The sequence below is a fragment of the Glycine max genome, chromosome 12 (assembly GCF_000004515.6).
Source record: "Glycine max cultivar Williams 82 chromosome 12, Glycine_max_v4.0, whole genome shotgun sequence".
In the NCBI taxonomy this organism is placed as follows: domain Eukaryota; kingdom Viridiplantae; phylum Streptophyta; class Magnoliopsida; order Fabales; family Fabaceae; genus Glycine; species Glycine max.
In genome coordinates, this window is record NC_038248.2 from 18,384,571 (window position 1) to 18,450,080 (window position 65,510).

Below are 65,510 nucleotides of genomic sequence, written 5' to 3' on the forward strand. Positions count from 1 at the left end.
TTGTTAATCCGAAAAGAGAGAGTGAAAGTTTAATTGGGGAATAGTCTTTGCATCTTAATTCAACCCCCCTTTTTCTTAAGGTAACTGAGGCCATTTGTCCAACATCCTATTCTTGATAACTCACTTCTCTCTAAAAAGACAAAATGAGGTCACATGAACGTCTATATTGAAAACACAGTCAACCAAATGCCTTTTTATTTTTTTATTTTGAAACTTATTTGTTTTGAACTTTGCCCATTGTTTTACGGCACCTCCACCAACGTGCAAGATGAGTAATCTCTGATTGAACGGTCTTGGAAGTCAACACTCAGGAGCGCAGGTTGCTTGAGCAAACAGACCAATGGCTTACACTCACATTCCGGTGAAAGTTGAAAATCCTGGTGAGTCATTAGAGACATCTAACAACAGCTTTCAAAATTGCCCCATGTGTGGCATCTCTTGTCAATGTCAGGATTTACACACAATTCTCCTCAAATTTCAGCCAGCATCAATTAGACCTCGCACCCTACACTTCAGAGCCCTACAACGCTCAATGGAACGCCCCGGGGCTTCTCCGTGACAAGCACACGTTGCGTTCGAGTCGTATTCTCGGAGAAATGGAGGTTGATGAACCTTGGCTAGGGTTATGGCTACCATTGAATTTATCAAGTAGATATGGGATCAAGCTTAGCATATGACAACGGAATTTGGGGTGAACCCTACAAGCTTTTTGCTGCAAAATTCCTTTTTGTTGGTGTTTTTGGTTTGTGCTAAAGGTGGTGTTCGTCATTGGAAGTGCAGTAGACAGACTTTGTGGTAGATTTAGGGATGGCCTTTGTAGATAACTGGGTGGTGGGTAAGGAGGAGGTTTGTTATTGGCCGAGTAATGACATTGTTGGGTTGGTGGGAAACTTGGCCGTATAGGAATGGCAGTTACAGCATGGGTTTCTCCCTCTTTCTCACCCTCTTCATTTGCCCCAGTTTTCTCAGTCGTCCTAGTAGGATGATCAAATTTGCCTCTTTTCGGACCCACATTGATCCTTTCACTGGCGAAGACCAAATCTGTAAAGCTTGAGGGTGCGCAGCCCACCATCTTTTCATAGTAGAGTACCGATAATGTGTCTACCATCACGATTATCGTCTCCCTTTCCATTATTGGGGGTACCACCTGGGCCGCCAGATCCCTCCACCTTTTGGGCGTGTTCTTTTAATGATCCGTCCCCCTTTTTGCACATGTTCTGTAGTTGCATCCTATCCGGAACCATATCAAAATTGTACTGATACTGTCTAACAAAGGCAACCATTAGGTCCTTCCAAGAATGGACTCGGGAAGGTTCCAAGTTAGTGTACCAGGTAACAGCTACCCCAGTAAGACTTTCTTGGAAGGAATGTATCAGCAATTCCTCATCTTTTGCGTATTCCCCCATCTTCTGACAACACATCTTTAGATGGTTCTTGAGACAAGTAGTCCCCTTGTACTTGTCAAAGTCCAGCACCTTGAACTTGGGAATGACCATGTTTGGGTATTAGGAACAACTTTTCTAGGTTAGCAAAGGCATAATCTTCATCTCCTTCAATGGCCCTGAGCCTTTCCTTTAGATGATCCGCCTTTCCCTTTTCGGCCATAGCAGGAGGGGCTCTTCCCACCGCAAAATGCAATGGTTGTGGTTGTGGGCGAAGCTGAGGGCCCTCCAAAGGGTTTTGTAGGGTATACCACCAACTGCTTGCCCTTCAGTGGTATATCCGAGCCAAGGCTCGAAGTCGGCTAGATTGTGATGGGGAATTTCATGGGTCTCTTCCATGGTTTAAGAGACATGTGCATGATCAGTTTGGGGTTGCTGGCTTTCAATGGGTATAGGAGTGGAATTATTGACATTCTTATTGGGAGTGTACGCCACATTGGGTGGCGTATAGTTGAGAGGCAAGCCATATGACGGGAAGGCGTGCTCGTTTTGAATTTGCACATCATGGGGGCCGCCCGTACTTCCTAAATCTTTGCCTACCATATTTGAGATTGGATGATTCATTTGCTTGAGGCCAGATGGGAACATCAGGTTCACCTTAGCAACAACGTTGGTAGCGGCAATTGCAACCGCATTGGCTTCCATTATCTTCTTCACACTCATCATGGCCTCCATCATTGTGGCCATTTTCTCTTTAATGGCCTCCATGTCGGCCTTCATCTTCTCTTGTATCTCCTCTACTTCACCCATTACTCTAGCTCTAGCACAAGTTCGGTGAGGACGCCGTAAAGCATGTTCTTTTCTTTTTGATAAGTTCATTTTATTTTATTTTATTTTATTTTTCAAGGAAAGAATGCCATGAGCAATGCAACCAATGAAAAGCATGGATGCATGCGAATGATGTACAGTCGAAGTATTGCGAATTTTTACGCAGGATATGGGGTTGAATCAATTTAGATTTTCAACATGGTCCATGACATCTTTGTCAAGGTGAAACTGGAAGTAACAAGGACATCAACAATCCTAAATATGTTTGGCAGTAGACGAAGCAGTGATGTGACTCGATTCATCTTTTGCCCCAATTTTGCAAGACGGTTACTTCCATATTTCAACTTGACTTGATGAACTTTTTATAAAAGCATGAGCTTGGTTCAACCCTATAATCCAAGGAATGGCAATTCTGATCGCCAATATTTCAACAACATCTCATAGGGATGAATGACTCGGGCATACTTTAAGCTATGCATGGAAAATGTAATTATGAAATTGAGATGCCCGAAGAAACACCATTTCCTAGTTAACCATGCATTAGGTACCATGTTCAATTATTTTGTTTTGTTGTTGTGAAACGGGTTTATGATCCCAACATGGTTGGCTCGTGGTGCCTAACACATGAAACTAAGAAAGTAGTGTGAAGTTTCACGCTTCCCCCTTTTTGTTTTTGTTTTGTAGAGGAAAACGCAAGGATGAGCAAACATGAAAACAAATGGTATGCAATTTTGCAGATCAAAAAGTTTGTTGAACGCATATGCATGATGATGCCATGACTTATGCAAAATGTGAGGCTGGAATATGATAACGGACAAATGCAGGATATGTCCATTATGATGTTATGAAGAGATGCTTATGTGGTGCATGATATGAACGCATTTTACGGACACGAGAGCCCGGAAAATCATCTCTTCTTACTTGCGCATTTGGGGCGTAGTGCCCCATGTGTACAATTAAGAAGGTGATATGGACCTTCCGGCTTCCCGTGACAAAGGATGAGACCAACATACAATGCATGCTAGAGATAAAATGTGGGAGTGACTTGATTTGCACAAGCTTTTTGGAGTAGAAACCTGGGACCAACTCATTTTATTTCAAAAAAAGAAGTCATATCTAGTCAAGGTCTGAGAGACCATACAAGTTTCCTAACGATTTCTAATTATGTGGGCCATTAAGTCTATCATATGCTGACAATAGCCGAGAAGCCCATGAATCTCTTCGGGGGCGGAGTAGGTGTCTGCCATCGCCTTGGCCTTGGCTAACAATCGGGGAAGTTCTTGACTCCCGTTCAAGGTATGAGCAAACCGATCCATCCACATGGTTGCCTCTTGGTGTAAAGAGTCGATCACCCTTCCTCTAGCCTCTTTTTCCGCATATACTTGGGCATACTCATCCGCGATTCTATGCTCGTGGGCCGTGGCTAGACCCAACTCTTCTTGGTACTTGGCGATGATAGCTAACATGTTGGTTTCTGTCTCGCATAGACGCTGAGACAAGCTTCTTTTGGACCTTGAACAAGCCATCAACTCCTCTTTCAGAACCATGCTATGTGCTCGCGACTGGTCCCTTTCTTCCCTTCGCAACTTGAGTTCACTATTGCTACCCCACAGAGCTCCGCGAAATTTGTTCCGGCCATACTCTTCCTTGCGAGCCCTCTTGGTCTCTCGTTCAAGGGCTCTTGCGGTAATTGCATTCTCTTCCCGTAACCCGGCACACTCCTTCCGAACGTGTGTAGCAGCCAACTTGAACTTCTCCTTGGCGAGTTTTGCCTTTCCTAACTCGCTTTTGAGAGCTTGGACTTTCTCGTCCTCTTCCGGTGCTTCAAAATTCTCTTCGCTGACGACTTTTAACTTGGCGAGCCAATCTAAACCTCGTATGCGAACTTTCAGCCATTCGTGGTACCCACCAATGATGCCATTACGAATGCCTCTAAGCTCTTGATCCTTCCTTAACGGGGTTTCCCATGCCTTATGGATTCTTTGTATAGTCTTGGAATTTTGTGCGCCGAGATCCCTCACAAGGAAAGGAGACATGCTTTCTTCCGTCGGTGCTCCCCTCATGGGGTACCCTAGTTGTCTTATAGCGAGCGTGGGATTGTAATTAATACAACCCCTCGTTCCTACCAGCGGAATGTTTGGGTATCTTCCACATGAGAAAAGGACTCCTTCTTTTCCTTCCTTCCATAGGGGGAACCAACTGATTGTTCTACCTCCTATCCCGGCCAAGAGCTGGTCCCAATCCATTCTCCTCTTTTCAGTACACGAGCGATGACTCAGGAGCGGACATGGATGTCTTGAGTCTTGTTGGAACAAGTGTGAAACCAACCAAACACAGAGGGCGGGTAAGCAACAGATGATCCGTGCGCTACTCTTCTCGCACCTTCGGTCAAATGTGTCAAATAGATCTGCCAAGACAGCTACCACCGGACTTTCCTTACTATGGTGGTAGGCAAGGAAAGCGTCGATTGCTGCTAGGTCTATCAAACCATCCACGTTTGGAAAGAGGACGACCCCAAAAATTAGCAAAGCTAACACATCCATAAACGGGACCCAGTCTCCTTGATTGGCCATACCCCTCGCCTTGTCTTCTAGGTACTTCTGTGGTAGGCCCGCTATGCCGTTCCGAGTTTGTTTTATGCGGTCCAAACCTCTTGCTGAATCCTTGACCACAGTTGCAATTCTGCTCAAAGAGGGGAGACATCCGGAGGAAAGATATGGTTTTCTTCCCCCGAGCGGACATCCTAGAATTTCCTCAAATTCTTCAATGGTTGGTACTAATTGGAAGTCTCCGAATGTGAAGCATCTCAAAGGCTGGTCGTAGTATTGGGTGAGTGATGCAATGGCTTCTATGGACACCTCTGCTATGGTCAACTCTAAGATCTTTCCGTAAGTCTTGCGGAAGGCTTGCATTTGGAGGGGTTCCATCAACCGCCCTAATTCCTTGATGCTGGTGGTATCTGGGCTTTTGACCTTGACTTGGTAGAACCTCTTGCCGGTTTGATTTGTTCCCATGCTTACTAAAGTGAGATAAAAGCTGGTGCAAATCAAAACTCCGATATCTCATGGGTGGAATGGATGAATGCATGATGGAATGCATATGACACAGATGCAATCTGGGAATGCGGGGGTCCGGGGAATTTGTCCCCTTCTTAGATACGATGTCTAGGGGTAGCGAAATGCCCCAACGCACGTTTTTAAGAAGGCGACACGGACCCTCCGTTGGTTGGTTTACAGCAGGGATCAAGACAGAACCCATATGCAATGCCTATGCAAAAGACACAATGCGGGAATGTGCACAGTATGACAATATTTACCGAACATAAGCAAACGGGTATATGATACTCATGCATGGCAGTGCGAAAAATGGCACGCAGCGTGTTTGCTTCGTGCCCCTATTTAAGGGACCTATAAGGGAGAGAACTAACAAGGCTTTTAGCAATAATCCCCAAGGTAGTTATATCTCTCTTGATGGTTTCTAGAGGTATCATCCCCTTTGAAGAACATATTGTAGCAGTAGGGACTACTAGCAACAATAGGTTTTTTCAAAGAGAAAAGCTCTAGATGAGGGTTCACTGTAATCAAGCAAGTCGGAGACCTAGCATGATCACAGATTCACCTCCACTCCTTATGCTCCCATGAACCCGGGTATAGGGCCCTTTTTCACTCACAGTGTGTGCAAATAGTGTTGGTGTTTGTGTGCATCAAATGAATAAATATTTACCTCATGCATACATTCTAAAACACACTAAAAGCAACAAATAGTTTATATACACAAGAACATAAAACAAATAAAGGGAAACCAACAAAGGAGAAAGTCATGATAAAACATTGCACAAAATTAAATGGCCTAACTCTCTAAAAACAGTCCCCAGTGGAGTCGCCAACTGTCGCAACCTACCCTTCGGCGGGAGGGCGACGCGAGACTCGCGGGATGCGTGTTCCACGAAAGGAATACGCGCGGAGTCGCCACCAACGTTTATTTGAGGAAAACGTCGGAAAAACCGGAAAAGACGCGATCTACGAACTTTTTAGTGAAAGGTTCGGGAGTTGTATTTACGCACGGGGAAGGTATTAGCACCCCACACGCCCGTCCCAAGGGACGGCAGCCTTTAATCGAATGTGCAAACATGACTTTGATTTTTATGTTCCCTTTTATGTTCTTATATCCTTTATACCCTTTTTATATTTTTTCTTTTTGTGGTCGACAAGGGTGTTTCCCTTTGCTCCTACGTATTCCTCAATTGCGATGAGGAAATCAGACCTACGTAGTTCTTTTTGGAACAAAGTGTTTGGTTAAATTGTTTTTGTCTTTTTTGCAAAATATGTTTTTATTGAACAAAAGGTCATTTAAGGTGTTGAACCATTAAACGGTCTTTTGATTTTGAAAAGAGAGAAACGTTAAGGCATTGGACCATTAACGATCTCTTGGGGTGGTCGACAAAAGCGGGGCTTTTGCTCCTACGTATCCTCAATGAGGAACTCAGACCTACGTAGTTCTTTCTTATCAAGTGATTCTTTTTTACTTAAGTGGTGATCATTTTAAGGCGTTGGACCTTAAAAATGATCCATTTTACTTAGTGAGAAAAATGAAATGACAAACTTCAAAAGCCTATTTTTGTGGACGAGCTTGACTAGGCGAGTTGATTTTAGCCTTAGTTTCACTTTAGTTATTAATCAATTCGATTAAGAATGAGAAATCCCAAAGAGAAAATGTCCGATTGATTTTCCGCTTTATTTCACTAAAAGATGTTTTTTTTTATTATTATATTATTTTTACCTCTTTTTTTGATTTCCAACGTGGTTACGGCATGACCGAACGGTCGGAATTTATTTTGACCGAAGTTAATGGATAATGCAATTCAAACGTTCGGTGGAATTTTATTTTATTTTTAAGTTAAGCGAGAAATGACTTAAGTAAAATGGCTTAAGCACGTCAACAGGGGGTATAAAAAGTAAACAAAACGAGAATAAAAATGCACGAAACACAATGTGGACCACTACGGGTACATAGAATGAATCGAAAAGCTTGGTTCGAGGTACTTACCCGTTGAAGATCGAAGAACGATGAAGAACGAATGAAGAACGTCGAAGAACGGTTGAAACCTTTGCGAAATTCCTCACGGAAGACGTTACAGAGACGTTTCGGAAGCGCCTCGGCTTATATTTTCTTCACGGAAACAATTTTTCCAAGCAAATTCGAAAGAGAGAGAAGTGCCTAAGGGGCTGGGATCATTTCCTTCTTGCTTTCCTCCCCTATTTATAGCAAAATAGGGGAGGTGGTTGCCGCCCAGCTCGCCCAGGCGAGCTCAGCTCGCCCAGGCGAGCAGGGTTGCTTCCTCCAGAAGCAACCGCCTTCTGGAGGAATCTTCTGGAGGGCCCAAATGGGCCTGGGTGCTATTTGCACCCCCATTTTTACTAAGTACACCCCCTCTGCTGTTTTTTTGGTGATTCTTTTTTCGTAAAGTTACGGAAACTTACGAATTTCGTAACGATACTTGTTTTCTTTCCGTAATGTTACGGAACCTTGCGGATTACATAATCATCCCCTTTTTGACTTACGGAATGTTACGGAACCTCACTTAATTATGCAACGATGCTTCCTTTTGATTTCCGGTGTGTCACGGAAACTTACGGATTGTGCATCAATATTTTTTTGGTTTTTCGGCATGTCCTGGAATTTCATAAATTGCCTAATGATGGGTGCCAAGCACCTCACGAGGACCAAAGAATGGTCGCACGTCATCAAGCAAAGGTCCCCGGACGAAATTAGGGTATGACATTTCTAAAGGAGTTGTGCACCCACAAAAGGAAGCTCAAGGGCAATGAAAGGATTAGCATGGGCAGAAATGTGTCAGCATTGATAGGTAAATATGTTCCTCACATTCCTGAGAAATGTAAGGACCCAGGTACTTTCTGTATACCTTGCATTATTGGGAACAATAAATTTGAGAATGCCATGCTAGATCTAGGAGCATCAGTTAGTGTCATGCGTCTGTCCATTTTCAATTTTTTATCTCTTGGACCTTTGCAATCTACAGATGTGGTGATTCATTTGGCAAATAGAAGTGTTGCTTACCCCGTAGGTTTCATAGAGGATGTGTTGGTTCAGGTTGGTGAACTTATTTATCCTGTTGATTTTTATGTTCTTAATATGGAAGAGGGATTTTCCCATGGTTTAGTTCCAATTATTTTAGGCAGGTCATTTATGAAAACAACCCGAACCAAGATAGATGTTTATGCTGGCACATTGTCTATGGAATTTGGTGATATTGTTGTTCATTTTAACATTCTTGATGCCATGAAACATCCATCTGAGGATTATTCTGTTTTTCATGTTGAGATAATTGATCAGATTGTTGATGATTATATGTTTGATTTTGATTCTGTTCTTCATGGTAGGAAGCATCCATTTTGATCCTGTATCTGATTTTTATGCTGAGAGTGAATCTGAATTTGAGTCTGGTTCTGATTTTCTGGGTGTTGTACCTCTTGATGTTGATTTTTTAGAGTTAGAATGCACTAACCATGTTGCAGGAAGTACATACACTTCTGACTTGCTTTATGAGGTACAGGCTGAGGAACCTTCCTTTTCTTCTCCTACCCTGGTTCCTCCCACTGTTCAGCCACCACCCACACCAGAGTTGAAGCCCTTACCAACAACCCTCAAGTATGCTTACTTGGAGGACAAGGAAAAACGAAAAATTTCCAGTGATCATCTCTGCCTCCCTTACTGCTGCGCAAGAGGAGAAGTTGTTGCTAGTGCTCAAGAAGCACAAGAAAGCCATTGGATGGAATTTAGCATAAATCCCTGGCATTAGCCCATTTACCTGCATGCAAAGGATACTTTTAGACGATGGAGCTAAGCCAGTGAGGCAGCCACAACAGCGACTCAACCCTGTCATTCTAGATGTGGTGAAAAAGGAAGTGGCCAAGCTCTTACAAGCTGGAATCATCTACCCCATTGCCATACCCTAATTTCGTCCGAGACCATTGTTTGATGGCATGCAACCTTTGCTTGACCGCTTCGAGGTGCCTGGCACCCATTGTTGCACAATACGTAAAATTCCATAACGTGCCAGAAGTCAAAAGAGAGCATTGTTGCACGATCCGTGAAATTCTGTAACATGCCGGAAATCAAAAGGAAGCATTGTTACGCAATCCGTGAGGTTCCGTAACATTCCGAAAGCCAAAAAAGGGATGATTACGTGATCCATAAGGTTCCGTAACATTACGGAAGGAAAACAAGTATCGTTACAGAATTCGTAAATTTCCGTAACGTTACAGAAAAAGAATCAGCAAAAAAGGCAGGGGGTGTATTTAGTAAACAGGAGGGTGCAAATAGAAACCAGGCTCACTTGGGCCATCCAGGATGTTCCTCCAGAAGGCGGTTGCTTCTGGAGGAAGCAACCTAGCTCGCCTGGGCGAGCTGGGTGGCAAGCTCCTCCCTCATTTTCCTATAAATAGGGGGAGGAGAGAAGAAGAAAAACGTTCAGCCCTCCTGGTATCTTGGAATCACTTTAAATTAGTGAAAAAAATCGTTTCCATGAAGAAAATCCAAGCCGAGGCGCTTCCGTAACTCATCCGAGACGTTTCCGTAAGCAAATCTGTGAAGATTTTCCACCGTCTTTCGTTCGTTCTTCGTTGTTCTTCGGTCTTTAACCGGTAAGTTCCCAAAATCGAACTTTTTAATTCAGTCTATGTACCCTTGGTGGTCTCCACTTGTTTAGCGTACTTTTATTTTCATTTCATTTACTTTTCGTACCCCCTTTTGACGTGCTTTAGTCATTTCTTTAAGTCATTTTCTCGCCTAATCAAAAAATAAAATAAATTTCCACCGATCATTCAAATTGTAACATCCGTTAATTTCCGTTAAAATGAAATCTGACCCTTCGTTCATGTCGTAACCACATTGGAAACCAAAAAAAAGGTAAAATAATAATATAATAATAGAAAAATATCTTTTAGTAAAATAAAACAAAAAAAATCAATCGGACATTTCTCTTTGGGATTTTTCTTTCTTAATTGAATTCACCAATAACTAAAGTGAAACTAAGGCTAAAATCAACTCACAAAATCAAGCTTTGTCCGCAAAAATCACTGAAAAAACGTTTTAAGGTCCAACGCCTTAAATAACCACCTTCCAAGTAAAAAGAATCGCTTGATTTTCCCCTTTTGAAAGAACTACGTAGGTCTGATTTCCTCTTCGATGGAGGGTACATAGAAGCAAGAGCCCCGCTTTTGTCGACCTCAAAAATAAAAAAGAAATAAAAGTTTAGATACATAATTTCACACAATTCTAACCTAAGGCTGTTGTCCTTTGGGACAAACGTGAGAGGTGCTAATACCTTCCTCAAACGTAAAGATAACTCCCGAATCTGGAATATTCTTCATGACCGATATTTGGTGACTCCATTGGGGATTGTTTCGTGAGTTAGGCCTATTTTTAGGAAAGTGTGGAATTATGAAACTTTGTGTGTGTGTTTTTTCTTGAATTGTGTAAAAATAATAAATTATGCCTTTTCCACATTTTTACGCTGCATTCTAAGCACCCACGGGTTTGAGTAAAAAATAAGGGCCCTATACCCGTGTTCATGGAAATCTAAGGAGTGGAGGTGAATCTATGGTCATGCTAGGTCTCCGACTTGCTTGATAATAGTGAAACCTCGTCTAGAGCTTTCTCTCTTTGTAATGTGTTGTTGCTGGTATTCCATACCACCGCAATATTATTATCTTGAGTGATGATACCTCTAGAAAACAGCCATGTGAGATATGGATCGTTGGGAGTAATTATTAGAGACCCCTAGATATTATCCTATAGGTTCCCAAATAGGGGCATGGAGCAAGCACGCTCTGTACCATTTGTTCTCATGCATTCTTCTGCGGATAGCACATAAATTATAGTTTTGCTGTATATCTAGTGATATCATGTCCCTTTAAAGTAACGCGTCACTTTTTAATGCATACATTGGGGCGCCGCAATGCCTAGAACGTAGTATTAAAAAAGATGGATCTTTTTCGGTCTCGTATATGTAAATTACCACTTGTTTTTCTTTTCGTTTCATGCATGTGCATTGCATCATTCATATCAGAGGCTTTATTCACCCCTTTTTAGGTAAATGATGGGAACAAATCAAATCGGAAAAAGATTCTATCAAGTCAAGATTAAGGGCCTAGATGTCACCAGCCTTAAGGAATTGGGACGGTTGATGGGACCCCTTCAGATGCAAGACTTCTGCAAGGCGTACGGAAAGATTTTAGATTTGACCATAGCAGAGGTATTCACGGAAGCCGTTGTATCCCTCACCCAATACTATGACCAGCCATTGAGATGCTTCACGTTTGGAGACTTCCAAATAGTACCAACTGTTGAAGAATTTGAGGAGATTCTAGGATGTCCTCTTGGGGGAAGAAAACCGTATCTTTTCTCCGGGTTTCTTCCCTTCTTGAGCAAGATTGCAGTTGTGGTCAGGGATTTGGCGAGAGAGTTGGATCGTGTAAAGCAAACTCGAAACGGCATAGTGGGCCTACCGCGGAACTACTTGGAAGGCAAGGCAAGGGATATGGCGAATCAAGAGGAGTGGGTCCCGTTTGCGGACGTACTAGCTTTGCTAATCTTAGGGGTTGTCCTCTTTCCAAACGTGCACGGTTTGGTTGACCTAGCCGCGATTGATGCTTTCCTTGCATATCACCATAGCAAGGAGAGCCCGGTGGTAGCTATCTTGGCGGACTTATTTGATACATTTGACCGAAGGTGCAAGTAGAACAGCGCACGGATTGTCTGCTGCTTACCCGCTCTTTGGGTGTGGTTGGTTTCGCACCTATTCCAACAAGACATAAGGCACCCATGTCCGCTCCGAAGTTATTGCTCGTGTGTCGAAAAGAGAAGAGTAGATTGAGACCAATACTTGGCTGGGATAGGAGGCCGAACAATCAACTGGTTTCCTTGATGGAAGGAAGGAAAGGAGGGAGTTCTCTTCTCATGTGGGGACTACCCAAACATTCCGTTGATAGGGATGAGGGGTTGTATTAACTACAATCCCGCACTTGCTATAAGACAGTTAGGGTACCCCATGAGGGGAGCACCGACGGAAGAGAGCCTCTCGCCTTTCCTTGTGAGAGATTTCGGCGCGCAAAGTTTGAAGATTTCACAAAGAGTCCACAAGGCGTGGGAAAGCCCGTTAAGGAAAGATAAAGAACTTAGGGGCATCCGTAATGGCATCATCGGTGGTTATCATGAATGGGTGAAAGTTCATACACGAGGGTTAGTTTGGCTCTCCAAGTTGAAAATTATCAACGAGGAGAACTTCGAAGCTCCGAAAGAGGATAAAGAAGTCTGAGCTCTAAAAACAGAGCTAGGAAAGGCAAGACTCGCCAAAGAAAAATTCAAGTTAGTCACTACAGACGTCCGGAAAGAGTGTGCCGAGTTACGAGAAGAAAATGCAGCTACCGCAAGAGCCCTTGAACAAGAAACCAAGAGGGCTCGCAAGGAAGAGCATGGCCGAGATAAATTTCGAAGAGCTTTGTGGGGCAACAACAATGAGCTCATGCTTCGAAGGGAAGAGAGAGACCAATCACGAGTACATAGCATGGTCTTAAAGGAGGAGTTAGCTGCTTGCTCAAGATCCAAGAAGAGTTTGGCCCAACACTTAGAAGCCACGGAGAAAAACATGCTAGCTATAATAGGGCAGTACAAAGAAGAGTTAAACCAGTCGTTGACCCATGAGCAAAAGCTAGTAGAGGACTTCGCACAAGCATACGCCGAGAAGGAAGCAAGAGGGAGGGTAATTGATGCATTGCATCAAGAAGCGACCATGTGGATGGATAGGTTCGCCTTGACCTTAAATGGAAGTCAAGACCTCCCGCGACTACTAGCCAAAGCAAGGGCCATGGCCAAAGTGTGTTCAGCCCCAGAGGAAATTCACGGGCTAATCAATTACTGTCAACACATGATAGATTTAATGGCCCATATAATTAGAAAATGTTAGGTTCTGTTGTAATACTTTTGTAAAATCTTGGCTAGATGAAAGCTTTTGTTCCTTTTTATAAAAAGAGAAGTTCTGAAACTCATCACGTTGTCTTAAAAGGCCTTGAGGTGGATCTAAGTGCTCTGATCATTCATTAGCATATTCATGATTTGGTGGCATGCTCACCACCGTTTGTTTCTTTAGGGAACTCACCATAACTAAAAAAGCGCAAAGGCACCCCTATGACACCCGATCCAAAAAAAAGATGGATAACGAGGAGGGAGTGCAAGAACAGATTAAGGCCGACATGTCGGCCTTTAAAGATCAGATGGCTTCTATCACGGAAGCCATGCTAAAAATTCAAAAATCAATAGAAGACAATGCTACGACAACCACTTCCAATACAGCTAGGGAAGCAGAACCAGTGCTACAGCCAGCAATGAACTTGGGCCAGGACAGAAGCGCGACGGGCTTCAATCGGAGGTATAGTCTGTAAGCCTACCCTTGTGGTTTACCTCCAGACTTCACTCCCCTTACCGCTCCAGACGATTTGAGCCAAGCCCCTACCTTCGAGGGGCAACTCCCTCCTCATGCCGACTATCCTCTGCAGGATGATGATGAAGGAGATGCCTATTTAGGCCCTCTACTTCCCCTCAATGAACCGGCCCCCCATGAGTTGCCCCAACCAAACATAATCCGCCATGCCCCGTCTCAATCCGCACCCGTTAAGGAACTCGTTCCCATTTCAAAAGACAAGGGAAAGATCGATCTGCTTGAAGAGAGGTTGAGAGCAGTGGAAGGCCTCGGCAACTATCCTTTCTCGGATTTAGCCGATCTGTGTCTAGTACTTGACATCATCATTCCTCCCAAGTTTAAGGTACCAGACTTCGATAAATATAAAGGGACAACATGTCCAAAGAGTCATCTTCGGATGTATTGCCGAAGGATGGGGGCATATTCCACGGGCGAAAAATTGTTAATGCACTTCTTTCAAGACAGCTTAGCCGGAGCAGCAATGGCGTGGTACACAAATCTGGAAGCCTCTCAGGTCCGGTCGTGGAAAGACTTGGCAACTGCTTTCATTAGGCAGTACCAATACAACACGGATATGGCTCCCGATCGGAACCAACTTCAGAGCATGAGCAAACGGGAACATGAGTCCATCAAGGAATATGCTTAAAGGTGGAGAGACCTAGCAGCCCAAGTCATCCCACCTATGACTGAGAGGGAAATGATCACGATTATGGTAGATACGCTGCCTACGTTCTACTACGAGAAGCTGATAGGATATATGTCGGCCAACTTTGTAGACCTCGATTAGTGGGCTGAACCATAACTAAAATTCACTAATCATAATTAGTGAAATTTTGGCTCCAAAGTTTGGCTCCACAAATCCAAGATCAATTCCAAGATTCTCCACTAAGTGTGCTTAGGTGTCATGAGGCATGAAAAGCATGAAGGACATGCACAAAGTGTGACTATATGATGTGGCAATGGGATGTAGTAAGCAAATTCTCACCTCCCCCTCTAAAATTTAATTGGATTGGGCTTCTACCAATTCAATTAAATTTATTTCCAGCCACACACATCAAATATCCACTTAGTGCATGTGAAATTACAAAACTACCCCTAATACAAAAACTAGTCTAGGTGCCCTAAAATACAAGGGCTGAAAAATCCTATATTTCTAGGGTACCCTACCTACATTATGGAGCCCTAAATACAAGGCCCAAAAATAATGAAACCTTAATCTAATATTTACAAAGATAAGTGGGCTCGTACTTAGCCCATGGGCCCGAAATCTACCCTAAGGCTCATAAGAACCCTAGGGCCTTCTCTTGCATCTCTGGCCCAATTTACTTGGAGTTTTCTATCCAATGCCCTTGCGGGGTAGGATTGCATCAGCCACCCCCTCAAAAGAAGTGGATCCCCCGGTAGTAAAGGGAGTTGAAAAGAAAGATGGTCTTCAAGGAAATGCGGTGAACTTGGAAGAGGCTCATGAGTTCCTTCATCTCATCCAACAAAATGAGTTTAAAGTAGTTGAGCAATTGAATAAAACCCCAGCAAGGATCTCTTTGCTCGAACTGCTCATAAACTTCGAGCCTCATCGTGCACTATTGGTAAAGGTCCTCAATGAAGCCCACGTAGCACACGACATCTCAGTCGAGGGTTTTGAAGGCATTGTTAATAACATAACTACCAATAACTATATCGCGTTCGCGGAAGAAGAGATTCCAGTTGAGGGGAGAGGGCACAACAAAGCTCTACATGTGTCTGTCAGATGCATGGACCATGTCGTCGCTAAGGTACTCATCGACAATGGTTCAAGTTTAAATGTGATGCCAAAGACCACCTTGGAGAAACTTCCTTTTAATGTGTCACGTCTAAAACCGAGTTCGATGGTAGTACGAGCTTTCGACGGTAGTCAGCGGGAAGTGATGGGGGAAATTGACATCCCCATTCAAATAAGCCCCCACACTTGCAATGTGGTTTTCCAAGTGATGGACATAAATCCCGCCTACAGCTGCCTTTTGGGGAGGCCATGGATTCACGCGCTAGGAGTGGTCCCTTCGACGCTTCACCAGAAATTGAAATTCGCGGTTGGTGGACTCTTGGTGATAGTGTCGGGCGAAGAGGATATGTTGGTAAGCTTCCCCTCCTTAGCACCATATGTAGAGGCAGCGGAGGAATCATTGGAAACAACTTTCCAATCCTTCGAGGTGGTAAGTTGTGCCTCTGTGGAAACAGGTCCATTGCTACCTTGTCTCTCTAATACGGCCCTGATGGTGGCGCGGGTAATGCTCAGGCACGGTTATGAGCCCGGAATGGGTCTGGGCAAGGACAGCCACGGGAGTGTCGATGTGGTTGACATTAGGGGTAACCCGTACAAATATGGGTTGGGGTATGAACCCGGGAAACCTGGAAGAATGAATGCACCATCAAGACTCCGGGCAGATAGGGCATGGCCCGGTCATGTTAGCCAATGTTTCACAAGTGCCAGGATAATGTTCGAGGAAGAGGTGGCGGCAATAGGAGAAGAGGCTCCACAAGATCCGCCGAGTTTTGTGCGACCGTGCCATCCCAATTTCCAAGTGGGGAACTGGCATGTGATGAGCCAGTCGGAAGTCTATACCGCTGATTCAATGTAATTGGAGGCTATAGATTCCTTTATCTTTTGTTTTGTGAAACCTAACTTATTAAATAACAAAGAGATCTTGTTTCATCTATTCTTGCGATTCCACCTTTTCTCATATCATTTTGCATGTTTTTGTTTTTTTTGTCTTGAATGGTATAGATGTGAGGATCTATCCTTTGAGGATCCTAACAACGAGGGTTTGATAATCGATTTTGACCGAGAAGTAAGTCAAACAATAAACGAAGAAGAGGAAGAGGACGTCCTTTCACCAGAGTTGGAGAGATTGATCGCTCAGGAAAAATGCGAAATGAAGCCTCACCAAGAGGAAACCGAACTGATAGACTTAGAGACCGGAGAGGGAAAGAAATAAGTGAAAGTAGGAACCGGTATGACCGCACCTATCCGCCAAGGTTTGGTAACCCTTCTTGAAGAATATCAAGACATCTTCACATGGTCGTACCAAGACATGCCAGATCTGGACCTCGACATTGTGCAGCATAAGTTTCCATTGAATCCTGGGTCTTCCCCAGTTAAGCAAAAACTACGAAGGATGAGACCCAAAATGTCTTTGAAAATTAAAGAAGAAGTGAGAAAGTAGTTCGATGCGGGTTTCTTGGCTGTGGCTCGATACCCGGAGTGGGTAGCCAACATTGTCCCGGTCCCAAAAAAGGATGGCAAAGTGTGAATGTGCGTAGACTATCGGGATTTAAACCGAGCCAGTCCTAAAGACAATTTTCCCTTACCACACATTGATATACTAGTAGATAATACAACTAAGTTCGCCCTTTTCTCATTTATGGATGGTTTCTCAGGGTATAACCAGATAAAAATGGCACCCGAAGATGTGGAGAAGACCACTTTCGTCACCCTATGGGGGACGTTCTGCTACAAAGTGATGGCCTTCGGGCTAAAAAATGTTGGGGCAACCTATCAACGCGCCATGGTAGCTTTATTACACGACATGATGCATAAAGAAATAGAAGTCTATGTAGATGACATGATTGCTAAATCTCGGACCGAGGACGAACACCTCGTCAATCTGCGTAAGCTATTTGGAAGGCTGCAGAAATACCAACTGAAACTAAACGCCGCCAAGTGCACCTTCGGGGTAAAGTCAGGAAAGTTGTTGGGTTTCATCGTGAGCCAGAAAGGGATAGAGATAGATCCCGAGAAAGTGAAGGCCATTCTTGAAATGCCAGAGCCACGCACGGAGAAGCAGGTTCGAGGTTTCCTGGGCAGGTTGAATTACATCGCGAGATTTATCTCGCAACTCACCCCTACCTGCGAGCCCATCTTCAAACTATTGCGTAAAAACCAGGCGGTCCTGTGGAATAGCGACTGCCAAGAGGCCTTCGAAAAAATCAAACAGAGCCTCGCAAATCCCCCGGTGCTCATGCCACCTGTGACAGGAAGACCTCTTTTCCTATACATAACTGTGTTAGACGAGTCTATGGGGTGCGTGTTGGGTCAGCACGATGACTTTGGGAAGAAGGAACAAGCCATTTACTATTTAAGCAAGAAGTTTACCGCCTGTGAGATGAATTACTCAATGTTGGAAAGGACGTGTTGCGCCTTGGTATGGGCGTCACATCGTCATAGGCAGTACATGCTCAGTCATACCACTTGGCTTATCTCCAAAATGGATCCCGTGAAATACATCTTTGAGAAACTGGCCCTCACGGGACGAATCGCTAGGTGACAGGTACTACTATCTGAATTCGATATTGTGTACGTCACTCAAAAGGCGATAAAGGGAAGCGCCTTGGTAGATTATTTGGCCCAACAACCCCTCCAAGATTATCGGCCGATGTGTAACACCCTGATATATATATCTATATATTATTAGTAATTATGTTTGATGTTTGATTATTTGTTGCGTTATTTTCATCCGTAATTATTTTTATGGAAGTTAATTTAGTTAATAGAGGGGTGGATAGATAAGGATCTAGCTTCTCAAAGAAGCCTCTTGAGAAAGCTTCTCAAAGAAGCCACGAGGAAGCTTCTAGAGGAAGCCTCTTAATGAAGCTTCTAGAGAAAGCTACATGAAGCTGCCTCGGTAAAAACGCTGCCCAGCCTTTATTAACCGTTGGATCTTCTCGAAATTTGGTCTGCAACTTCACAAAACACTTTTCCATGATCTGACCGTTGGGATCTTTGAGAAGATGTCTGGAGTGTGCTAGAAGCCTCTTAATGAAGCTTTTGGAGGAAGCCTCTTAATGAAGCTTCTAGAGAAAACTACATGAAGCTGCCTCGGTAGAAACGCTGCCTAGCCTTTGTTAACCGTTGGATCTTCTCGAAATTTGGTTTGCAACTTCACAAGACACTTTACCATGATTTAACCATTGGGATCTTTGAGAAAATATCTGGAGTGTGCTAGAAGCTTCCGTTCCCGAGAGCATCTCTTATTTAAGCATTTCAGCCTTTGCTTTCTTGTAGCTTAGGAAAAATGTCATTTCTTCTTCTTTCTTTCTTCCAAATCCATTTCTAAAGTTCCAAGTACTTTCTCCATCACCCACATCCACCATTAGCCACCACAAACCATCATTGTTCTTCATTGAAAACCCACACCGAGAGGAACCCTTCAACCGAAGCAGAATTTCCAACTTGGCTTGCGGTTTCGGTAGAGAACGAAAACCCTAATCTGATCTTTCGTTTTCTTTCAAGGTAACCATGGTTCTATGCTTGTTTCTTGTTAGTTCCATCTTGTCTTTGCATCTTTTCTAACTTTGCAACCGCCATTGCATGTCTTATGCTTCCTTTGAAAAACCTTAGAGAAAGAGACTTTGTAAACGTTATCCTTTCATGAAATACATGTTATTTTTGTAACCTACACTGAACCCCGGTCACATTGGCGTGGTCGGAATTTCCAAATTACGTTCCTTTGTAAAACCCAAAATACTCTCAGCTCTTTCATGTAGTAATGTGGGTGTTTGACCCAGAGCACTGTTACTAGCTTTGTTTTCTTAAATCCATACTAAGTCTCCTTCGTTTTGGCATGGTAGAGGCTTGTGTGGAATCGACAAGCAAGGACAAAAAGGAATCTTCAAGTGGCACGATGAGGAATCAGTGGGGTAGCTCACTATAGGTAAGGGGAGTTTATTATAAAATTTACCATTTTAACACCATAGTTAGGGTCAGGGAACCTAGCTATGAGGATATCTGCCTGTCCCTGTTGCATGCTGATTTTTCTTCAAAGAAAATTACGTTTTAACTAATGGGATGCGATATATATATGTATTGTGATGAATGATATTGTTTTGGCTGTTTGAAGACTGTGTGTGTGGAAATGATATTGTTGTGTTTGTTTGAATTGTTGTTGATGTTGCTATTGAGGATTTTAATTGATATGTGATGATAATGATGATTATGATGATATTGATTTGAGATGACATTGTTAATAAAGACCATGTCAACATGAATTGTTATTATTGATGAATATGTGAATATGAAATGAGGTTGTTGTTGTTGTTGATAACGTCATTGAGATGAGATGATATTTATGTTGTGAATGACATGGAAATACGATTTGTTGATTGATGTTGAAAATGCATTGGCATGTGCATGTTGTGTATGTTCGTGGGGGGCACTGTGCACTGACCTTTCAGGGTCTTTGGCACTAGCTTTTGGCCACGTTCATACGTTGGATGTTGTGTAAGATCGTGGGGGGCACTGTGCACTAACCTTCCAGGGTCTTTGGCACTAGCTTTTGGCCACGATCATACGTCGTATGAAGTGTATGTCATGGGGGGGGTAGAGTGCACTGACCTTGTCGGATGGCCCAGACGTGGGTAACTAGCGTGGTTAGAGAATCTAAGCATTCCTGAGGGGATGCTTAGGTGCTTTAATTGGTCCATGGTCTTTGGCATTTACCTTTGGCCGTGATCATAGCTCATACGACACAGGAAATAGAGTAACTGTGGCCAAGTGTACTTTGTACTAGGGGGTTGTCACCTGGTAGGGAACACCTTTGGGCTCCCAGGCTGATCACCTATGGGAGGGGGCCTGTTACGTGCACAACCGGGTGGTCTCGACAAACTCAGCACAGTTCCCTAAGTGAGAGTGTCGTGTAGACACGCTTAGGCTATTTCCTGATATTTGGTTGTTGTTGGTACGTACCACATTGCATCTGAGTGTTGAGTTAGGTGCATGCATCATTCTGTGCAATCTTGATTGGGTCCATGGATGGATGATGAGTAATTGTTGGATGTGAATGATGAATATTTGTTGGATATGAGTGTTGAATAATGATTGTTGTGTATGCTTATCATGTTTGCCTATGTTCCTTGCTAATTGTGGTTATTTGGAATTGGTATTGGTTCTTTTATAATAAACTCACCCTTGCAATTTTGTATCGTGTGATTGATACCTGTGATGATCACGAACCTTGTTCGTGGGAGCAGAATGACAGTGGCAGGGTGTAGGGAGTAAGATTCTGGTGAAGAGCCGCCGAGCCGACGTGATGACGTTGGCGTTATTTTGGGAGAGAGTTGTGTTTTGTAATCAACTCCTCCGTAGTTAGCTTTTAAGTTTTATTTTGTTGAGTTAAAGATGTAAAACTGGAATTTTAATTATATATATATATATATGAACATATTTAATTTTCGTTATGTGTATGACATGTACTGAATTATTGTTTCTATGTAATTATGCATATTCACTTAAGTAATGACGTGTTGTTGGATGAATTTATGTTGTGACAAAATCACTTCTATTTTCATAATCAAAAATTAAGGGAGTTCTTTTTATAAAAATTGAAATTATCGAATATTAGAGTGTGGATACCGTAGCGACGAGGCGGGTCGTTACACGATGCACCCTGAGTTCCCGGATGAAGACATCATGGCCGTATTCGAAGAGAAGCGGACACACGAGGATATAGACAAATGGATTGTTTGTTTCGATGGGGCATCTAATGCTTTGGGCCATGGAGTAGGGGCAATCCTTGTATCCCCAAATGATCAATGTATCCCTTTCACGGCCAGGCTAGGTTTCAATTGTACCAACAATATGGCCGAATATGAAGCGTGCGCCCTTGGGATTCAAGCTGCCATTGATTTTGACGTAAAACTACTCAAAGTGTATGGAGACTCGACTTTGGTAATACGTCAGTTGAGAGGAGAATGGGAAACTAGGGATCAAAAATTGATACTCTATCAAACTTATATCTTGAAGTTAGCTGAATTCTTTGATGACATTTCTTTCCACCACATACCTCGTGAAGAGAACCAAATGGTCGATGCATTGGCCACCTTCGCATCCATGTTTCAGCTTGCCCCACACGGGGATCTGCCGTACATTGAATTCAGATCTCGGGGCAAGCCGGCACATTGTTGCGCGATAGAGGAAGAGCGAGATGGGAAACCGTGGTATTTTGACATCAAACAGTATGTCGAGAACAAAGAATATCCACCAGGGATTTCCGACAATGACAAAAGAACGTTAAAGAGATTGGCTATTGGTTTCTTTGTGAGTGGTACCGTCCTGTACAAACGAAACCATGACATGACCCTCCTGCGATGCGTAGATGCCAAAGAGGCAAACTACATGATTGAGGAAGTCCATGGGGGTTCATTTGGGACACATGCCAATGGGCATGATATGGCCAGGAAGATCCTTAGAGCAGGTTATTACTGGCTCACTATGGAAAGCGATTGTTGCACCCATGTAAGTAAATGCCATAAATGTCAAGCGTACGCAGACAATGTCAATGTTTCGCCACATCCTCTGAATGTCATGTCCGACCCTTGGCCTTTTTCCATGTGGGGGACAGATGTCATAGGGGCCATCGAACGCAAGGCTTCGAACGGTCATTGCTTCATTCTCGTGGCGATAGATTATTTCACCAAATGGGTCGAAGCAGCTTCCTATACCAATGTCACGAGGAGCGTGGTGGTCAGATTCATAAAGAGGGAACAGATTTGTCGATACGGACTCCCTAGGAAAATCATTACTGACAATGGCACCAATCTGAATAACAAAATGATGCAGGAAACGTGTGAGGATTTCAAGATTCAGCATCATAACTCCACCCCCTATCGGCTGAAGATGAACGGGGCTGTGGAGGCTGCAAATAAAAATATTAAGAAGATTATTCAGAAGATGACGGTGTCATACAAAGATTGGCATGAGATGTTGCCTTTTGCCCTGCATGGATATCGAACCTTGGTACGAACTTCTACTGGGGCAACACCGTACTCCTTGGTTTATGGAATGGAAGCAATGCTCCCATTTGAGGTAGAGGTCCCTTCCCAGAAGATACTAGCAGAATCGGGCCTAGAAGAATCAGAGTGGGCTCAAACACGCTACGACCAACTCAACCTTATTGAAGGTAAGCGTTTGACGACCATGAGCCATGGACGCTTGTATCAACAAAGGATAAAGAATGTGTTCGACAAGAAGGTACACCCGCGCAAGTTCAACGAGGGGGACCTTGTGCTGAAAAAGATATCTCACGCTGTTAAAGATAATCGAGGGAAGTGGGCCCCGAACTACGAAGGGCCTTTCATTGTGAAAAAGGCTTTTTCTGGAGGGGCTCTGGTGCTCACCAACATGGATGGCGAGGAGCTACCCTCACCCGTGAACTCCGATGTTGTCAAGCGATACTACGCTTAGGATCTGGGGCAATTGAGAAAATCACTGCATGTTCTTTTATTTTTGTGTGTTCTTCTTGGTTTCCCCCAGGGATTCCTGTCCGCTGTAATTTTCTAGTCACAGTTCTTTAAAAGAAGAGAACATGGGTTTGAGGCTTCAGTCCTCACTTTGGTTTTAAACCATGTGCAGTTTGTGATAACCTGAGCCCTTTCGCTCAGTTCATGGGGTGCCCAAAGCGCTTAATTAAAACTGAACCTAACTAGCTTTGACTAAGAAGATTGTTGCATTTGAAAACACTAATGCATACATATACGCATGCATATCTTGTGATAACAGGGGCAGAATCGTCTTAGGCAGTGGTCAGATGTCGGGACGAAGCTAAAGGCAGAAACCAATCAAGGTAAAACAGTAATGCGGCCACAGTTTATCGCGCAATGTCGTTTCCTACTTTCAGGTGCTTAGGGACAGGCGCAAGTAGAGACTAGGGTCACGATCGATAAATCGTCGTCCCTTGCCCAGCTCTGGACAAACGGAAAGCGTCGCTGCAAGGCAACCCAGTATCCTTTAAATTCCCAGTAATTATTACTATTATGTCTTTAAAGTAAATATTGGATGCCTAATATACCCTGAGGGGGTTCGAGTAAGCGAACGTCAACCCATAGAAAGCCTTACTTATTTCCTCCCAAAAAAAATGCAGGTTAGCTCGCCTGGGCGAGCAACCCTTGCACGAAATGGGTTAAAAAGAGGGAGGGGGAAGGTTTCTGCACCAAAAACTCTCCCCCCTCATTCAAAAAAGCAAAAGCTCACGAGATTTACGAGTTTTGCAGCCCTTAGATCACCATTTTTCGCATTTTTGATTCCGTTTTGCTCTATTATTCATCTCCAACAAGTAAGTACCTCATTCTTTGGCTCTCTAGCTTTCCATTGATGTATTTTGGTGCTCTAAATTGCATGTATTTGCTCAAAAACGTGAGGGATTTATCCTTGGATTGTTGCTTGTTTTGGATGAATTGAGGGGTTGTAGGGGATGGCCCTAGGCCTATGGTGCATTCTGAGATAATGGGGCATGCCACATTGCCCCCATTCCCTTGATTTTCATGCTTAAACATGCGCCCACCAAGTGTTCGGTGAAATGCCTCAATGGCATTTGCGCATGATTTTGTGAAACTTAGCTTGTGAAACAAATTGTGCACATATGGCTGCCATTGTGAGTGTGTGGGCAGTTTTGTAGAAGCTAGACTAAAGTGCCAAAAGCATGACTTATGCCCAGGAATCTAAGTTTTTGGTTTTGAATGTAAAAAATACATGAATATTAGAACATGTTTGAGAAGTTTTTAACTATAATTTAAACTTGCTGCCTCATCAGGAATACCTTGCGCCTAGATAACATGAAAAATACCTTTCAATAGTATGTACATATGTGAATATATAGCATGAAAAGAAAAACCCTTCAATAGTATGTATATATGTGAATATATAGCGTGAAAATGCCTTGCAGAGTGTGTGAATATATAGCAAAAAAATGCCTTTCAAAATTTGTATATGTTGGATAGGTAGCGTAAAAATGCCTTTCAAAATATGTATATTTGTGAGTAGGTAGCATAAGGAGCCTTTCAAAAAAATGTGCATATATGTGGGATGTAGCATGAAAAGGCTTGTCAAAAACATACATGGATGTGTGTCATAAAATTTCCTTTCACCAAAACTTTTTATGTGTGCGTGTGTAAATGCATGTATATAGATATGTGTCATAAAATAGCACATGCCCCAATGTGATTATTTTGTAAAGCGCATGTTGACACTCGCGCCATATAAGTGTTGTTTGGCTCTTGTTCGTAATGATTGGTATTTTTCTTGTAAACTAACTTTCCAAATGTTTGTCCTCGTAGGAAATGGCTCCGAAAAAGCTTTCCACGAAGAGATCTAGGAGGGACGCCGCGGCTGAAGGGACCAGTGCTACCCCCGAGTTTGATAGCCACCGTTTCAGGAGCGCCGAGCACCAGCAGCGCTTCGAGGCCATCAAAGGATGGTCGTTCCACCGAGAGAGACGTGTCCAGCTCAGGGACGATGAGTACACCGATTTTTAGGAAGAGATAGCTCGCCGACATTGGATGTCGTTGGTCACTCCCATGGCTAAGTTTGACCCAGATATAGTCCTGGAGTTTTATGCTAATGCTTGGCCCACAGAAGAGGGAGTGCGGGACATGCGGTCATAGGTGAGGGGTCAGTGGATTCCTGGCGATGGGAGGCGCCTGCAGAGGCTCCCAGCGATACAGAGGAAGCCCGCATGGATGAGGAGATGACGGATTTGCTCGGTTTCTTGGGTGGGAGCAGAGCCACGTGACCATGGGATCCCCAGATTCATTCCTTTTTATGTTTCATCCTTTATCATTTACATGTTATTTTATTTCTATGACTTGAGGGACTAACGTTTGTTTTTGTTGTTTTGATTGTCATTTGTTTTGTGCATACATTTTGCTTGGACTGTTGCGTTAGTGCTTACTTTATTGTCGATAATGTTTGTTGAAATTTCAAAACCGTGTAGAGTTTTCATTTAGGAATGTCGTCCTAAAATAAAATGAACAAACATCATGATAACGCCAAGAATAGAAAAAGAAAGAGGCATTGTGAACAAATGTCATATCTGTATATAAAGAAAAGAAAATAGTTTTTGTATATAAAAAGTGTATGAAAGGATTTTGTGTGTGTGAGCAATGAGTGTATATAAAGAAATTTTTTTGTATAAACAACGAGTGTAAGTTGAAAGAGGAAAAAGAAATCTTTGAAAAGGAATAGAGGTTTTATATAGACCATGTTGATATAAAGAGAAAGTTTTTTTTTAATACATGTGTATACAGAAAAAGTTTTCGTGTATATGAATGTAGGTGTACAGAGAAAAATATTTCTCATAGATAGTGATGGATGTATAGTTTTTGCAAACATGGATAAGAAAAGTGAAACAAAAAGAAAAGACAAAGAAAGACCTCGAAGGTCAGCATGTTATGGTCATAGGAAGCACAAATCATTCGTGGAGAGCAAACATATCTTTTGGAAACAAGAAACTGACACTAAGAGTTTATTTTCCAAAATAACCGAGATAAGAATGGATGGATTCGTTGAACCAATGAAAGAACATAATGTGGAAACGTTGGGTCTACTTGCGTAAATCCCAAGCCTTAGTATCACAATGCCATAAACTGGATGCTTGAGTACCCACCTAGTTGTATGCATGACTAATTTTGCACGTTATTTCCAAATCATCATTGTTACGCATGCCTCGTGGAAATAATATAGGAGTTTAACCCAAACCGACACCCTGACACCTGAATTTGTTTTGCCCCAAATATCAAAATTGGGCACACACGATGAAAAGACCATGTTGAGACACAACCATAAGCTACTTTGAACCTTGGCCCATGAAGAGAATCCTCATCCTTTCCCCCGAAGAAAAGGACAGTAGAATCTCCTCGAGGCAGAGCGAATAACGAAAGCTAAAACCCGAATTCCCGATCAAAAATCGGAAGAAAAAGAAAAAAGAAAGAAAAGAAAGAAAAGGAAGAAATGAAAAGAAAGAAAAGAAAAGGGAAAGAAGGATTCCCGATCGAAGATCGGAAGAAAGCAAAAAGGGAAAGATCGGAGGGAAACAGAATAATTCCCGATCAATAAAGGAAACCAGGAAAGAAAACAAAAGATCTTCAGACCGGATAAATTCTCAGCGAGGTAAATAATCGCCGGCAAAGGCAAAACCCATTTTTGAAGTGGTTCTTCCTTTGGGATTGCCATTCAAGGTCGCTTCCGCCTGGCGATGTCCCGCCCCACATAAACAAAGAGGAAAAGACCGAAACACCTAGCTTCCTCTCCAAAAACACTACCTTCGAGAAAATCCTATTGATCCGTGATCACACGTGTAATCTTTTGGTTCGATAGGAAATCATGTGCAAAATAAAGTCATGGTGCAGCAATGGTTTGGAATTAGGGTAAAACACTTACCTGTGTGAGTTTTTATACACCGCGAGTGATTTTATTCCCAGTTTCAGTTTGACCCGACGTTTCCCCTGAATGTTCATTTAAAAGCTAAACGTTGACGTCCTACCCTTCATTTTCGGTTACAAGGAAAACTATTTTGGCATAAGCATATTATTTCTCTAAAATATGGTGCTCTCGTGAATGATTTATTTTTCCATGCTAAAGCATGTTCGCCTTTTAGGTGAAAGAAACCGGTGGACCATTCGGTCCTAAAATCAAATCTTGTTCGGAGCCCCATGAATTGATTGCCATTCATGCATCCTCTACCATCGAGTCCGGAGCCCCACGAATTGATTGCCTAGCACTGTTCAAGCGTCCTCCGCCATCAAATCTTATTCGGAGCCCCATGAATATTGCCATTCATGAATCCTCCACCATCGAGTCCGAAGTCCCACGAATTGATTGCCTAGCACTGTTCGTGCGTCCTCCACCATCAAATCTTATTCAGAGCCCCATGAATTGATTGTCATTCATGCATCCTCCACCATCGAGTCCGGAGCCCCACGAATTGATTGCCTAGCGCTGTTCATGCATCCTCCACCATCAAATCTTATTCGGAGCCACATGAATTGATTGCCATTCATGCATCCTCCACCATCGAGTCCGGAGCCCCACGAATTGATTGCCTAGCGTTGTTCGTGCATCCTCCACCATCTTATTCGGAGCCCCGTGAATTGATTGCCATTGATGCATCCTCCACCATCGAGTCCGGAGCCCCATGAATTGATTGCCTAGCACTGTTCATGCATCCTCCACCATTGAGTCCGGAGCCCCACAAATTGATTGCCTAGCGCTATTCGTGCATCCTCCACCATCAAATCTTGTTCGGAGCCCCATGAATTGATTGCCATTCATGCATCCTCCACCATCGAGTCTGGAGCCCCACGAATTGATTGCCTTGTGTTGTTCGTGCATTCTCCACCATCAAATCTTGTTCGGAGCCCCATGAATTGATTGACATTCATGCATCCTCCACCATCGAGTCTGGAGTCCCACAAATTGATTGCCTAGCGCTGTTCATGCATCCTCCACCATCTTATTCGGAGCCCCATGAATTGATTGCCTAGCGCTGTTCATGAGTCCTTCATTATCAAGTATGGAGCCTCCGGTGAGGGGAAATACGGTTTTTTGTTATTTCCCCAATCGGTTCCTTCACCAAACATGTGTATACGTGTATATATATTATGTTATTTTTGTTTGTTTGTTTGTTTTGTTTAGTGTTGTACAGAGAAAGAAGAAGGAGAGACGGGAGTCACTTATCTCAAATCGTTTTGGGTTGGAACTATTGTGATTGAGATCAATTAAATCCCCATGAAGGGCGAAGGATGGCCTTCGGGAGTCATCATAGATTAATTACGGAAAGGGCTAAGACGGACGAAATCAGTGTTTTATCTTTGCTTTCCTCCTATCTCCGACAAAAGGTAAGTAAAGAGGGGCAACTGTCATACCCTAATTTCATTCGGGACCATTGTTTGATGGCATGCAACCTTTGCTTGAACGTTTCGAGGTGCTTGGCACCCATTGTTACACAATACGTAAAGTTCCATAACGTGCCAGAAGTCAAAAGAGAGCATTGTTGCACGATCCGTGAAATTCCGTAACATGCCAAAAATCAAAAGGAAGCATTGTTACACAATCTGAAAGCCAAAAAAGGGATGATTATGTGATCCGTAAGGTTCCGTAACATTACGGAAGGAAAACAAGTATCGTTACGGAATTCGTAAATTTCCGTAACGTTACGGAAAAAGAATCAGCAAAAAAGGTAGGGGTGTATTTAGTAAACAGGGGGGTGCAAATAGCAACCAGACCCACTTGGGCCTTCCAGGATGTTCCTCCAGAAGGCAGTTGCTTCTGGAGGAAGCAACCTAGCTTGCCTGGGCGAGCTGGGTGGCAAGCTCCTCCCTCATATTCCTATAAATAGGGGGAGGAGAGAAGATGAAAAACGTTCAGCCCTCCTGGTATCTTGGGATCACTTGAAATTAGTGAAAAAAATCGTTTCCGTGAAGAAAATCCAAGCCGAGACGCTTCCGTAACTCGTCCGAGGTTTCCATAAGCAAATCCGTGAAGATTTTTCACCGTCTTTCGTTCGTTCTTCATTGTTCTTCGGTCTTCAACCGGTAAGTTCCCGAAATTAAACTTTTTAATTCAGTCAATGTACCCTTGGTGGTTCCCACTTGTTTCACGTACTTTTATTTTCATTTCATTTACTTTCCGTACCCCATTTTGACGTGCTTTAGACATTTCTTTAAGTCATTTTCTCGCCTAATCAAAAAATAAAATAAATTTCCACCGATCATTCAAATTGTAACATCCGTTAATTTCTGTTAAAATGAATTCCGACCGTTCGGTCGTGTCGTAACCACGTTGGAAATAAAAAAAGAGGTAAAATAATAATATAATAATAAAAAAATACCTTTTAGTAAAATAAAACAAAAAAAAAATCAATCGGACGCTTCTCTTTGGGATTTTTCTTTCTTAATTGAATTGACCAATAACTAAAGTGAAACTAAGGCTAAAATCAACTCACAAAATCAAGTTTTGTCTGCAAAAATCACTGAAAAAACGTTTTAAGGTCCAACGCCTTAAATAACCACCTTTCAAGTAAAAAGAATCGCTTGATTTGCCCCTTTTGAAAGAACTACGTAGGTTTGATCTCCTCTTCGATGGAGGGTACGTAGAAGCAAGAGCCCCGCTTTTGTCGACCTCAAAAATAAAAAAGAAATAAAAGTTTAGATACATAATTTCACACAATTCTAACCTAAGGCTGTTGTCCTTTGGGACAAACGTGAGAGGTGCTAATACCTTCCTCAAACGTAAAGATAACTCCCGAATCTAGAATATTCTTCATGACCGGTTTCCTTTGGTTTTTTCTAACGTTTTCCTTTCAATAAACGTTGGTGGCGACTCCGCGCATTTTCCTCTTATGGAAGACGCACCGGTGAGCCTCGCCTCGCTCACCCACAAATGGGTAGGTTGCGACTCCCATTTCTAACAGCCAGTGGGTGAGTCTAGTCCAAGTGGTTCCTAAGAAGACAGGCCTCATAGTGATTAAGAATGAAAGGGATGAGCTTATCCCTACAAGAGTGCAGAACAACTGGCGAGTCTGCATTGATTATAGGAGGCTGAACCAGGTAACCAGAAAAGATCATTTTCCCCTGCCACTCATTGATCTAATGCTTGAGCGCTTGGCAGGTAAGTCTCATTACTGTTTTCTTGATGGTTTTTCTGGTTATTTACAAATTCATATTGTTCCTGAGGATCAAGAAAAGACCACATTCACTTGTCCCTTTGGCACTTTTGCCTATAGGAGGATGCCCTTTGGCTTATGCAATGCCCCTAGTACCTTCCAGCGGTGTATGCTTAGCATTTTCAGTGATTTTTTATAGAGTTGCATAGAGGTCTTTATGGATGATTTTACTATTTATGGATCCTCTTTTGATGCATGTTTGGATAGTCTAGATAGAGTTCTTAATAGATGCATTGAAACTAACCTTGTGTTGAATTTTGAAAAATGTCACTTCATGGTAGGACAAGGTATAGTTTTAGGGCATATCCTTTCCAGTAGGGGCATAGAGGTAGAACCTGCAAAATTAGATGTTATTTCACAATTGCCTTACCCCTCTTGCGTGCGAGAGGTTCGCTCTTTTCTTGGTCATGCAGGGTTTTATAGGTGCTTTATCAAGGACTTTACCAAAGTGGCCCTTCCACTATCCAATCTGCTGCAAAAGGAGGTGGAGTTTGATTTTGATGACCGGTGCAAAGAGAGTTTTGATTGCCTCAAGCGTGCGGTGACTACCACCCCTATCATTCAGGCACCTATTTGGACAGCCCCATTTGAGCTAATGTGAGATGCATCCAATTATGCATTGGGGGCTGTCCTTGCTCAAAAGATTGATAAGCTGCCTCGGGTGATCTACTACGCTTTCAGGACTTTGGATGTTGCTCAAGCAAATTACACTACCACAGAGAAGGAGCTATTAGCGATAGTTTCTGCTCTTTAGAAATTTCGTTCATATTTACTTGGTACTCGTGTTATTGTTTATACTGACCATGCAGCTCTGAAGTACCTGTTGAAGAAGGCTGAATCAAAGCCTTGATTGATCAGGTGGATGCTTTGGCTCCAAGAGTTTGATTTGGAGATCCATGATCGGAGTGGTGCGTCGAATCTCATGGCTGACCACCTGAGTAGGATTGAGCGTGCGTCTGAGAACTCACCCATTCGGGATGATTTTCCAAATGACCATTTGTACATTCTGTATAGTGATTCCTTCCCCACTCCTTGGTTTGCTAATATTGTGAATTATTTGGTTGCTTCTGTTTTTCCTCCCTTAGCATCTAAAGCTCAAAATGATAAAATTAAGAGTGATGCTAAGCATTATATTTGGGATGACCCCTATTTGTGGAAGTTATGCAATGACCAGGTTATTAGGAGATGCATTCTAGACCATGAGATCGACTCGATCCTGCAATTTTGTCATTCTTCCGCACCAGGTGGCCATCTTAGCATATATAGGACAGCTCGCAAGGTGCTTCATTGTGGTTTCTATTGGCCCACCATCTTCAAGGATGCGTGAAGAATCCGTAGCACTTGTGAGCCTTGTCAGAGAGCAAGCGGCTCACTTTCAAGGAGACAACAAATGCCTCAACAACCCATGTTGTTCTGTGAGGTGTTTGATGTCTGGGGTATAGACATTATGTGACCTTTCCCTGTCTCTTTTGGTTTTGTTTATATTCTCCTTGATGTTGATTATGTATCAAAATGGGTGGAAGCCAAACCCACCAGAACTAACGATGCTAAGGTTGTTGTGGATTTTGTTAGATCTAATTTGTTTTACTGGTTTGGAGTCCCTAGAGCCATCGTTAGTGATCAAGGCACCCATTTTTATAATAGATCCATGTGTGCCTTGTTCAAAAAGTATGGGGTCGTGCACAAAATTTCCACACCTTACCAGCCCCAAACTAATGGGTAGGCTAAGATTTCAAACAAGGAGATAAAAAGGATCTTGGAGAAGATTGTGCAGCCGAACAAAAAGGATTCGAGCACTAGGCTGGATGATGCTCTTTGGGCGCATAGGACTGCCTACAAAGCACCCGTAGGAATGTCTCCTTATCGGGTTGTCTTTGGCAAGGCATGTCATCTTCCTATAGAGATAGAGCACAAAGCCTACTAGGTTGTAAAGACCTGCAACTTCTCCATTGAGCAGGCTGGAGAGGAAAGGAAGTTGCAACTAAGTGAGCTAGATGAGATCCGTTTAGAAGCCTATGAGAATTCCAATTCTACAAGGAGAAGACCAAGAAGTTCCATGACAGCTTGATAGCTAAGAAGGACTTCGTGGTTGGACAGAAATTTTTATTGTATAACTCTAGGCTCGGACTCATGAATGGTAAGTTGAGGTCAAAATGGATTGGTCCTTTTGTGGTGACTAATGTTTTTCCTTATGGTACAGTTGAGATCAAAAGTGAATCCATAAGAGCTTCAAGGTCAACGGACATCAGCTGAAACCATTCCTCACAAATCCCTCCTTAGTGGATGTAGTGGTGGAGGAGACCTCTTTACTTCACCCTACTTCTCTTCCGCCATGACTTAGGGAGTTTTCTTTTTTTGTCTCCTTCTTTACTTTTATTTCACTTGTCCAAATTTATTGATTGTTTTGATTGCTCTTGATCTTATGATTGTGCTACATTGAGGACAATATGTTGTTTAAGTGTGGGGGGGGGGAGATTGTTCTTTAATTTTGTTGGGTATTCTAGGTTAATTTTGTTGGGTTCTCTAGTTTAATTTTGTTAGGTTTTTTAGGTTAATTTTGTTATTTTGGTTTTATGTTTTGTGTACAACATTGCATGTTTCTCTTTGAATTTTGGGTTATGTACAGGTAATGGGTAATTGTTTTTGAAATAGGAGTTTCTTGGCATTTTGTGAATTGAAATCCTTGTTTTTCTCTAGATGTCAAGTTAGTTTTGAATGTTCGAATTGAAAGTGATTGATTTACCCTTCGTGTGAGAATTTGAGTCATCATAATCTATTTTATTCGGTGTGTTTTCCCCACTGATTGCTTGCACAATAGCCTTGGCTTGACTCTTGTTGATACTTCATGCTTCACATGCATGTTGGGAGATGATTTAGGCATTTTGTTTTTATAAGCCTCTAGCCAAATGAGCCTACCTTGAATTAATTCCTTTGATAGCCCCTTTGATCCTATGTTTCCCTTTCTTTGTTTTGAAGCTCATTACAAGTCTTAAGTGAAAAACCATGATCTCACCCTACCCTTAAGGAATTTTGGAGCTTTGGAATTGTTTTGGGAATAAGTGTGGGGGGGGGGGGGGGGTATGTTTCATTGGATGATATGTTTTTTTTTGCCATGCTTGATGTATATACATATATTTCCTAATTGTTGTTTTATTTTTCAAATGCTACTATTCACGTTTCAAAAAAAAAGAATGAAGTTGAATACATGAGGTCTTGGTTCGAAGACTTGGATTGGTTTGAGGACTTGGTTGATTTTGTTTTGGGTTTACTTTTTAAGCTTAATTTTTAATTTTGGTTTTGGGGTTTACTACTTTTTCTTAGTTCCCACTTATTCCTCATTGCTCCTTTATTCCTTTGGGTTTTAGCTACTTATCCCATACTTTCCTCTACCTTGTCTTTGGTCCCATTACAACCTTAAAAGACCTTTTGATCCTCATGTGTATGTGTTCATCGAGTTGGTTGTCAATTTTTTAGTTTTGCAAAGTCTGTGTGGTGTTTGTTTTCATGGGTCCTCTGAGAGTAAATAGTAGCCTAGACACTTGAGAGATAGAGTGCATATCTTGTGAGGCTTTATCACTTTTCATTCAATTCTTGAGCTGATTGACTATCTTGCCATGTTTGAGATGCTTGGATGATCTTCATGACTGTCTTGATTCTTTAACTCTTTACGTGTTGGATGTTGCCTATTCCTTGACATTCATTGAGAAATATGTAATTGTTTTTGTGTTTGTTTGTTTCTCTTTAATGTCTCTGGAGTGCAAAAGGCTAAGTATGGGGGGATTTGATGTGTCATTATTTTCTCTTATTTCTTAACCCTTTTTGTCACCATTTTAATTATTGATTAGCCTTAATTGTCAAATTAATTATGCAATTTTATCATTTGGGCCTACTTGACTAATTTTGTGTTTTTAATTTAATTTCAGGAGAATTATAAGCAATTGGGCTTGAATCCGGAATTGGGCTTGGACTTGAAGAAAGCAGACAATTTTATTTTATCAAATCTTATCTTATCCAAATTTTATTTCATCTAGATTTTATTTTGTCCAGATTTTATTTCATCCAATCTTATCTTATCTTGTCCAGATTTTATTTTATTTCATTTATGGGCTTGGACTTAAAACAGATTTGTAAGCTTTGGGGCTGAGGACCTATATAATAGAGCCAGGGTTTTAGTTTGGAGAGTTTTGAGAGGAGAATAATTTAAGGGTTTTGCAATTCCAGTTTTTACTGTTCATGCGCATTGTTCACGTAGCAATAAAATTTGTTTTCTGTAATTTCATTTTCTGCTTCCAATTGAAATTTCATTTTCTACTGACTAATGGAAGGCTAAGTCTCCAGCGTTGTTTTCTCTTGAGGATCAAGCATAGCTCTCTTTGAGGTTTTGTTATTACTATTGAATTTTGATCAGTTTTTTCTCTTCACCAATTGCTTTGTATTTGTTGTTATTAATCCATGCATGCTTAGTGCTTGATTAATTGTCTCTGCGCTTAATTTATGTTCATGCTTAATGATCAGTTTTGTTCATGATTAATTGGTGTGTGTGTTGCTTAATCTCATAATGACAACCTAATGTTAATTTTCGCTTAGTAATTTAATTTAGGGTTGGATTAAGTGGTTGAACTAGTTAAGGATAAATCCTTGTAACCTAGGATAAGAGACTTGCTTGTGAATCAAGGGGAAACAACATGTTTTAATTCTGTTATTTTCTAATTAAAATTTGCTTGTTGTTTAAATTACTAAAAAACAAACAACCCCCCCCCCCCAATTCGTTACTGTTTTATCACTATCTATTATGAACGTTGGTTGATCATTGCTCATTGGGAAACGACCTAGGATCACTTGCTAGATACTGCATTTTTAATGTTTATTTGATTCGGGTACGACCTCGATCATTTTCCCTTAATACAATCCACACAAATATTTAGATCCATAAAATCTAGATAAGGAAGAATTTCATTCTTTATTAATCTTTCCATTCTTTCTCTAGAAATGTGACCTAAACATTTATGCCACAAGAAAGCAAATCATTGATTCACTAAACTACGTTTAGTGCAAACATTATGATGTAGAGTTAAAACAGTTTCAGCATACAAACTGTCTAATTTCAATTTATATAAACCATCACAAGGAATGCTAGTACCAATGAGATGATTATGCTTAAATAAATTGAAACATCCATTACCAAAATTAAAGGAGTATCTAGTAACATCAAGTTTAGATAGTGAAACTAAATTCTTAGATAAAATAGGTACATAAAGAGTTTCCAATAAATCTAAACGATGTCCAATGTCGAGTTTTAAACAATAAGTCTCAACTGCTTCCACTATGAGCCATACATCCAGAATTAATCCACCATGTATTATGGGGAACTTCAATTAAGTTTGATTCAAAACATACATTTAGGCAATCCTTCTGGAAATGTCCTGATTTCCTACAAAATTGACAATTATTTCCCTTTGATACCTTCCTCTAGATTTGCAAAGAGTATTGATCTTTAATTACCCTTTGCCTTTATCATTCTTCTTCATAAATTTCTTTCCAGCTCCTTGATTCCCTTAGTGGCTTACATAATGGACTGAGTGACTTCCTTTATTTTTAAGCCTCATTTCTTCCTGAACTAACATACTGTGCAATTCATGCACATTCCATTTATCTTTCATGGTATTATAACTCATTTGGAACGGGCCATACTCAGACGGTAATGAGTTTAGAATAATCTGAACAAGAAAGTTCTCATTCACAACCATTCCCATGGTCTTAAGTCTTGCTGCATTGTTTGTCATCTCAATGACATGTTTCATGCATAGTACGTGAACCATCAAACTTCATAGTGGTCAGTGTACTCATTAATGTCCCAGCAAGAGACTTATCAGCTATTTGAGAGCGTTCTCCCACTAACCCCATAAACTCTTTAGCATTATTAGTCTTAGGGAGACCTATCTTAATACTGTCTGCAATAGTCATTCTCATGAACATTAGGCTAAGTCTCTTATATCTTTCCCAAGCTTTATAATGGGCTTTCTCTTCATTTCTACTAGCATCAATAATAGTAACAAACTTCTCTTCCAACATAACAAGATCATGATCCAAAACACCGAGGTAAAATTGGACTTGCTCATTTTAGTAAGAGAAGTTAAGCCCATTAAAATTGGCACAGATGATACATAAGAATTCAATGAATTGAGAACATGTATTACATAATAAAATTCACATAAGTTTTTTGAGATATAAAATACATGTCATACATATGATTCATTCATATAATGGTCAATGTATATTGATGTTCTCCTTTGGGTGATACACCAACACACAACATACAAACATTATGATGCTAAGAAAAATTCTTAACATTATTTGGCAATTAAATATGCACCAATTAGAAGTATCTATTTCCTTTGGGTATATAAATAAAACTAATGATACACACAAATCGCCTACAATTATATTCATTAATTATAAGAACAACTAATCAACCTTTGGGCGATCCATAAATGCCTTATAACAATGAATTTCAATTACCCATAAACCAATAATCATATAATTTAGCATCCATTATTCTGAGTAATTGAAATAATCATTGATTTGGAATTAAATAACCTTACAAATTTGGCCACTTTGGTGACTAACAAATTCAACATACATTTAATTCCAACCAAATATATATGGCCTGCACATACTTATTGCTATTAACAATTCATAGTCATTTTATCAATTTCATTGCAGGCCGTAAAATAATATTCACATTTATTTGTGTTTTGCATTCAAACACGTTCAAAGAAATATGTAGCATATATATATATACTGCTACCAATAATTTCAAAGCATTCATGTTAATTTAATTGCAAGGTATAAACTTTCAATCCTTTAATCACATTTAATAATAATTTTGGGAAAAAAATTGAGCAAGTGGGATTGAAACTAGCAAAAAGTGGGTGCAAATAGTAATTCCAAAGAATTCTTAATCCCTACATCTAAAGAGAAACGTACATGCCATAGATGAAACTAAACTTACATGACGCGTACGCTTTCTCCATGAATATATACAACAATGCTAATGGAAGTAAAACCGGGAAATTACGTTAATGGTTTTTTCCATATTCATGAATACATGTTAAAGGAAAAACCAATTATCATCAAATCAAATTAGATAGCACAAAATGATAAATTTGAAATTTTTCTCCAAATTTAATATATACAATTCAAAATTTCCATTATGTACAAACATCACAAGTTTTTGTTCATTGAACACAATCAAAATAATATAATTTTACACATTCATACTTCTGATTTGAAAGCCAACTTAATTGACACCCTTTTCAATATAAGATTTCATACTTGCAGCAAAAAAAAAATCCCTAAATTTCATAATTAGGGTTCATGCATAATTGGGAGAAATTAAATCATTCTTGAAGAATCATAAATTTCATAACACACGCTCTGATACCACATGCAAAACTTTAAGGGATTTCCTAGATTATCAATTATAGGAAACCAACAGGATCTTGAAACCTATGATTCTCACAAACAACAAATAAAAATAGATAATGCGTACCTTTCTCCATAGGAAGACTTCTCTCCGGTGTGCTTTGATTTCCTTGGAAGAGGAGAGAAATAAGATTTCACTTTCTTAGACCTTTCTTTTTGCCCTCTCTCTACGTTCGTGATGACTATAGGTGAGAGAAAACACTTTTCTATCAGGAAAGGGACCTTATTTCACGTTAATGGGTATTAACCCCCTTTTATAACCACTACTCCCATCAAGTAACATTTAAATCTATAAACTTCTCCTATTAAGGCCAATTACAATTTATTCCTTAATTATTAATTATTTATTTATTAGTCCTTCCATAAGTCGCATGCCTCTCACATGAGACATTAATTCTAACAGTTCACATTTGGGATCCATTTGCTTTCGGATCTTACTCTACTAAGTGTGCCTGTGCATGGCTCACTCGACTTGATGGCCCTTTCAGTTTGAATCTGGCTAATGATAACTCTGATAACTGGTCTTGGATTTGGAAGTTAAGGGTACTCGAGAATCTTAAACACTTTGTGTGGCTTATCATGCATAATAGCCTCCCTACCAATTGTTTCAGATTTCATAGGCATATCACTCAAGATGTATCTTGTCATTTATGTGATGTTACTAAATAGACTATTTTTCATGTTCTTCGTGATTGTTCTTGGACTCGCAGTATATGGGTACTTATGAAGTTTAACTTTGGTTCAGCCTTTGCAAGTAATGATCCCTTACTTTGGTTTAAAGATCATGTGCTTAGTGATCATGGTACTCTCTTTATTTGTTGTTGTTTGTTCCTTTGGAAGGCTAGGAATGATGAGGTTTTTAATGACACATAATGGGAAACTAGTTGAATAATGTCAAAAGGCTTACCATTGATTCTCCTATGTTATTGGGTGCGACTTCTTCTAGTCATGATCCAAGATCGGTTAGTTGGTCTCCTCCTCTTGATAATTTTTTCAAGATCAATGTGGATGGAAGCTCTTTTGGTAATCTTGGGCGCAATGGTTATAGTGGTCTGATCTGAAGTCATGAAGGTGCTTGGCTTATTGGATTTTCTGGTAGTTGTGGCACTACTACTAATTTGAATCTTGAGCTACAAGCTATTGCTAAGGGCTTACAATTAGCTTGAAATAAAGGGTATAGGGCGGTTGTATGTGAATCTGATTCTAAGATTGTGATTATGTTCACCCCACTTAACTCCAACGCACGTGCCAACACCTCTATTTGTGAACTCGTGAGAAACGTACAGCTCCCAAAACACACGTAAACAACTGAACCTTTATCATGTGCTTCGACCCATTCCATGATGTCGCGTAGTGAAATAGTGCTGCCCCTGCCTCATTTTTCCGGTTTTGTTGAAATTGAACCTTTTTGAATCGGCAGAACCGGGCCCACCGCCCAGACTCTTTCATGCCCCAATTCTATCTTAATGTGGTTTAGGTAAACTCGTTCCAACTCGATGAATGTGTTGAAAACGAAGCCCCAAGAGTCGATGTTGAAAAGCATGTTCTCTCTGTCAAACTCCCATTCGGAACCTCCTCTCTCAGTGTCACGAAATAGGTGCGTAATCTGCCACCAGGGGTAGATTGGGGAGTTCGGGAGGTTTTGAAAAAAAACGACGGACTTTGGGTCTTTTGGGTTGTTGTTTTTGGGGAGGTCCCGCCAGAGGGAATAGGAGACAGAGAGGGCAAAGGTGCCGAAGGGGGAGAAGACGAAGCGCGACACGTGGAGGTCACGTGCGAGGAGGTGGGTCCAACCAAGGAAGAAGTCATATATGATGGTTGAAGAAGGAGTGGGCTGGGCTTGGACCTGGGCCTAGTCCATAATGATTGGGTAGTGGTGGTGCCACATGAAGGCTACGAGCCTGTTCTGCTTCGGGTTTGGGAATTGAGGTTCGGGGAGGAGAATGGTTTGGAGTGGGGAATAGTTTTTTGGGAGAAAAGGATCACGTGACCGGAGGAAGGGAATGGATAAGCGAGCACGTGAGTTATTGCCATGGACATGTTTGGACTTTGGGTCTCAGGGTCTGTGATGATGCTTCATTGAGTGAAATTGGAGGAATGCATATGGTGCTTAAGAAGGTAAATTCGAAAATGAAGAAAGTATCCGGAAGCGCTGCACAAACGTGTTTTTTTTTCTTTTATCTCTATCTAGGTTTTTGACTTTTGCGTCACTACTGACAACTTCACATAGGGATTGGACTACGACATTTGTCTAGTTTCTATTGTTAGTACTACTTAGTTAGCCTTCAATTTCATAATAAGTTCCATTATTTTAAAGAATAAATAAGAGTTGATAAGAATGAGCATAATTCCATTTGAAATTTATGAATTGGAGGTATTTTTGAATTAATTTTCAAATAAAGATAAGTCGTATGAAATTTTACTACATTTGGATAAGAAATTGTAAAAAAAGTTTACATTTTGACTTTTCTTTTAATAATGAAGTAATAAAAAATACAATAACTTTAGTTTTTTTAATTATTTACCTAGAGTGGTAAATTTTGTAGGACTTCAAACTTGTGATAAAAAAATTTTTAAAATTAATGTTGAACTACTTTAAATCGTTATAATTTCTAAGACTTCTTTATTTTTTAATAGTTTTTTTCAATATTTTTTACTCATATTAACTTAGTATTAGCGACATTTATCAAATAATATTAATGTATTTTTTAATATTTTTAATTATTTTTTATATTTACCATTAATTAAACTAATAATTTCATACAATATTATTAATTAATTTTATTTAATAAAATTATTTTAATATTAACAATAGAAAATAATTTAGTAATAAAAGTAATTGTTAAAGTGAAAACACACAATATATTATAATAAAATAAAACAATACAAATTAAACAGAAAGATAAAATTGAAAAGTAGAACCAATATATTAACTTGCTTGTATGGACAATTACTATAATTATGTCTTTCAGTTCCACATAATGAACATTTCTTAGAATTGAAAAGTAGAAATAATATTATGCCTATTTGAAATTGATTCGTCAATCTCATTAAGTATATGATGTTGATGTTGGACAAGTGGCCTCAGATATCTTAAGAAGGGGGGTTGAATTAAGATACCACAAACTATTTCCCCAATTAAAAATTTTACTCTTCTTTAATGAAAATTTCAATGCACTCTTATTATGAATTACTGTAAGATAATTCAAACTAAACTTCCTTAACGCCAAAGATAAATAACAATAAATAAAGAAGTTTAAGAGAAGAGAAAGGGCAAACTCAGTTTTTATACTGGTTCGGCCATGCCCTGTGCCTACGTCCAGTCTCCAAGCAACCCGCTTGAGATTTGCACCATCTTATAAAATCCTTTTACAATCTCTGAACCACACAAGGACAACCTTTCCTTTGTGTTCAAATATCTTTACAACAAGAGACCCTCGGTCCCTTAATCACTTTTCTTGAGTAAGAAGAAAGAGAAGAAGAAATCTCTCTTGTAAGAGACAGATTGTACAATGAAGCACTCAAATAATTCCTTATTGAATTACAAGTGTTTTGGCCAAGGAATTTTTAGAAGATAAGACAATTTGTTCTTTTGAGAGCATAAGACTTTTTGGTCAGTAAAAACTCTGAGGAAATTTGTGTCTCAAGTCACCTATTTATATGCCTTTGATGGCCACTCAAAAATTAAATGAAAAGATGTGACTGCTAGGAATTATTTTCGAAAATCCTCACTGTTAATCGATTACCATAATGGTGTAATCGATTACACAGTTACTTCTGAAGAGTTATGACTCTTCTCATTTGAAATTTGAATATTTAAACACTTGTAATCGATTACCAACTTATTGTAATCAATTACACAACTTGAAATTTAAATTCAAATTTCTTATGGCTGTTTTAAAATGTTCAAAACCTGTAGTAATCAATTACAAGCCTTGTGTAATCGATTATATGCTTTCGAAAATATTGAAAACCTTTTTCAGAAAGCATATTGGCCACTGGTAATCGATTACATCCTCTACTAATCGATTACCAGAGAGTAAATCTCAATTTAAAATGATTTAGATAAAATTATTTGGCCAAACCTTTTGCTTTTTCAATTTGGAAACTTCTTCCTAAGATTCTACAGATCAACTTGATCATTTATCTTGAATCTCTTGAAGTCTTGTCATGAATTAAACTTGAGAAGCACCTTTCTTTGGCATCATTAAAACATCATGATATCTTTGCTTCTACAATCTCCCTTTTTTTATGATGACAATATCCTGAAATCAAGATAAACTATATACAAGTTGATAGCACATTCACACAACCCTTACTCCCCCTATCTTTTGGAATTTATGCCTAAATTAATGATTTCTAACCCATATTCTCTCCCCCTTTGGCAACATCAAAAAGCCAACAACGTATAAGGAAAATAATCAATAGTAAAAAAAGTTAGCAAACCACACAAAGTCTTAAACAATCAACTCAAAGTCTAGAAATAGTAATAAAAGTGCAAGATAACCATAACTAAAACAATAAAAGCCAAATACACAGTTGAAATGAAGAACTACTTAGAAAGAACTATGGGGCAGCCGGTGGATCGAAGCAATGGAGGATGAAACCCATGTCGTCTTCAAGCTGAGTAATCCGTGTAGCCATGCCTTCAAAACAAGCATGCATGGCATCCAGGCGACTATCCATGGCATCAAAACAGTCAGCGACGAATGCTCGAAGGCCACGTAGCTCATAAAGGACTTCATGCATAAGAGTAGAGGAAGCATCTCTCTATGGCAGAGGAGACGGAGTATGCTCGTCAGGAATCAGTGGTGGTAAATATTGTTTCCTAATCCACTGTCCATCAATATCCTTACAGTACCCAAAAGAAGTTACCGCTCCAACACCAATGGCAAAAGATCTCTTGACTTGAACAAAAGGTTCATCATCTAGAGGAATTTGAAAGTGACGAAGAAAAAGAGTGACTAATTGAGGATACGGAAGTGGTGCATTGGTCCATAATGCCTTATGCATATGGTACCTAACCAAGTGGGCCCACTCGATCTGACGATCGGTAAGAAAAGCCCACATGAGAATCAAGTCCTCCTTAGAGGCTTGAGCAAGATTAGACGAACAGGGTAATAAAATGCAAACAATGATGTAGTGCATGATGCGACAGTCAAAGGCTAATGACCAAGCAAGCAATCTGCCAGTCATATCAGCCTGGTCATTACAAACAATACGATGAGCATCATGATTCGAGTAATCGAACTTCCAGTCATCAACAATAGTGCCCTCAAAAGGAACACCTTGACTGGGTAGTTGATGTGCCATTATTTTCTCCTATTTCTTAACCCTTTTTGCACCATTTTAAATATTTGTTAGTCTTTATTGTCAAATTTATTAGGTAGTTTTATTATTTGGGCCCATTCAGCTAATTTGATGTTTTTAATCTAATTTCAGGAATTAAGGAAGCATTAGGCTAGAATCCAGAATTGGGCTTGGACTTGAAGAGGGCAGACTAATTTATTCTACAAAATTAGATCTTATCTTATCTTATCTAGATATTATTTAGATTTGATCTCATCTAGATATTATTTAATCTAGATCTTATCTTATCTTATCTAGATTTGATTTGATTTTACTTATGGGCTTGGATTTAAAACAGATTTGTAAGCTTTGGGGCTGAAAAACTATATAACAACACCAAGGTTCTATTTTGGCTCTCTCCTCTCTCTCTCCCCTCTCTTTCTTCTATTTTTCGTTTTTAGTTTTAGTCTCTCTTCTCTTTCTCTTTTATTTTCGTTTTTTACAATTCCAGTTCAGGCTTTTAGTTTTATCAATAAAATTTCGTTCTCTATTTGATTAATGGAAGGCTAAGTCCGCAACATTGTTTTCTCTTGAGGATCAAGCATAGTTCTCTTTGAGGTTCTATTATTACTGTTAAATTCTGTTCAGTTTTTCCTTTTCACTAATTACTCTGAATTTGTTGCTATTAATTCATGCATGCTTAGTGCTTGATTAATTGTCTCTGCGCTAAATTTACGTTCATGCTTAATGATTGTTTATGAGTAATTGGTGTGTGTGATGCTTAATCACATAATGAATGCTTTATGTTAAATTTCGCCTAGTAATTTAATTTAGGGTTGGGTTAAGTGGTTGAACTGATAAAGGATAAATTCTCGCAACCTAGGATAAGAGACTTGCTTGTGAATCAAGGGGAAGCAACGCATTTTAATTCTGATAATTTCTAATTCAATTTTACTCATTGTTTAATTTACAAAAGCAAACACCCCCCCCCCCCAATTTGTTGCCATTTCCTACTATCTGTTATGAACATTTGGTGTATCATTGCTCGTTGGGAAACGATCTAGGATCACTTCCTAGTTACTACATTTTAATATTTATTTAATTCAGTACGGCCTCAATCAATAATTTAGTCAATGAGAAAAACAGAGATTGATTAATGATAATAGGAATACCATGCACCTCAGAGTAAAGTGTACTATCATGAATTCTTAAGTTATTGTAAAAGACTCTAACTAGTTCAGGATAATAAGGAAACTTTAAAGACATAAAATTAACTAAGCCGGAGTTTTGAAACACTTTATGGCAGTCAAATATCTCACCATTAAAGAAATTTATGTCTAGGTACTTAGGGTCTAAGATGATTCTAGTAGAAAATTGAGAAGAGTACCATAGACATTGATCATCTGAAGAAAATAGAGTAGATGATCATGGAGATCACAAGGATGGAGGATTTGGTGTTGGGGGTGCTCCAGATGTTCCGTGGCGTCGATGGCTGATAGCAGCGCTGGTAGAGGAGGAACCCTTTCTCTTTTTTGTCGATTCATCTGTTTGATGAAGTTTTTGAAGATTTCAGTTGGTGGAATCGAAAGAGGATTGAAAATGATGAAGTTTGGGCTTTGTGGGATGTGATTTGGTTAAGAAACGATGAAGACATGAGGATTTGAAGTTTGGTTGAAAGGGGGCGTGACAATCATGAGTGTCATGGCTGCAACGTCTGAAGCACGCCTTATTTATAGTGAAGGATGAATGGTAATCGATTACAGGGCTTTGTAATTGATTACATGACCATACTGCCTACTGGTAATCGATTACAGGCTACTTGTTCTTGTGTAATTGATTACACATAATGGTAATCGATTACCAGAACACCAAACAAGGCTTTTCTCCAAAAATTACTTATTTTTATTATCTAAAAACATCATCTAACTCTATCAATCAATTATACTAACAAGCATACAATATTAATCAAGCAAAATCAAAACACAATAACACATCAATCAAAAACACAATCAAATACTTACAATCAATCATCAAACACTTCAAATTAAATTAACAAGTAACTATTAGAGTTACCTACTATCTAGATCATTGACATCTAAGGGACCTAATTCTCTCCTAATAGCAAAGAATGTTTCCTTAGGGAGAGGTTTTGTAAAGATATCAGCAAGCTAATTCTTTGTATCAACAAACTCTAGAACACAATCTCCCTTTTGAACATGGTCTCTTAAGAAGTGATGTCTAATTTCTTTATGTTTAGTTCTTGAGTGCTGAACTGGATTCTTGGATAGATTTATAGCACTCGTATTATCACATCTTATAGGAATATGGTCAAGTAATATTCCATAGTCATAAAGTTGTAGCTTCATCCAAAGAATTTGAGCATAGCAACTGCCAACAAAAATATACTCCACTTCTGCAATAGATAAAGCAACATTATTTTGTTTCTTACTATGCCAAGATACTAGAGTAGAACCAATGAAATGACAAGTTCCACTGGTGCTCTTCTTATCCGTTTTAGAACCAGCAAAGTCTGAATCAGAATATCCTATTAAGTTGCATGTGGAATTCCTATGATATCATAAACCTATATTTATAGTGCCTAAAAAATATCTTATGATTCTTTTAACGACACTAAGATGTGATTGTTTGGGATTTGATTGAAATTTAGCACACATACATACACAACATTATATCAGGTCTGCTAGCAGATAAATAAAGAAGTGATCTGATCATACCTCAATATTGCTTAATGTCTATTGAGTGACCGATTTCATCTTTATCTAAATAGCAAGCAGTACTCATTGGTGTAGCCATGTGCTTAGCATTTTCCATCCCGAATCTGTGAATTAATTCTTTGTAGTACTTGGATTGATTGACAAAAATTCCAATCTTGGTTTGTTTGATTTCTAATCCAAGAAAGAAATTAAGATCTCCCATCATTGACATTTCAAACTCACTTTGCAAGTCATGAGAGAATTCCTTGCACAATAATTCATTAGTGGATCCAAAAATAATGCCATCAACATAAATTTGAACCAATAAAATATCATTTAATTTTCTCTTAATGAAAAAAGTTGTATCCACTTTACCTCTAGAGAAATCCTTCTCTAAGGGGAACTTACTCAAACGCTCATACCAAACCCTTGGGGCTTTTTTTAAACCATATAAAGCCTTTTTCAATTTAAAAGCATAGTTAGGCTTGTCTGAGTTTTCAAATCCAGGGGGTTGATCTACATATACTTCCTCTTGAATAAAGCCATTTAAGAATGCACTCTTTACATCCATTTGATAAAAACTTAAAATCCATTATGGATGCATAGGCTAATAACATTCTAATGGCCTCTAATCTAGCAACTGAAGCATATGTTTCCTCATAGTCTATCCCCTCTTCCTGATTATATCCTTTGGCTACTAGTCTAGCCTTATTTCTAATAACTATGCCATTTTTATCTAACTTATTTCTAAACACCCATTTTGTTCCAATGATTGGGTAGTTTTAAGGTTTCTCAACTAACTCCTAAACATTATTTCTTTCAAATTGGTTTAGTTCTTCCTGCATAGCTTTTATCCAATTTTCATCAATTATGGCTTCTTTCAGATTTTTAGGTTCAATCATAGAAACAAAAGTCATACTATTGCATATATCTTTAAGAGAATGTCTAGTGGTTACCCCTTTTGATATATCACCAATGATGTTGTCAAGAGGATGATATCTAGAAGTTCTCCATTCTCTTGGAAGATCATCATTTGTTTTGCTTCATCAACTTGAGAGTCGTCATTGTTTCTTTCTCTTTTTCCTTTATGATTTTTTCCATGAATATGCATTTCTTCTAATGATTCTGAAATGTCACCTAGTATATCTTTTCTTGGCAAAATAGCATTAGATTCATCAAAAGAAACATGAATGGACTCTTCAATAATAATAGTTCTTTTGTTATATATTCTATATGCTTTACTTTGCAATGAATATTCAAGAAAGATACCTTTATCAGACTTAGCATCAAATTTTCCTAAATTATCTTTACCATTATTTAGCACAAAACATTTGCAACCAAATACATGAAGGTGTGAGATGTTAGTTTTTCTACCTTTATATAACTCATATGGAGTTTTGTTTAAAATGGGTCTTATTAGAGCCCTATTCATGATGTAACATGCAGTATTAACGACTTCAGCCCAAAAATATTTTGGAAGAAGAATATCATTTAGTAAAGTTCTAGCAATATCTTCCAATGACCTATTTTTCCTTTCAACAAATCCATTTTGTTGAGGGGTTCTAGGTGCAAAAAAGTTATGCTCAATGCCATGTTCATCACAAAATAATTTGAAATTTTTTTTTTCAAATTCACCCCCATGATCACTCCTAATAGATGCAATTTTAAGATTTTTCTTGTTTTGTATAATTTTGGCAAGTTTCTTAAATGCTTGAAATGCATCACTTTTATGAGTAATGAATAGTGACCAAGTATACCTAGAGTAATCATCAACTATAACAAGAGCATAGTAATTCCCTCCAAAACTCATAGTTCTAGAAGGGGCAAATAAATTCATATGCAATAATTATAAGTGTTGAGTTGTTGAAACAATATTCTTAGATTTAAATGAAACCCTTACTTGTTTTCCTTTTTGACATGCATCACATAATCTATCTTTTTCAAATTTAAGTTTTGGCAAGCCAATAACTAAATCTTTTGAAATTAATTTATTTAAATGTTCCATGTTTATATGAACAATCCTTCTATGCCATAACCATGGATCATCACCCTTACTAAGAAAACATTGATTATGATTTAGTTTTTGATTCAAATCTATCATGTAAACATTATTGGTTCTATAACCTATATGCTTTATATTCCTATCATGTTCATTTTCAATGACACATTTATGAGAACCGAATGACACTAGATAGCCTTTGTCACATAATTGACTAACACTTAGCCAATTATGCTTAACACCTTCAACGAGTAGAACATTCTCAATGGAGGAAGATGAATTTGTACCTATTTTTCCAACTCCAAGAATTTTACCTTTATTCTTGTCGCCATAAGTCACATGTCCGTTTTTGTTGGGAGAGATATGACTGAATTTTGATGCATCTCCCGTCATATGTTTTGAGCATCCACTATCTATGTACCATCTCTTCTTCAAAGGTTCCTACATGATCAAATTTGTGACTTAGGTACCCAAACTTTATTGGGTCCTTGTGTGTTAGTGTTAACTAAATATCCTTTTGGGAACCATATCATTTTAATATTGTTGCAATTTTTTCTAAAATAACATGTAGATGTGCCATGCCCTTTTCTTCCACAATAAAAACAAGTGATGAAAGGAGAATTATATTTTTGTGTGGAAGCAAAGAAACTTTTATAAAAATTTTGTTGTTTTTTAGGTTTATATCCTATTCTTGCCTTATCAAAGACACATCTTTGTTTTCCTAATATGAAATCTAGGTTATTTTTGCCAATAGAAAATATAGCAAGTGAGTTTTTCAAATCTTTAATTTCTTCTACATACTTGCTACAACATTTACATGAATTAGATATTACTTTTTCATCAGGAATAGTAGAAATATAAACTTTATCATTTGATTTAGAAATTGAAACTTCAGTTTTAAGATGATCTAATTCTTTATTTAATTTTGAAATTTCTTTTTCTAAATCTGAAATTGTTTTCTTAGATGATGAAACTAATTTTGCAAGTTTGGTTGATTCTCTATGCAAATCAGCAAATGCATCTTGTAATTCATCAAAAGAAATAAATTTATTTGAATATGTTACCTCTTCATCGCTTTCATATCTCTTGGCCATTAGACTCAGATTTATTACTTCATTTTCTGAACCTTCAGATGATTCCAAATCATTGTCATCCCATGTGATGTAGGCCCTCTTTGCCTTCTTTTCACTAATATTTTTCTTTTCAAACTTCTCCATTCTTTTCTTGAAGATTGGACAATCAACCCTTAGATGTCCAGGTTGATTGCATTCATAGCATTTTGGAGTAGAGGATGAATCTTCTATCCTTCTTTTAGGTTTAAAATTTTGTCTCCTTTGATTTCCTCTGATTCTGAGGAACTTGTTGAACCTTTTTACAAAAAGACTAAGATCATCATCTTCATCTAATTCAATTAAGTCTTCCTTATCACTTTCTTCTTGGATTGAAGATGAAGCTTTAAGAGAAATTCCCTTCTTCTTCTTATCATTTTCTTCGTGTTGATTTAATCTCAACAGTTCCATTTCGTGCTCCTGTAACTTTCCAAATAATGTAGCAAGAGACATGTTAGTTAAATCTCGTGACTCAGTAATGGCTGTTACCTTAGGTTGTCATTCCCTACTTAAACATCTCAATACTTTATTTATGAGATCTTCATTTGGAAAAAAAATTCCTAAAGATGCAAGATGATTTATTATATGTGTAAACCTCTTTTGCATATCTTGTATACTTTCATTTGAATTCATTCTAAATAATTCATATTCATGAGTTAATGTATTTATCCTAGATCTTTTTACATCTGTTCTGCCCTCATGTGTTACTTGTAGGGTATCCCACATGTCTTTTGCACTTTTACAATTTGATACCCTAAAGTACTCATCCATTCCTAAGACAGATGTAATTATATTTTTGGCTTTTAAGTTGTATTGCACTAATCTCTTTTCTTCTTCACTCTATTCTTCCCTAGGCTTTTCTATGGTTGTATTTCCTGCCACCTTAGTGGGAATGTAAGGCCCTATTTCTATGGCTTCCCAAATATTTAAATCTATTGCCTCTATAAAAATTTGCATACGGGTTTGCCAAAAATGGTAACCCACTCCATTAAAGATAAGAGGCCTATTTATTGAATTCCCTTCGAGAAATAAGTAGTTTGATGAGGCCATTATTCTTGAAGCTTCTAAATTTTATACAAGGATGAAGCTCTGATACCACTTGTTGGACAAGTGGCCTTAGATATCTTAAGAAGGGAGGGGGTTGAATTAAGATACCACAAACTATTTCCCCAATTAAAAATTTTACTCTTCTTTAATGAAAATTTCAATGCACTCTTATTATGAATTATTGTAAGATAATTCAAACTAAACTTCCTTAATGCCAAAGATAAACAACAATAAATAAAGAATTTTAAAAGAAGAGAAAGTGCAAACTCAGGTTTTTTACTAGTTCAGCCACGCCCTGTGCCTACGTCCAGTCCCCAAGCAACCCGCTTGAGATTTCCACTATCTTGTAAAATCCTTTTACAATCTCTGAATCACATAAGGACAACCCTTCCTTTGTATTCAGATATCTTTACAACAAGGGACCCTCGGTCCCTTAATCACTTTTATTAAGTAAGAAGAAAGAGAAGAAGAAATCTCTCTTGTAAGAGACAGATTGTACAATGAAGCACTCAAATAATTTCTTATTTAATTACAAGTGTTTTGCCCAAGGAATTTTTAGAAGATAAGACAATTTGTACTTTTGAGAGGATAAGAATTTTTGGTCAGTAAAAGCTTTGAGGAAATTTGTGTCCCAAGTCACCTATCTATAGGCCTTTGATGGTCATTCAAAAGTTAAATGAAAAGATGTGACTGTTGGGAATTATTTTTGAAAATCCTCACTAGTAATCGATTATCATAATGGTGTACTCGATTACGCAGTTACTTCTGAAGAATTATGACTCTTCTCATTTGAAATTTGAATAGTTAAACACTAGTAATTGATTGCCAACTTACTGTAATCAATTACACAACTTGAAATTTAAATTCAAATGTCTTATGGCTGTTTTAAAACGTTCAAAACCTTTAGTAATCGATTACAAGCCTTGTGTAATCGATTGCATGCTTTCGAAAATATTTAAAACCTTTTTAGAAAACATGTTAGCCACTGGTAATCAATTACATCCTCTGCTAATCGATTACCAGATATTAAATCTCAATTTAAAATGATTTAGATAAAATTCTTTGGCCAAACCTCTTGCTTTTTCAATTTGGAAACTTCTTCATAAGATTCTAGAGATCAACTTGATCATTTATCTTGAATCTCTTGAAGTCTTGTCATGAATTAAACTTGAGAAGCACATTTCTTTGGCATCATCAAAACATCATTATATCTTTGCTTCTACAGCTGACCTTCCCGATGTGTTTCATTATTTTGAAGGATCAAACATAAAATATGGATCCAAATAGTGATGTCATTTTCTTCCCTTCCAATGAAATAAAATTGATTTTGTTAAACTTTGTAAATGTTTTCCAAAGAAAATAGAGAATTCATAGAAATTAAAACAACTTTAAAGACCTTCAAATTTAATTTAAAAATAAAACAAATTATCAAGACTTTGAAGTTAGTGAAATATTTATGAGTTTATATAGATAATTAAAAACAAAAATAAAGTCATTGGATTTTTTACAACTTCACTATTCAAATAAGAAGGAGAAAAAAACTAAAGTCATGAATTTTTTTACGACTTCATACCCAAATATTGTAAAAATCCCTACTATTTATCCCTATTTGAGAATTAATTCAAAAAAATATCCTCACTTAATAAATTTCAAATGAAATTATTCCTTTTGGTCAAAACCCCAATAAAGACCCTTAAAAAAGCATAAATAGGAGTCAAAAGCTAATTGTGCTTAGAAAGTAGAAACTATGTACTAGTTGTATGAGATAAAAAAGTCAAACAAAAAATGATTTATACCATTGAGTAGAGCAGCCAAAATGAGTCAGTCGATTCATTAGATTTGACACATCTTAATCCACCTTAAAAGTGGACTGATTCCACCTGACTTACTTTCTATTAAGTCCTATAAATGTTGATCCGATCCACCACGAGTTGATGGATTAAACAGACTGGCCTACTTAAAACTAAAAAAATCATTTTTTAAAAAGATTAATCAACAGAAAATCAATTTTTTAGAAAAATAAATTTAAATATCTAGTAAAAATTTGAATAATAAATAATACCATTATTTTAAAATTTCATGAGTTTAAATTTGATCAAGCTAAAAAATATCAAAATACCTTACCATGGAATCCAATCGAAGCCAAAATACTCATAATAATATTGAACAACATTATAAAAAAAAATACTAAAAAAATATTGAAGTCTACAACTTATTACTTTGAAGTCTTAAACAACATTACATATTACTAAAAAAACATAAAAAGTTGTGGGATTAACACTAAGTTAATTTTTAGGCGGGTTAGATGGGTTAACCCAACTCACAACTGATTTAACTTGGGTGGATTGGATTGTAGTTGAATCGAGTTTAATATTTGAACTAACTGAAATTCTTTCTTCTTTTTCTAGTCCAATCATACCGAACTCATGGTAGTCCATGTTACTCAAATGTTCTATCATGTTTAATGGTTATAACCTTGAGAGAGAGAGAGATAAAAATATAAAAAAAATATAAGTAATTAATTTAAATATTGATATAATATAATAAAAAATAGATTAAGTGAAATTAGAAGTATCGATGAGATTTGTAATTTATGGATTTCAAAATATCATCAAGAAAATCAAAAGCTTTTAGGCTTTAATAAATTCCGAAAACGCTACCGAAATTGTTCATTAGGTGATCGGTGAGTTTTTTTTTCTCTTTCTGAATGTAAGCTGAATCCTGTTCAAGTTAATTATTATTGTCATCCACAGGTACGTATATCTATTGTTGTATTACTTGTGTCGCGTCTTTGATCAATGCTGTTTTTTCCTAGATATTGTCCTAAGACTAATATTAGAACTTATGTACATATGAGGTTATATTTTTTGAGAGCAACCTATGAGGTTATATTTTGAATAAATGTTTTTCATATTATAATTTTGGTTAATTTCAAGTGTCGATGGATCAAACCCAAAATGTATCGGTGAAGTAAAAATATAATAACATACTAACATTTTGTAAAAAAGTACTATTATAAAATAGAAAAAAAATTGGGGGTGGGGACTATATTTAAATTATAGAAGCGATTTCTAATTATTAATTGATATATAGATTAAACAAATTCAAAAATTAAGGGAACAACAGACGCAAGCAATGTTAATCCCTCGCTGCTTGTATACAACGATAAATAGAGCATTAATGGGCTCTTGCATTATAATGCTGTAATTTTCTTAAAGATTATCCTAATTGAGTATATTTTTTAAAAAAAATATATGAAAATAAATAAATCATATTTACTATAAAAAAAATCGTGCTTCAAATTACGATTTTGTTTTTCAGAAAATTATTACGACACAGAAATTGTATATGTATATATGATTTTAGATTTTTTAATTTTTTTATTATTAAAAGTTAAAATCATTATGTTCAAACGCGATTTCAGCATGTTTTATTTTAATATTTTAGAAATATCATCATGTTAAAATGAAATTTCAACATATTTTTATTTTAATATTTTAGAAATACAATTTCATTAAAAAAATAAAAAAATTGAAATCGAAATTTAACATAGGATTTTAGATTTCAGAAACAAAATATTTTAAACAAATACAAAGTGAAATCATATTTTGATATATGATTTTTTATTGTAAAATGGTATATTAAAGTATTTTTTATTATGAAATAGTATATTAAAGTATGATTTATCAATTTTTAGATTTTTTTAAATATCCATTATATTAATTTTTTAAAATTCTATCCATTTCCGTAATTAACCTTTATTTGTGCGCTTTGTTTCTCAACTTGTTTTATTGACTGATAATGATAAAACTGTAGCTCACGGAGTCACGCGTTTCTATTTCTAGATTGACTTTGGACGGCAGTGGTGGCATCAAACAGAATAAAAGTATAATAAATTTTCTTACGTAAATGTTCATATTTTATTGATCCTTATCGAGTCTGGATCCTCTCCACCGTAAATTTTCTCCCATTCTCTTCGGCAGCTTTCTAAACCCTTAGATTTAGATGTATCTCACTCACGAGACCTTTTTTTCTTTTTCTTTTTGTTAATGCACCAGAACATACTGAACTTTTATAGTTTGAAACTTTGCATTATTAAATATTTATATTATATATATATATATTATAATAAAATACAGATAAAATTATATTTTTAATCTCCCTAATTATCTTCAATTTTAATTTTAATCTTCCTTTAAATTTATTTACAAATTTAATCATTTAATAAATATGTGGATGTGGTTTCCAAACGTTTTAATTGGACATTACTATCACAGGATGTGACACTACTACTTCTGTATAAAAAAATATTATTATATATTTAAATTATATAATATTTTGATATATATATATATATATATATATATTATATTTAATTAGAAATATATATCAAATTATTTAATTGCTACTTTTAATTTTTTAAGTCACTACTGTTATTTTTATTATTTAAAAATAAAAGGATTATTTTTAAAACATATTATATGTTTTATATATTTAAAATTCTTACAATAGAAAAAAAATCTATTTTTGATTTTTAAAAATATGAAAAATAAACAAAAACAACACCAATAATAATAATAAGTTTTTAAATATGTTGAATAAATAAAAAAAAACCATTAAATTATATGAATAGTCAAGTGTAATACGATTAATATCAAACTTAAAATACAACGCAAATTACAAGACAACAATTAGTTTGCTTTTAGATGTGAGAGAGTTTCAGCCGTGAGATTCTCTAAGAGCCCATGAGATTGATGGAGAGGATTCCTGCATGAGACGAGGATCCAGATCCGATCCTATTTTATTAGAGTTTGAGACATTATTCATTCAGGTGAATTTTAGGGTGAAGTCCAAAACTCCCTCAGTCACCTCTGTGCCACTAAAATGATTGGTTGCAGGAGGTTTTAAACTACAAGAAAAAAATATATTAAAATGATTGCTTTTTTTAAAAAAATTGACAATTATTAAATGCTTTGATTTTTGTTAATCTCCAAAAAAAAATAATGAACTTCTAGTGAACTCAACCCTTCATCTCCGACCATTACTGCCTCTACCTTGGTCGCCAAGGAGGAGGTCACAACACTAAGTGGTTCTTCCTCATCTCTATCACCCAAAGCTTCTTCAACTGCAACAATAGATGTTCCCTTTTTTTCCCTACTGTATCTATATATTTTGTTTTGATCCATGACAATCAAGAAATTTATTCATTCATTTTGCTAATTGATGTCATGGTGGATTTTTCTGGATTTGTTATTCTTTCTTTTAATCTTAGTTGTTCTCAATTTCATACATTGATTCGAGGAATTTGAAATTTGAAATGAATTGGTTATATTTTTGTGAGAGATTTCCTGTACGTTTTTCTTTTTTACCAGAGATTTGTTGTAAGTTAATAATCCTAAATATGGGATTTTTGTTGTCTGAATTTTTCTGGATTGTTTTGATGATATGGGTTTAGTCATTTGCTTCAATGGTGTTAAAGAATGAATTTAGATTTGATATATGGAATGTAATTCCAGAAATTAGCAGGAGAAAGTGGTGGTAAGGATGAGTTGAAGCTTTTTCTCAATTTGTAGTAATGTGAGTCAAAACATTTTGGACCTGAAGTTGAAGAAATTAGTAGAAGAAAGTGGTGGTTTGGGATGAAATTTGGGTCTTGTGATATTTTGCAACAGAAGAGTGGTGAATCTGGTAATTGTGACACCCTTTATCCCGATATATATATATATATATATAAATAAAATATGTAAAAATATATTGGTAAACAAAATCACATGGGTAAAAGGTTCACATTCACTTCAATTACCAAATAAAACTTATTAAAAATATATTGGCTCAAAATAAGGTCGTCAAAATTTACAAAAATATTTTATTAAATCAATGAGGTAAAATAAAATAGACTAACATAATATAAAAATTTATGTCCCAATGTCACATCTTATCAGATCGTTGTGTCCCGACGTCCTTCAGCACATTCCTAACTACTAGAGAGAAACAAGACAACTAGATATACATATTATATAAACAAAATAAAACTTACTTAAATATAACTCACACAATTCCACCATTTTGTCATTTAAAATTCACCTTTCAATCATTAATCACATTACACAAGAATCACACACTTCAATCAAGACATTATAATATATCAATTTCATAATAAACAATTAGCAAGCGTATGCAACAGTTATGCTAAGACTCAATCCTATATGCAATGTGATACCATGTCCGTGAAAAACCACCCTAGGGCGCTTAGAAGTACATAACAAGATACACACAATGGATTTGTCATGTCACTCTTACTAAATAAGATCATAGGGAGACCAATCAGGGTCATTAAGTGTTAACCACACAATGGGTTTGTCAGCTTATAACACAAGTAATGTCTCATTAAGTGTTAACCACACATTTATTTACAGCCAAAACTCATTCACAATTTCACATCTCATAGTGTCACAATCCACCATTACAAGTTTACACATAGTGAAGAACAAGGTTAATCAAGAATGGAATCTTGTAACTTGCATCACATATTAAACATTGTTCACAAAATTAAAATAAAATAGGCTTAAATATGTTTTTGATTTCTAATAAATACCCTAATTTTATGTTTGTTCCCTAATAAATTTTTGTTTTACATTAAGTTCCTAATAAAACAACACTTTTGTTTTTGGTCCTTGATATTTTGTTTTAGTCCCTAATAAATTAACAAATTTTGTGTTTGCTTTCTAATAAATTAACAAATTTTTTTTTAATACCAACTAATAACAAATGGAAAAAAATTATCAAACAGCAAATACAAAATTTGCTAATTTATCAAGGACTAAAATAAATGTCAAGGATAACAAACAAAATTTTTGTTTTATCAGGGACTCAACCCAAAAAAAAAATTATAAGGGAGAAAATAAAAAAAAAATTGAATATTTATTAGGGATCAAAAGCATATTTAAGGAAAAAAAATATAACCAACAATGCATCATAAACATCAAAATAAAATAAAAATGAAGGATGCAAATTTCAATTTTAAAACCATATAAAACCCCTCAAAATTGAGAAAGAATTGAAAAACAAAAATAAAAAACTACCCATGTTTGTATCCAACAAAAACCAATACCAAAAACACATCGAAAACACAATCATGCAAAATAGAAAACTCACAAAGACCTTCATCCATGGACTAATTACTAATAAAAAATGAACATAGGTTGAAAGGGTATTTGTCGTCCTTTAACAACCATGGTTACAAACAATTTCGTCAAGCCTAAGTATATATATGGTGTCTATGATTTTTTTTTTAAGTTTCTTAGAGGTATATTCGCCTCTGTTGGAGGCATGAATAGACATTAAATATGGACACATCTCTTATTGGAAATTTGAATCTTGATTCGCCATATTGCAGGGGACAAGCCGCTTTTGCTAGACCAATCCTGATGGTAGAGTTGAATTGCAATACTATGGCTGGGAGGCCTATTTGAGTCTTCTGGTTGGTGCGGATGCGAGGAGGCTCTCCACTTTGCAACCAATGATTGACAAGATGAGAAAGAAGCTAACACCATGGAGGGGGGAAATTTTGTCGTTTCTTTGTCTTGTCAAATTGGTTTTATCTTCTATCCCTCTCTACTTTTTCATCTTTTAAAATTTGTACAGGGAAGTGATTTGTGCCCTAAATAGGATTCAAAGAGAGTTTTTGTGGGGTTCTATAGGAGGAGAGAGAAAAGTCACATGTGTGAAAATGAGAAGTTATGTGTTCTTCGAAAGAAAAGGGAGGTTGGGGATTAAAGACTTAAAAACTTTCAACAAAGCCCTAGCGGGGAAGGGGTTGTGGAGGTTGCTGAGTGAGAAGGAAGGATTATGAGAATGATTGTAATGGAGAAGTATGATATGAGGATTTTGATAGGTTACTTTGTGGTAAGGAAGTACCTAAGGGGTCCTATTGGCAGAGTGACTTAATGAAAGTATACGAGGTGAAGGAAAGGGGTGAAGGATGGTTTCAAAATGGGATTGGGAGGGTGTTAGGTTATGGGAGGGATATTAGTTATTGGTTTGCTAAATGGGTAGGCTAGGAGAGGTTAGCTACAAAATATTCTTGAGTTTTTTCAAATTCAGTTCAAAAGGTTTAAAAAATCAGTGAGGTTGGGTGTTGGGTAAGGGATGAATGGAGACGGGAGCTAAGGTGGAGAAGGAATTGGTTCCAATGGGAAAATGAGTTAGTTCATTAATTGGTAGATGCCATTGAAGGAAAAACACCATGGAGACTACAAGGAGATGGCTAGACATGGATGAATGGAGAATGCATGACTTATATGGTCAAGGAGGTCTAAGAATTATGGAACAAATGCTACTCACGGTTAGTAGATATGCGAGTATTACTAGTGGATACACAACCATTTCTGGAAACACACTAGAAGTATCACTACATCTAAGGCTAAAAAAGTGTGATACCAGCAACATAAAAGGGAAGGAAGACTTATTTCTAACAGAAGAAGCTCCAAGAGAAAAAGGAATTTGAAAGAAGAAATTTCTCAGGTAAATGATTTTCTTCTTTATTCCTCTTTGATCCACATACATATAAAACGGAAATCAACATCCCTCATAATAGAATTTGGAATCTTATAACTGTTGGAGCATCCTATCTCATTCCATCCAATGAAAAGTAAAGCAAGAGTGATAGTGAGAAAGAGAGTTCTAGTTTCCACCACACTTGGTGAGAGTTAAGAGAAATTGAAACCATCATTGTTGGGTGAAGTTGAGAGATATTCTCTTGTGTAGAGAGAGTCATTCTAATCCTAATTTTAATAGTGGAGATATTTACTGGCTTGGTCGTGTGGTTTTTACCTTTCACATTGAAAGGATTTTCCATGTTAAAAATTCTTGGTATCATTTTTCTACTATCTATTCTTGTTTCTCCATTTTTGCTAAGTGCATATTTTGAGTCTATAAAGAGGAAAATAGTGTTGGTGTTTCCCAACAGACGTATAGAGCCTGGTTCGGGGGGAGCTATTATCTTGTGTGATTCAAGATGAAGGGAGTTGTCACTCATATGGAGATATGTTCAAGCTAACTGTAGAAAATTATTCCTATTGGAAGTTGATGATGGAAGACCATCTGTATTACAAGGATTTGCATGAGCCAATTACCCACAAGAATAAGGCAAAGGGGAAGAAAGACAACGAATGGGAGCTCCTTAATCGGAAGGATGTAGCTATGATTTGTAAGTATATTGACCGAAGCTTGTTTGAGCATGGATCAACTTATACCAATGCGTATGAGTTATGGACAAAGCTTGAATCTTTGATTCTAAAGAAGACACTGATGAATAAAGCTCATCTTGTCAAATACTTGGTTAAGCTAGAGTATATGGATGGTCAGAACATGATTAAGCATCTAAACACTTTCATGGTATTGTTAATCAATTGAAGAAGGTAGATATGAATATAGATGATGAATTACAAACTCTTTTACTCCTTAGTTATTTGCCTGAGAGTTGGGACACATTGGTTGTCACTCTCAACAACTCTGCACTAGATGGAAAGCTTAGCATGGATAATGTCATAGATAGTTTGCTAAATGAAGAGTCCAGACAAAAAGAGAGAGGCTTGAGTAGTCACTCCGAAGCAAATATTGTTGAAAATAGACGGAGGAGCGAACACCATGGTAAAGAAGGCCATGGGAAATCATGAGGAAGATCCAAGTCTCGCTCCAAAGGCTTGAGTTGCTACTAATGTGAAAAGTCAGGTCATAAGAAGTTTGAGTGCAAATTCTTGAAGAGAGATCAGAAGGCTGGAATTGTCCATGCTAACCAAATTGACCCAAAAAAGAAAAATGAAGGTGGAACCACTACTGTTGTGGCGTCAGAGGATGAAAATGTTTTTCTTATTGGTAATGAAAATTATTTAAATATTGCATCTGATGATTGTATATGGATAATCGAATTTGGAGCATCCTTCCATGTTACTCCTCATGAAGGATTTTTCTCCTCATATCAAAAAGGGGATTTTGGTATGGTGAAGATGGATAACCATGTCACAAGCAAGATTGTTGGCATAGGGGATGTGACTTTGATGACTGAAAATGGAAGCAAGCTTGTTCTATAGGAAGTAAGACTTTGCTTGAGATGCATTTAAACCTTATCTCAATAGGAAAGCTAGATGAAGCTGGGATGACAAACCAGTTCAATGCTGACAAATGGAAGCTTAGTAGAGGAAGCATGGTCGTTGCTCAAGGTAAGAAGGAAGGCTCCTTGTACATTATGCAAGGAAAGATATGCAAAGGAGAGATGGATATTGCTCAAGATACAACCAAAGATTATGGCACAAGAGATTGGGTCACATGAGTGAGAAAGGTTTGGAGTTTCTAACAAAGCATCACTTTCCAAACATAAAGGGGCAACCACTTGAATCCTACGAAGAATGTCTTGTAGGTAAACAGCACAAAGTGTCTTTCCAATGATTGGATGAGGCCAGAAAGAGAAACCAAATCCTGGATCTTATCCATTCAGATGTTTGCTCAACTTCTAAAAAGTCCCTTGGTGGTGCCCAATACTTTGTTACCTTCATTGGTGATCACTCCAAAAAGGTGTGGGTGTATCCATGGAAGACAAAAGATCAAGTTCCTCAAACTTTCTATGAATTTCAAGCCTCAATAGAACAAGAGACTGAAAGAAAGCTAAAATGTTTAAGATTAGATAATGGTGGAGAATACAGAGGCCCATTCGAGGCATACTGCAAGGCTCATGGGATACAACATGGAAAGGTACCTCCCAAAACTCCCCGGTTGAAAGGATGAATAGAACAATTAGACAAAAAGAGATGAACTTGGATTCAAACTATGGGATCTTATAAATAAGAAGATTATTCCAAGTAGAGATGTGGTGTTCTTCGAATATCAAACAATACATGATATCCAATGATCTGAGAAGTCAAAGCCCATCGTGAGAAACTCAAGGGGAGAGACTCTTATAAAAGAGACAGAACCCACTAAGATGATAGAAACCAATCAGACAAAGCAACCTCCTCAGATAGAACAACCTGACCAAATGGAGCAGAGTCTGATGGAGCATCTAACTTGGATGATGGAAGAATCAACAATGGAGACTGTCCATTCAGAAGATGAATCCCAAGTGAGGCAATCAATAAGAGTCAGACAACCATCAAAGAGGTATTTCTCTGATGAATATGTCAATCTCATTGATGATGGGGAACCTCAAAGTTTCAAGAAGTCATTCAAAGAAATGTTATGGATGAAGAAATTCTTAAATGAGTTGGGACATGATCAAGACGATTATGTGGTAAACTATGATAATCAAAGTGCCATACACTTAGCCAAGAACCCTATGTTCCATTCACGCTCCAAACACATTGACATTCGTTATCATTGGATAAGAGAGGTGTTGGATGAGACACTAAAAAAAATGTTAAATAATGGAGGTTATTTTGCGGAGGTTTTAGAAACCTCCTTAATTTATTAAAAACTAGAATTTTTTGTACTTAATTTGCGGAGGTTGGTTATAACCTCTGCTAATTAAATATTATTTTTTCCACTCTTTTCTCTTTTAAAAAAATCATATTTTTTCCCGGCAAAAAAAAAATTCCCTCTAAAAAAATTACAAAATCCCAATATATACTGGTTGTCCCCAACCTTCAATCCCTAATTTCCACCCCTCACTTTCGCTCTCAGCTCAGGTACAAGATTCTCTCTTCACTCTTCTTCTTCTCCTTTCTCCGCTCTTCAATTGTTTCGTTTTCTTCTCTGATTTTTCCTTTCGATAAGAATATCTATTTTTTTTTCTTTTCCCTTTTCCGATTCCCTGAACAACCATCCTACGCTAGGGTTGCAACTATTTGTTATCCATCGCTGTTGTTTGCGGCTTGCCTTTTCAATTATTCACTCAAACAATGTTATATCTATCTGTGACAATGAAATTAGGTTCACAAATTCGTTTCGCTCTTGATTCTGAATCATATACATTTTTATTTGATTTCTGTGTTTTCGTCACACAGTGTCTTCGTTTCTTAAGTGATTTTGATTTTGTTTTGATATATTATAGAGCTAATAGCTATGAAGTAGTTTCTTAACCATATACATTTTTATTTTGATTCCCTATTATGCCATGTGTTAAGGGGACTTGCGAATTGATATTTCTGTTCTTTTCCCACTAGGTCTGTTGTTGCTGTCTCATTCTATTCCTAGGACTTAGATGCCGATCTTTGACACAAATGGGGTTGTGAGTTTTATGGGAAAGTTTCTACCTTGATTGTTGTTTTCTTTGTGGGGTTAAGGTAACCATGATGGGTATGATGAAAGTTAGCATCTTTGTGTTTTTAACCCTGATGATCACAATGGATTGTTATGGTGTCACAAACCCGAATGATCTCAGAATTCTGAATGATTTCAGAAAAGGGTTGAAGAATCCAAAGCTTCTCAAATGGCCAGACAATGGAAATGACCCTTGTGGCCCTCCTTCATGGTCTTGTGTGTACTGTTCTGGAGGGAGAGTCACTCAGATTCAGACCAAGAATCTAGGTCTTGAAGGATCATTGCCTCCAAAATAGAGAAAGAGATGCCTTGATTTTTTACCTAATCGTTCAGCAATAACTACTGACCTTATATACAGCCTCAAGCAAAAAGTTGATCTAATTCTCTTATCCCAATCTGGCATAATTGTTGTAGCTGATCAGCTATTTCCTGCAATAATTTAAGTCCTTCTTCTCCATTGCTCGATAAGTTGATACTATGCTTAAGGAAACTCAAATCTGCCTCAAGAACTTGCAACCTTCCAATAAAATCTGAAACCAAACTACCAGTAGAAGATAAATCATTATTCCTATAGAGCGCAGGGGGGTTATGTCCATTGTATCCAAGTTCACCATTTTGCTTGCAAATTGGAGGTTCCTTGGATGAGGAATCATCACCCATGTCATCTGAATTTAATTTAGGAGAACAAACAGTTTCTTGCATTAGAATATTATTATCCAACTTCTCACAATTTTCCAGAGATTCCTTTTCATCTTTTTCAGAATTTAGCCAATTATCCCGAGATTGATGAATATTCAGGAAAAAGTAAACTTGCTTCTCCAACTTCTTCAAACGTTGGGAAATATATAACCTTTCATCTTGAAACTCCAATGGTGAATTTTTTACAGATTGAACATTCTGTTTTTCCAGAGATGTGGGTAGAACGTCATATTTGTCAGATATATTAGTATTTTCAGAAACTGACTTTCCAAGGACACTTTCATCCTTTTCAATGCAAATGATCCAATCCAATATCTTTCACCTTCATTTCAAAGTTTGTATCCACCATGTTTTCCAACATTGATTCATCAGGGAACTTCTTCCTATATAACTCAAGCTTAGCTTCCAACTCTTCTATCTCTTTCTCCTTCTCAACAAGAAGGCAATTAGCTTTTTGCAAAGCTTCTGTTTCATACTCAGACTCCTCATCCATCATGTGTACCCAAAACAATGTTCCAAGATTTTATAATCTATAGTCTATATATTGTATATAACTTTGATAATTTTGTATGAAATCACATTTTTTCTATTGTAGGATTGTAGGGTTGTAGGATTGGAAGTAGAACTGAGTTTTAAGTTGCCGATTGGAGTTCCTTTCTTATGAAAAAGCTTCTCGGCTATAAAGGAAAATGTAGGAATAGGTAGCTATGAGACACTCCCACTCTTAACTGATGGAGAATTTTGGTAGATATAGATGTAGATTTTTTTTTTAATAAGTAAGCAACAACTTGTTTTTTGGGTATTTTGATACAGAGGCCTAAATGAAATCATGCATTAGTAGAGTGGAGGGACATGAAAGAATAACATGTAATTGCTTCTCTGCAGCTTTGGTTAGAAAGATAAAATCTAATACCTAAGTAAAATTTCGGCACAAGGTTTGAATTGAAAATATATGTTTAAAAGAGTTTTTTTTTCTTTGATTGTTTCTCATTTCTTAGGATAAAGTCGCTTATAGAGTATACATGGAGAGTTGGTTTAATAGTAAAGCGAAATGAACAAGGAGATGGAGAAGAATTTTTTTTATGTGGGAGGAGCAAATCTTTACTGAATTTTTTAATTTACTCTCATAAATTCCTCTTAGTAGATAATGATGTGATGAATGAGTATGGAAGTTGGACAGCTCTCGTTTTTATTTATAGTAAAATCTGTATATTCTTTGCTTGTGGGAATTTTCCGAAAGTTTTGAAGATGCATAACTCCATTGAAGTTTTTGTTTTTTGTTTTTGGAGTTTAATGTTGGATAGATTAACAACTAGGATGAGATTATGTAACTCTAGACCATGAGGACACAAATTATTTGTCTCATGCTCAAAACCATCTAAGGTGTGGTCAATTGTATTGTATATGCTTGGATTTCTTTTGATGTTGGCTTTCTGTCTACATGTACTGCTCACTACCTTCAACATAGACGGATGGTGAAAGGAAAAACCATTGAAAGGGTTTGGATGTTACTCTGGCATGTGGTGGTTTGGACATTATGACTGAAGAGAAATAATATTAAGTGTATAAGAGGCTCACTTTGACTTCTTACTATTGATTATGTCAAATATGTCTCATGGGTATGGTTAAAACCACAATCAAGGAATGTGATGTGAATCTTATGTTGTCGGATTGATAGGCTAACCCTTCGGCCTTGCACCTGCGTAGCTAAAGTGGAGGATGTGACTTTGCATATTGAATTTCTTTTTATTTTTTATTTTTAAATTTTGTGGGATGCTAACATGTTTCACATGCTAAGTACAGTAATTATATCATAGGTTCCTTACTTTGTGGTGCATGGATCATGGATGAACACTCCTTGTGCATTATCTATTTATATCCCTGTTCATAAAATTATTTTCTTATAAAAAAACAGGATAAATAGAAATAAAATTTTATTTGCACTTTTTTTTCTCACTTATTCAAACATAGAGAACTCATGGTACTTATGGACCCTTTTTTGGTTCAAAATGGCATAAACTTACTTTTCTGCGTAAATGATTCTCAATTAGTACAATCGTTCCTGTACATTGTAACTGATTATTTTATCAAGCATTACTCCAATTAACCAATTAATAGTGACCCTTTTTTTATTATCAGTATTACCAAAATCATTGAGAGGTATCGCCAATGTCGTTACAGCAAGTCACACACTGGTGATTCATTGGAACACGATTCACAGGTTTCTTCTTTTTTGTTCACTAGTGATTCATTGGAACACGATTCACAGGTTTCTTCTTTTTTGTTTTTTATTGATAAATGTTAATTTATTAGAATATTAGTTTTGTTACTAAAGAAGATAAAATTCTTGACATCTTTCTTCTTCCCTTAACAATTAAACTTAACTTATATCTATGTTTCTTCTTCCTTTTCCCGTGTAACAATTTCTTTTAAATATAAGGGGAAGAAAAGGCAACCCTAAAAGTTTTCGAGTTAGTGACTATGACTAGAAATAATGTAGCCATAAAACCGCTTAATTTCTAGCTGTTCAACACTGTTGTAAGCTCAATTTAATTATATAAATACGAGGTTATGCTTATATCAATATACTATTTTACCATATGTAAGCCCCTTCCACTTCAATACTTCCAAATTTCAAATAGTTCTCAAGATTATTTGTTTTCGATTATTCTAAGTGGATGAATTTGTGCTGAACTGTAGAATTGTTGGTATATGTGATTCTATTACCAGCCTAATAAAG

The 65,510-nt window shown here is 37.7% G+C and overlaps 1 pseudogene; it reads right to left on the minus strand.

The window, feature by feature from the left end:
• Positions 1-38,145: 38,145 nt before the first annotated feature.
• On the minus strand, positions 38,146-39,701 carry LOC106795296 (UDP-glycosyltransferase 89B2-like; annotated as a pseudogene).
• Between the last annotated feature and the right edge of the window lie 25,809 nt (positions 39,702-65,510).